This window comes from Miscanthus floridulus, chromosome 10 (genome assembly GCF_019320115.1).
Source record: "Miscanthus floridulus cultivar M001 chromosome 10, ASM1932011v1, whole genome shotgun sequence".
NCBI lineage: Eukaryota > Viridiplantae > Streptophyta > Magnoliopsida > Poales > Poaceae > Miscanthus > Miscanthus floridulus.
This window is the reverse complement of record NC_089589.1, coordinates 4,208,285-4,280,373: the sequence shown is the minus strand read 5'-3', so window position 1 is coordinate 4,280,373 and position 72,089 is coordinate 4,208,285. Positions and strand designations below refer to the sequence as shown.

General features: G+C 44.4%; 3 protein-coding genes and 1 pseudogene across 3 annotated transcripts in view; 3 read left to right on the top strand and 1 right to left on the bottom strand.

The window, feature by feature from the left end:
- Positions 1-626, top strand: part of LOC136487529 (uncharacterized) — a 4,693-nt gene extending 4,067 nt beyond the window's left edge. Inside the window, exon 3 of the mRNA XM_066484650.1 lies at positions 1-626. This exon is cut by the window's left edge and continues 927 nt beyond it. The gene's annotated coding sequence lies outside the window, so the exon portion shown is untranslated.
- A 2,675-nt stretch (positions 627-3,301) lies between these two features.
- On the top strand, positions 3,302-4,848 carry LOC136487528 (NDR1/HIN1-like protein 13). Its single transcript, XM_066484649.1, has one exon. The coding sequence runs from the start codon at positions 3,619-3,621 to the stop codon at positions 4,516-4,518; it is 900 nt and encodes a 299-aa protein (XP_066340746.1). The 5' UTR covers positions 3,302-3,618; the 3' UTR covers positions 4,519-4,848.
- A 6,854-nt stretch (positions 4,849-11,702) lies between these two features.
- Positions 11,703-15,106, bottom strand: LOC136487527 (uncharacterized). Its single transcript, XM_066484648.1, has 6 exons — positions 14,800-15,106; positions 13,365-13,561; positions 13,179-13,259; positions 12,649-12,885; positions 12,465-12,542; positions 11,703-12,383 (listed from the first exon to the last, which is right to left on the bottom strand). Exons 1-6 carry the CDS (start codon positions 14,912-14,914, stop codon positions 11,988-11,990), a joined length of 1,104 nt encoding a protein of 367 aa, XP_066340745.1. The 5' UTR covers positions 14,915-15,106; the 3' UTR covers positions 11,703-11,987.
- Positions 15,107-17,252: 2,146 nt separating this feature from the next.
- Positions 17,253-50,597, top strand: LOC136487887 (uncharacterized; annotated as a pseudogene).
- Positions 50,598-72,089: the final 21,492 nt, after the last annotated feature.

Genomic DNA, 72,089 nt, shown 5'->3' with positions numbered 1-72,089 from the left:
ATCACAGGGTGCAGTGCAGGTAGCCTAGCTAAATCCTAAAGGTGGTGGATGGGAGACATCATCGTCTTCTCAGATGTATATTTTTGATCTGCGGAGAGAATGGAGTGCGCATGTCTACGTTGATATGTTTTTTTTTTTTTTTGTTTAATTCGTCTGTTCATACTTCTTCCTTTTCTATTTTTCCCCCTTGGATGATGGACAAAATAGGGTGATGCAGTTTGGTGGTAGTAGCATGGATCGCTGGTTGTTTCATGTGCCGAGTGCAGGGTTTTTATACATTGGATTCTCTTCGTTTGTTTTGGTTTCATGTGTTTACTGATGCATAGTACTGCTAGTTTGAGTGGTGAGGTCGTTCCTGATCCAGAAGAAGACATATATAACTGGTAACTGCAGGAGTTGTTGGAAGAAGATGAAGAAAAAGACTGGAGAGGGTAGCTCGTTTGCGCGTTGGATGATGGGTATGGAAAGGTTGGCTCCTCCAAATACAAGCGAACCGCGTGCAGTGGCTGACTGCCTGAACCTCTGAAGGTTTGGTAAGTAGGCATATGTAATGTAATGTAACCGACAGCTCTGGGTAGCTGAAACATGCCTCAAGACTGCAAGTGTATATTATTGTACTAGCATGTGATGCGTGCACATATATATGTACATCGTCTACGCGTTTTCGCGCTTCTGCTCATCTGCTGCTTTGGTTTTGTGCACGCTTCTTGTGGTTATGATATGATATGGTATGAAGCTTGGGATTGGGACCAATTGGTTAAAGCTGACAAACAAGAGAATTGGTCAGTGCACGTTAATACGTTATTATAATAACAGCCCTACTTGTTGGTAACTTGATATATACAATATACACCATCTGTGAGTTCTAAAATGTAGGCCCCCTTTTTCATCAATTTTGTGCTAAGTCACATTTATCTAAGTTTGACCGTGTTCGTAGGAAAAATGTACTGACATTTACAAATACCATGTTAGGCTCATCAAACCAACCATAAATTAAAAGAAGTCTTGATATTGCAATTATTTGGTGTGGTAGATATTAATATATATCTTTGTATAGACACGGTTTATAAAGTTAGAAAAATATCGACTTTGAATGAAATGAACTCGAGGGTCCATAAAATTCAAGAGTTTACGCCATGTTCGCTTGGCTGATAAGCCATGGCTGAAAGTACTGTTGGCTGATTTGGTGTGAGAGAAAAATACTGTTCATTGATCGAAAAAGTATGGATTATAAGTCAAGCGAACGGGACTTATAAAACTCGGCCATATAACTGAACGAAAAAGCGGAAGGAAAATAGCCGGGCGTGGGAAGGCCTGAGAGCACGCAATCAGATAAATAGCAGTGCCTTAAACTGAAACAGGAGCTGGCTCAAGGAGACAGGTTGGTACTCCTGTACCTTGGTAGCCTTAGCCTAGCCTCCAAATGGACTCCACGCAAGCACAGATGACTGAAAGGGAAATGGCGGTGGATAACACCAAGCAGAGCGAGCTGGCACTGCAAATTTGGACCTGGACAAGCGTAACAGACAATTTGTATTGCCTGGACCTGGACAAGCGTAACAGACAATTTGTATTGCCTGGACAAGCACGTTCGGCTGATTCAGTTTCAGCTTGTTTCAGCTTATTCTCTTTCACACAGAATATTATTGAATCAGCCAAAATCAGCTAAAATTATATCAGCCGAACAGGTAGGATTAACAAGGTTGTTAGCGGCCGGTTAGGTGTAGTACTATATCTTAGGATGCTAATCTGTACTCTGTTTCTGACTACCGGAGGATGCTAATGTGCACTCTGTTTCTGACCTCTGATCTTAATCTTAGATTCTTAGCCCTTGTTTAGTTCCACCTCAACTTCTAAAAAGTTGCTACAGTACCTGTCACATCGAATGTTTGCGGCCCGTGCATGGAGCATTAAATGTAGACGAAAAAAAAAACTAATTACACAGTTTGGTGGGAAATTGTGAGACGAACGTTTTGAGCCTAATTAGTCCATGTTTGAACACTATTTGCCAAATAAAAACGAACGTGCTACAGTAGCCTCAAAATCCAAATTCCTATAACTAAACAAGGGCTTAGATGGTTTCCTCTCTCTTCTATTTATTTTTCAGCAGGCCATGTTTGAAAACGTACTTCATTGTCCAAAAAAATGTTTGGAAACGTACTAGCCTCCTCCTCCAGAGTCTGAACTCTGATGAAGTTGGAACAACAAACAAGAGCAGCATCAATCCGGAATTTTTTTCATGTCATTGTTCAGTTAATTAAATATGGGCGTCATCACTTAACAAATGACACTGATGCGTGGTTAATTGTTACACATTATCAACTCTGGATGACTGGATGGACTAATACTAAAATAAACTGACGATGGGAGTAGTTTGCTGAAGGCCGATCGAATTGTTTCTCTGAATTTTTCGTTCTCGTCTGGTGGGTGTGAATAGAAAAGATGCCTCCCGAATTGAAGGAAAGAAAAGCCTGCACGCGTACCTAGATAGACCGGCCGTCTCAGACGACCAAAAACGGCCACTGTTTGCACACTGTCACACGCAATAGGGCCTTGTGTAGATGGTAAATTTTTGTAATCTGGACACTGTAGCACGTTTTGTTTGTATTTGACAAACTTTGTCCGATCATGGACTAACTAGGCTCAAAAGATTCGTCTCGTGATTTACAACCAAACTGTACAATTAGTTATTTTTTTTTACCTACATTTAATGCTCCATGTATGTGTCTAAAAATTGATGTGATGAAGAGAAAGTAAAAAAACTTAGAATTTGAAGGTGATCTAAACCAGACCTAGTTAGCAAACGCCCTAAACTTGACATAGAGTATGCCTCTGGCACGCATTCATCGGTGATAAAATATTACTAGAATATATATATATTTTTTAAAAAGGTCTGTTTGGCATGAGCTCTGACTTCTTCAGATAATCCCTACCAAACATACGTTTTTATAGAGAAACTGTTTTTCAGTAAAGAGGAGAGGAGTCAGAGTCATTTTAAAGAAGCCATAATTTATAGCTCCTCCAAAACGGCAGCAAGATCTACTGTATTTTTTATATATAAAAGAAAAGAAAAGAAAAAACTAAGAAACGAGGAGGAGCGGCAGTGCGGAACCTTCTCTTCTACGGCTTTTTACCAAACCTGCTGGCTTCCATTGTTTTTGTCCTCGAGCTACCAACTTCGTTATTATTCTAATAAAAAATCTGTCATGATCAAATCACAACAGCTCCCAGCCTAGAAAATTGTTAGAATAATAACGAAGTTGGTAGCACCTGGTCTCAAGAATTAAATGCATATTTAAATTTTGTTTTATTTAAAGCCGTGAAGTATGAAAGAGCGTGAGATGACCGTTTCCCTCGTGTCCTTTTCTTTCCTGCCATCTTTTCTTCTCCTCTTGTTCGTCGTCGTCGGAGTCGGACGCGGCGCGGCCTCCGCCCTCCATTGCTCGATCGCTGCCCCTCAAGCCTACATAAAACGACGAGCGCAACGTTCACTCCCACGCCTCGGCTGCCCCGGCTCGGCTCAGTCAGCGTCTCACCGAGAGCTCACAACCACCCTGCTGCAAGCTCCAGCTGCACCGTCACCCTCCCTCCTCCAGGCTCCAGTTCCACCGCCGTACCATGGCCGACCGCGTCCACCCGGCGCCTCCACCGCCACCGCCGCTCTCCTCCTCCCCACCTCATCAGCCAGACTCCCAGCGCGCCGCCACCACTGCCGCCGCCGGCGCGGTGCCCCCGCCGACGGACACAACCCCACTGCAGCAGCACCCGTCCTTCGCGCGCCCGGCGGCACCACCACCGGGGACCTACATCGTGCAGGTACCCAAGGACCAGGTGCTCCGCATCCCACCCCCAGACCGCGCGCGCCGCTACAAGAAGCTCTCCACCCGCCCGGCGCGGCGCCGCGCGCTGCGCCGCGCCTGCTGCTGCGCCTGCGCGGCCGTCCTCCTGATCCTCGCCCTCGCCGCCGCCTTCGCGGGCGCCGTCTACCTCGTCTACCGCCCGCGCGCGCCGGCCTTCACCGTCGCCTCCCTCTCCATCCACGGCCTCAACGCCACCTCCCTCGCCCTCTCCTCTTCCTCCTCCCTCGCCCCGCGGCTCGACGCCGTCGTGCGCGCGGACAACGTGCGCAACGCGAAGGTCGGCATCGAGTACCGCGGCGGCGGGGAGGTCGCGGTGTCCTACGACTCCGGCAGTGCGAGGCTCGCGGCGGGCCCGTGGCCGGCGTTCCGGCAGCCGCCGAGGAACGTGACGGCGTTGGCGGTGTCCATGACGGGCAACGGCGTGCGGCTCACGGAGGAGCAGGCGGCAAGGATCGCACGGGAGCAGGCCGCCGGCGCCGTGCCGCTGCAGGTGGAGGCCACCGTGCACGTCAGGCTCCGCTTCGGCGGCGTGCTCCGGACCTGGACCGTTGACGTCAGGGCGAGATGTGATGTGGCCGTTGATAGGCTCGACGGCGACGCCGTCGCGGTTAACAGAGGGTGCAAGGTCAAGGTCAGGCCGCTCTGGTGGTGGTGGTGATTTGGTTTGGTCGTCGCCGCCGCGCCGACGCTCGCCGGCTGTCGTGGACACTTGGGTTGTGCCGGCTGAACCCGATCCAACGGCAAGTGATCTTCTGCTGCACTTACTGGCAGCAACGGTTGTTACTGTTTACTGCTAGTATTTACTACTGTAAAGTAGTTACTTGCCTGTGAAGATAAATTGATTTATAGGGATTTTTTGGGAGTATTTAATTTGGATTTCAGGTTAATGCAGACAGTAATTCAGTAAGTATTATACTGTAATAACTTTCTCTATACATTTTTGCTGTATTATATTGTACAAAAGAGGAGGAGGAAATAAATAACCAGAGTAAGCATTTCGCTGTGTCCTGAGCTGAGGCCTGCTGCTGTGAATGTGAAGATGGAGAAAAATTTTCAGTTCAGTCACTGTTGATGTAACTGGCTGTTGAACCGTAGTGCAGTGCAGAACCGGCGGTGCATTTCTGCACTCTGTACATACTAGTCTGTGGCCAAAGTCAGTCAGCTCGTCCGAATTTTTTACTTTTTAACTCTTTTTTCAAAAGTTTCTCACAAATAGACCCCTGGCGGAAAGAATTCAAAAAATGGACCCTAGCTTGGCGCCACCGATGCTGGCGCCGAGCTCGGCGCCAGCGTCCCTGGCGCCGAGCCCCTGGGCTAGGGCGGCTAGGGCAAACTTACATGGAAGGAAGCTCGGCGCTAGTCACTCTGGCGTCGAGCTCGGCGCCGTAGATGCTGGCGTCGAGCTCGGCGCCGTTGACGCTGGCGTCGAGCATGCCAAAATGGATATATAAAATTTTGGCCAAAATTTTATATATCCATCTCACGGTAAAACTAGGGTGTTAGGTTAAATTTAGTGATCGGCGCCATGACCTATGGCGCCGAGACGTTACCTTGGCTTGTCGTAACAGGCTAGGCAGCGGGCATGCACTACCTCCGGTAGCATCGTCTCTACCGCTCCGAATGGTCTCCCGGCACCCGCAACAGGCTAGGTTAAAATGTTTTCAAAAGGGACCAAAATACAAAAATTTCACTTCTACTCGCGCATCAATCGATCCATCGACAGACTGGTCTGGTATTCAGCCCTACCCGTCTGAGACGGCACACGGACGGCAAGGCTTGGCCCTGCTCGCCCGGCTGCATGTCCCTGATCCAGCGGATTCTTCTTTCCTTTCCTTCCTCCTCCTCTGGCGTAATCTGGCCCTCTGACCTCTGCTGTAAAATCACGCACGTCGTACTTTGCTATTCACGCACGTCGTACTGCATGCTCGGCGCCAGCGTCAACGGCGCCGAGCTCGGCGCCAGCATCTACGGCGCCGAGCTCGGCGCCAGAGTGACTGGCGCCGAGCTTCCTTCCATGTAAGTTTGCCCCAGCCCAGGGGCTCGGCGCCAGGGACGGCGCCGAGCTCGGCGCCAGCATCGGTGGCGCTGAGCTAGGGTCCATTTTCTGAATTCTTTCCGTCAGGGATCTATTTGTGAGAAACTTTCGAAAAAATGGCTAAAAAGTAAAAAATTCGGTCAGCTCGTGTACTCGGTAGTGTAGTTCGATCTTGTCTTGCTTGCTGTCACCAACTTATTGCCATGTCGCGTCTTGCTTGGCGTTTTATTGTGTGTTTTCAAAAGAAAAAATGTGTCTTGTGTATGAGCTTGGTGGCGTTTTATAAATTTCAAGTTGGGTGCAAAGGATTTTTGCTACGAATAGTGGCCGAGCGGCTGTTTGTCCATGTCTCCATGGCCCTGTGCTGGGGTGTCGCATACTCGCATAGAGCAACCTGTTGCTTCAGTTCTTGTGTCACAAATGGATTTTGCACTAGAACTAAATGTTACTCCCTCCCGTTCTAAACTTTTCATCGTTATATATATAATTGTGATTTTGCCCCTACTTTGATATGCAATTGTGATTTTACCTTCGTTTTTCTAACTTTGTGATTTTGCCCTTCACTGTTAGTAAGTCAATGCGATTTTGCCTCTAGTCAACGGTCAAAACAGGGGCAAATTCACAAAGACCAGGGCAAAATCGCGTTGACTTGCTAACAGCGAAGGGCAAAATCACAAAGTTAGAAAAACGAGGGCAAAATCACAATTACACTTTAAAATAAGGGGCAAGAACACCAAAAACCCTATATATATAGACACACACACATGCGAAGAAAAAACTACTCTCCCTGTCCACAACTACAATAATAACTCTTAGAGTTGTCTTTAAGTCAAACTTTTAGGTTTAGCCGAATTTATAGAAAAGAACCTAAAAATTTATGAGACCATGTACGTAAGCATGGTATGAAAAAAAATCATGTTGTATCTAATATAATGATACTAATTTGGTGCCATAAATATTAGTGTCATTTCTATAAATTCGATGAAACTTTAAAATTTTTGACTTAATACATACCCCTTCCGTTCCAAATTATAATTCATTTGACTTTTTTGACCTCATGTTTGACCGCTCGTCCTATTAAAAAAATTTGTGCAAATATGGTTAAATTTAAATCATTATTAAAGAACTTTTTGTTAATAAAGCAAGGCACAACGAAAGAAGTGACGGTGTAGGCTCTGGTGGTGGTGGTGGTGATTTGGTTTGGTCGTGGCCGCCGCTCGCCGGCTGTCGTGTAGGCTGAACCCGATGCAACGGCTAGTGATCAGTTACTGGCAGCAACGGCGCATTGAGCATGGTTGTTACTGTTTACTGCTAGAGTATTTACTACGGTGGTTACTTGGCTGTGAAGATAAATTGAGTTATAGGGAGTTTTTTGGGCGTATTTAATTTGGGTTTCATGTTAATGCAGACAGTAGTGATTCAGTAGTATTATATTAATTGTAACTTCCTCTCTATATATTTTTTGCTGTATTATATTATAATATTGTACTACAAAAGAGGAGCAAATAAATGACCGGAGCATGCATTTCGCTGTGTCCTGAGCTGAGGGCTGCTGCTGTGAATGTGAAGATGGAGAAAAATTTCAGTTCAGTCACTGTTGATGTAACTGGCTGTTGAACCGTAGTGCAGTGCAGAACCGGCGGTGCATTTTCTGCACTCTGTACGTACTAGTCTGTGGCCAAAGTCAGTCAGCTCGTGTACTCGTTGTGTAGTTCGATCTTGTCTTGCCTGTGCTGTCACCAACTTATTATTACCAAGTCGCGTCTTGCTTGGCGTTTTATTGTGTTTTCAAAACAAAACAAAGCAAAAAAAATATCTTTTGCATTTATAAATTGCAAGCTGGCTGCAAAGAATTTTGCTATGTAGTGCTAATTTTATCCTGTCCTGAAACTATGAATCTATGACGGCGCTGTTTGCTTCTCTTATAATTTATCTTTTTCAGCTTGTTTTTTCAACCGAAACAGTGTTTTTCTCTCATAATAAATCAGCCGGAACAGTGCTTTGGCTTGTTTTTTCAGCGAAGCGAACGGAGCCGATGATGCTAGTTTTCATCTGTCCCAAAAGTATCCACACATGTAAGGATAGTAGTATATAGTAGTATGATACCTAGTGCTAACCAAGATAACAGTGGCCGAGCGGCTGTTTGTCCATACATGTCTCCATGGCCCTGTGCTGGGGTGTCGCATCGCATACTCGCATAGGCAGCAACGTGTTGCTTCAGTTTTTGTGTCACAAATGAATTTTGCACGTAGTCACTAGATCTAAATGTTACTCCCTTCCGTTCTAAACTTTATTTTCATCGTTTTAGGGTTTAGATACATAAACTTATTTTTCCTATCCACCTAGATATACGTTATATGTGTATATACATATACAAAGTAAAAAACTACTCTCCTTATCCACAAATACAATTACTTAGAGTTGCCTTTAAGTCAAAACGTTTAGGTTTGGTCGAATTTATAGAAAAAAAACACAAAAATTTATGAGACGATATGAAAAATATATCATGTTGTATCTAATATAATGATACTAGCTAATTTGGTGCCATAAATATTAGTGTCATTTTCTAGAAATTCAGTTAAACTTAAAAAAGTTTGAAAAGTCAAAACAACTAACAATTTAGAATAGATGGAGTACCCTCATATTCCAAAATTTATGGTGTAATAAGATTCGGGAAAAAAGATTCGAATGTTGGTAAATTTTGACCAGTGATTAGTCTCTCTCTCTCTCTCTCTCTCTCTCTCTCTCTCTCCCTCTCCAGTCTCCATATTCCAAAATATATGCATCAATAGAATTATATTTTCAAACGTTTTATAACAACTAAGGTCTATAAGCAAAGGAAATGTTATGAGGCTGTAAAGCACATGAGTATTCCTGGCCTCCTATACTAGCATAATAAAATGCACCAAAATATAGGTTCCAGTTCCCTCTAAATTTCTAAGATGAGGTTGAGCTTTCCTTTTTTTAGTTACAACTTTTTAGAAAATGACAAAATGTTAGTTCATATCTTATACTTCCTCCAAACTCTCTAAACTTTATCCTTTTTCTTTATTTATTTAGGAAATGTCAGCCTGTAGCTTAGCACTTAAGGCTCAAAAACCAGCTGGGGCGACGTGAGCGATGAACCATTCAACAAAAGGAGCGTTTTCATACATGTACCCATTACCCTCACGTCACCTACTGATTTTTTAGCCCAAACTGGACTTTTGCTACCGTCTCAGCACTGCGTCAGTCATCTGGGATTGTTAAACCTGTCTGACAAAGAAAAAAATAGTGCAACACGTGAATGATGCAATTTATTTTCTCTATTAGAATTGTATTAAAAATTACTTATTTATGATTATGATTTTATATATCACATAAATGACATTAATGGGGTATTATATTGTCTGTTCTGCAGCAGAAAAGGGAGTAATTGTCTGTAAAAATCATATCCTAAAATAACGAAATGAAATAGCCAGTTTTATTGTGAACGGAGGAGTAAAGAAACGAAATAAGATTTGAGGGCAGGCATATCGCTGATTTTTCTTTTTTCAAAAAAAAAAGGAACCTGTCGCGGTGCTCTGGCTCTAGCTAGCTTTAGTTGCATTGCATCAGCAAATTAATATAAGCAGAGCACGTCAAGCAAGTAACTCCAGGGATCAACAAATTAAGCAGCTGTTCTCCATTCATTTTCATAAATATCCAAGTCAGACGCCATTATTCAGGCCTGGAGTGATTATTCATACCAATCTGGAAGAGAGGTCCATTTGATTTGAAGCACAGTGACAATGCACCAACAGTTTTTATATTTTGAGACGTTAAATGATCGATTCGTTATATCTGTTCTGTTTAGTCCATTGGGAAGATGGTAAGGGCCGAGGATGTTATATTTGGCCTATTTAATTTATTATTGGCATCAGGCGTAACTGCTCGGCCCGATTTGTTTAAGTTCTCCAAATAATGTCTTTATTCTGACCGGGACTTGAACCATTTCAAATCACTCGAATAGATGTGTTTTTTATTTTTTTTGCGATCAGAGAATATAGCCCGTTTTTTATTAAGAGAAAAAGAATTACACAACACAACTAAAAAAAATCCTCATAGCACAGATTACAAACCACCAAGCTAGTGATGAGTGACCTAGAATAAACATAAGAACAAGAAAAAGGAAGAAAAGAAAGAGTGACTGCCCTAAATATCCAAAACCTACCAACTGAGCTTGTAAAAATATGATACATCAACACAATGGTTACCTGCAAAATAAACAAGGCCGTGGTGGCTAAGTATCGACCCAGATAAAACAGACAAGCATCTAGCAAAAGCGGCTGCAAAGTAGATGTGTTGCTCACTAGCGAGGAAATTCAGTTGTGGGTTTCGTCTGGGGCTACAAGTACTTCTTACCTTTTCGCTCAAACGTCAAAGTAGAGTGTCATTTTTAGGTTGCTATCGTATCATTATCTTTTCTTGGCGCAAAGGGTGATTCATAAGTTCATTTTTTTGCTGTTTTTTTTTTTGGTGTATGTGATGTTTTGTAAAGGCTTGTCTCTTTTTTTTTTAATATAATGATACACAACTTTCTTCAGAATTCGAGAAAAAAAATCTGACTGAGCCATTGTTGAGCTAGACATGTCTGGCCTTGATCAGGGAGTTGAGAAGCCAGTAATTTCTGAAAGCTAGGAAGAGTAACAACGAAGCAAAAGCAAACGAGTGAAAAAAGATCAACACGTAACAAGCAACATGTTCTGAAAGCCAGTGATGATTTATGATACTTGAATACGACGTCAACAAGCAACATGCTCTGATTCCTTGCTCGAGCTCCTTTTTTCTTTACTTAAATATGTTCTCAACTGCCAAACAAGAGTACCTAGGATTGACTAGCTTCACATAGACTTCCTCGTAAAAAACATAAGTCCATCGAACCTTAACTTAAACCAAACGTTTTAATTCTGACCGGCAACATCTAGAAAGAATACACTCATTCCGCTCTAAATTATAAGATATTTTGGCTTTTTCTAGATAACTAGTATGTATCGAGACATAATGTGTACTATCTAAGTGCGTAGCAAAAACTATATATCGAAAAAGGCAACGTATCAGGTGCAAACCAACCAACCTGTGCAAACTTGGAAACTACCAATCAGGACCACGAGATGCTGATCCAATGGATGGGGTGAGAGGTGGGATTTTTTTGCGCTTAAGCCCCCTACCCGCCGGCCTTTTTTTTTTGCGCTTAAGCCCCCTCACCCCATCCATTGGATCAGCATCTAATGGTCCTGATTGGTAGTTTCCAAGTTTGCGCAGGTTGGTTGATTTGCACCTGATATGTTGCCAAAATGTCTTATAGTTTGGAAAGGAGAGAGTATCATCTTCAATAAAAAAATAGTTTCCATATGAGAATATAACAATGTGAATACTGTGAGCTATTATATACTACAAAAGTAAAGTAAATAGTCAGTGGCAGTGTTACTAGAGCTTATGCGAATCTGATAGCGGAGAAAAAATTCAGTTAAAAAGTCACCATTGACGACGTAGGTAGCTGTTGAAATGTGTACTAGTACTGTCTCCTGATGTCAGTCAGCTTCGTAGGTGTAGTGCTCGTCTTAGCTTTCGTTTTCCAGCAACTTGTCGCCGAGTCGTGTCATGCTGATTTAGTTTTGCTCGCGTTTTCTATTAATTGACTTTCTACAACTGCACGGACGAAAAAAGATGGCAGGTGTTGTCGCACAGTTTCTTACCTTGTCTCTGACGAACAAAGTAAGCAACAAAGATAAAAAAACAGCATGCCTGAATCTGGAACTAACAAGCGACAAGATAATCCCTTGTTCAAGCTTTTCAGTGCGCTCTAATACGTTCACTAATTCCAAACGAGTACCAGCACAAGGACCATCTACTACCAATGTAGGTTGATCTGATACTGTCACAGGACAGAAGACAAACTCTACGAGTTTGTAGAGGCTATACATATTACGCCACAACTAGAAGTCGCAGCAGCCTTCCCTCACCACACCCAAAAGGACCATCTACTACCACCAGGTGCCACCATCCACCGTATGTACACGACAAAAGAGAGCCTGCAAACTCACTACCTATCATCCATGAGCCCTCACCATTCACTTCTTCCTTCCTTTGGAAGCTCCTGCAGAAGACGCCTCTTGAGCAGCTTCGACTGCTTCGGCTTTCGCTCTTCTCAAGCTCCTCGCCCTCCTAGGAACCGCCGCCGTTAATGGCCCTGCATTGTGATTATCTTCCACCAGTTCAGCTTTCACTCCCTTGCGTCTCTTCCTCGAAGAACAATCTTCCACCAGTGCAGCTTTCACTCCCTTGCGTCTCTTCCTCGAAGGACAATCTTGCACCAGTTCAGCTTTCACTCCCTTGCGTCTCTTCCTCGAAGAACGGTTGGCTGATGCGGCTCCATCTTCACTAGGCTCGTTTGCATCATCGTCGCCATCGACTTCGCCCTCCTGACGGGGCCATTCAGTGCCACAGCCAGGACAGGCTCTTGAAGCCTACATATGCAAACAACACAGCAAACCTTGTCTTCAAAATGAAACATGAGTAACCAAGTGGACTAATAACTGGGCATCTACCTTCTGCTGTGAGAATTTCTTCTTCAAACAGTACTCATGAATTCTTATGTTGCATCCCTCATTAGGGCAACTTGAAGCCTGTTATGAACACAGAAAATAATCACAGCAACATGAGAAGACTATACAGTGAATTAGAAACAGGAACAAGGCTAGTGAAAACCACATAACCATTGCATATTCGTACCTTGATACAAGCTTCATTGCAGACAACGCACAATGGGATATCATTCCCACGGAACCAGCTTCGAAGATCAAGAAATGATCTGATGCCCAGACCAATCTTGCCTGTGGAGGTGTATGATAGCCAACGATCCCTTACCAGTTCATCAATAGTTTTCTCTTTCTGGCTCAGTTTGAAGTCCGTAATGCAAGATGGAAGGCGAGATTGGCTGTTCTGTGAACCCCCATCTAAAATTATGACCTGGGAACAGAGCAGAGTCAACAACTCATGATACCACATCACAATTCACAATAAAGATTGGCAGTCAGTAGGCATAGTGCTCCCATACCATGCCACAAAGAGCACCAACAAGTGCATGACATACTGTAATTATGTGAAACTATTGTAGCCTTAGCTAATTGCTTGTGAAGCATAATTATTTCAAGGTACTCCAAGCACATGACCACTTAGCACAGGCACATATAAGACCATGTGTGGTGAATCAATACATGAAAACCTATGAATCATGTGCCCAGAATGGTTGTAAAACAAACCTGGTTGTCAAGCCGCACATTGAGAGCATCAATACTGGTTATGGTCCCATCATTTCCAGCTTCCTGAACAACTGCTTCTAACTGCCACAAGAACCATTGATGGTACAGTTTTACATGAGCATATAAGAAAGTTGACACAGCGTACATAGCGTCAGATTGAACTATACAAAGCAAGCTATCACATACCAGCCCCTTGTAGTATGCAACTTGTGGCACAGAATACTTTGTTCTGAGCTTCGATTCTTCATCGGCAATGTTATTCACTACTCCATAGTACACCATTCCATCATACTGGTTCATGCATGCTCGCAACTCAAACTGCAGGTATGCTAACTCCTTGTTGAGCTTGAGAAGTGTATTGTTGAACAGCTGCTGATGAGTAGCTGCAAGCCATGGGACGCGATATAAGTGACTGCAGAAAAGAAGCTTGGGAAAAACTGAATTCAGTTAGGTTTAATCCCCTAAAACTCAGTAAAGCACACTTGCATAACCTGTCCTACATATATACGGTTCAGCCAATCAACCAGAGTACCAGAACTCATCCAAAATGCAAAATAACTCTGAATGAGAATTATCTTTTCAGGGCAAAATAACTTTCGGTCCATGTCATCTGAAGTTATCATTTGATAATCAGATGACAGATGTTGTGAGTATGAAGTGATTGTGACAGGCTTATTGTTTGACCATCCATGAAACAGTAAAGTCTGGAAGCCAAGAGCAGTGTCCACTTTTAATACTAGAGGCTACATGCATGGAAGTACTCAAATGGTGAGTTTTTACAGCAACTAGGAATAATAACAGCAGGATCAGACTTGTAAACACCACACAGCATCGCATAACGAAACTAGGATGCAACCAACCATGCTTTTATTTAGATTTCATCAGAACCCACCAATTAGACAGCTAAAGATGCATATACCACATTTTGGAGAAAAAGCACTAGCGACAGAGCAGGTTGGGTTGCTATAGGAGCATTTCTCCGAGTAATTTTTGTCGCAAGTAGATATAAGTTTGATCCCCCTCGGCCAAATCATCACTTAACCAATCTTCCATAACTTGTCCTAGATACATACATGTACATGGTTTGGCCAATCAACCAGACCTCAGCCAAAATACAGATAACTGGAACTCTTCTTCTATCTAGGCCAAAATAAAGTTGGGTTCACACTTCACAGTCGGGTAAGGTTATTGTTAAAGACAGCCAGACGATGCAAGTATGCAGTGATTATGAATGTATGATAGGCTTATTGTTTGATCATACAAGAAAGAGTAAAAACTGAAAGCAAATATCAGTATCCATTGTAATGCCAGATTCTAGAGTGCACATCAGTACTAAAAAAGGCAGGAATCAAGGACAATAACAGCAGGATCGGAGTCGCAAACAGCAGGCAGCATGGCATAACAAAACTAGGATACAGCATACAGCCAACCACGCTCGTATTCAAATTTCATCAAAACACCACCAGTTAGACAGCTAAGATGCATAAACAACATTCCAAAGGAAAAACAGTAGCGGCACAGCAGCAGAGCATTTCGTCGAGCAGCTGGGCCGCCGCGAGCGGAGATAATAATAAGACAGATGGATGGCCGTGGCCCGTGGGCGAGCAGGCAGATGGCGTACCGGGGTTCTTGCCGGAGATGGCGGCGAAGACGGCGCGGAAGTCGCGGTCGGAGAGCGGGCCCCGGGTGAGCAGCGCCTGCAGCAGGGTGTGGTGCCGCCACGACAGCGGCGCCATGCCCTCTCGCTCGCTCAGCAACCGGCGTCGTCGGGGGTCCGGCAACGGGAACGCAAATCGGGGACCTAACCTACTCGCCGCGGGATGGGAGACGAGAGGTCGGAGTGAGGGAGGGATGAGGAGAGGAGGTGGGTGCGGAAGCGGAATCGGTTTTTGTGGGGGTTTTGGGCGGTGGATTGGGTTTTCGCGGGAAGAGCGAAAGAAGAAGCGCGGGAGCTGCAGGGAGGAAGCAACCAGGGAAAAGTCTCTCTTTTTTCCAGAAGAAGACTAGACATGGGCTGGGCCGCATGACCGAGGGTACTTAACGGGCCAGAGTAATGGGCTGTGTCTTTTTCATGTGCCGGAAGTTTCCACCAAACTACTAGCGCTGGCCACGGCGAATTTTTTTTATTTTTCATCCTTTTGTAAACTAATTTTAAATCTAACACCGTTTTATTTTTTTTTCTAAAACTAACACTTTTGCACGCGTCTATTTTTCTGATGCGGCGAAACGCCTGTGCCGCGTCATGCATGGTGGCGCAGCGAGAGGAATGACGTGGCGACGACCGGGGCGTTGACCGGTGACGTGACATGGTTTGTCGCGCCACCGATCTTGGCGCGGCGGTGACACACCACGTATCATGGCGCAGCAGTGACGCGCCATCGCCCAGGGCGCGGCAGAGCCGACTAAAGAACCGCGCCCCAGTCCCGCCCCTAGTTATTTGGACCAGACCGGACCGATAAAAGACCAAACCAGAGCCTACACCGGTCTGGTTCAGTTCAAAGACCGTCTGTGCAATCGGACCGCTATAAACCAGTTGAACCGGCCGGTTTTTCATCAAACCGGTGAACCGGGCGGTTCCATACGAACCGGTGGGTTTTTTATTTTTTCCAAAGTTACCCCTCTGTGCACTTGGGACAACCTTATCTACTTAGGGGCATTGATGTACATCGGTAAAAATGAGTCCTTTAGGGTTGTTTGCTGGCTGAGGGAGGGAAAAAATTTCACTCTTATCCTTTTCGCGGTCATTTTGGGTGGCGGCGGCGGCTCTGCTCCTCCTGGCAACGGCGCGTGCGTAGCCAAGGGCTCGGTCACTCGGGGCGCAGTGCAGAGCAGGCGATGGGCAGCTGTGCAGAGCAGAGGGAGCCATAGCGGGCGCGGTGCAGACTGCAGAGTAGGCGAGGGGCCGCGGCGGGCTGCTGCGTGCTGCGGTGGGCGGATTCGGCGGGCCGTCATGGGAAGGAGTGGCCGCGGCGAGAGGCAAGCAAGGAGCCGCCTCGGCGGGTAGATCCTGCAGTGCACTGCACCTGCAGCGGCAGGCAAGGAGCCAAGGACAACGAGCAGCGGGCGGATCCAGATTCCTGCTCTGGTTTTTCAATCTCCGGCTGCCAGACATCACCTCCACTCCACGACATTGGCTGCTAATGGTGAGCTTGTCTAGTATTTGTCTGCATTTATTAGATGACATCACCTCCACTCCACGACACTATATGGCCTGCATTTATTTGGTATTTGTCTAGCGAGATTTTTTATATGCTTTCAATAAGATTTTTTAGATATATTCAGTAAGATTTTTTAGATATATTCAGTAAGATTTGTTAGATATATTCAGTAAGATATATGGCCTGCATTGCTTTGTTAATTGACTGATAGAATAGAAACATGGCTCTGATTATTGATTAATGTCATAGAAACATAAGGTTATACATGCACTGATATGTATTTTGTTTTGCACACAGTGGATTCTTCGGACACTCCAACTCCGGTTGACAGTAATCGAAATTCAACACCTTCTACTCAAGAGAAGGAAATCTAATCCAGCATGGGGATATTGTACACAGTTCACTGAAGGAGGAAAAAAGAAGATCAAATGCATGTTCTGTAATGATGTATTTGTAGGAGGGATCCATCGTTTCAAGGAGCATTTAGCCAAATACCCAGGTAATGTGGCGCCATGTAAAAAGGTGGATCCTAAGGTTGAGCATGCAATGTTTCAAAACATTGAAGATTGGAAAGAAAAGAAAAAGAAGGCACAACAGGACTATGAGGAAGGGAATGCATATGGGACAGAACCTGGAGAACAAGATGACGTTGTTGAAGTCTCTGATGCTAATGCACCTGCAGCCCCTTCCCAGCGTGTTGCTGCTACACCTGCAGCAAACAAAGGAAAAAAAGACATGCCGCTACTCCTAGTGTTGGTAAGTACTTCAAGCCTACAACTGGCTCAGGGGATCAACCAACAATTAAGAGTGTTCTTTAAGGAGAAGCAGTCAAGGAGAAGATAGATTTGTGCATGACAAGATGGTTTCTTGATGCATCTATTTCATTTAATGCAAGTAATTCCATTTTTTTCAGCCGATGATTGATGTTGTGTGTGCATATGGTTCTGGATACAAGGGGCCAAACTTTAATCCGCTGTGTGGTCCATTGCTTGCAAAATGTGTTGTGGAAACTAGGAATTTTGTTGATGGTGTCGGGTTCATAAACCCAGGGTCCCTCTTGGACCAGCTTCCCAAACAAAGGCTCGGCCCAACAGACAACGTTGCAAATGACGCGCAAACTCCTGGACCGACCCAAATACCTAAACGACAGGCCAGAAGGGCGACCCAATCTCTGACCGGAAGGCCTAGCCGAGGAGGAACGGCGCTCGCTTCTAACTCTGGCCCGCCTCTCCGACCGGAAGGCCTCAATAAAGAGGAACAGCGCTCGCTTCCAACTCTGGCCCGCCTCCGGACAGCCTCTCTGACCGGAAGGCCTAGCCAAACACCACTTCCGACTCCAACCCGCATCTCCGACCGAGGATGCGCCGAACCCCTGCTTATAGCTCTTCTCCGACTAGCATAGTTGGAGCTGACTGGGACCAACCGACCGGGGACGCCCGCTCGATGAGGACCAGGAAACGAACGGAGCAAGTAAGGCAGGGCACTCAAGTTGTCGGGTTCATAAACCCGGGGTCCCTCGGGGACCAGCTTCCTCACCCAGGCTCGGCCCAAGCAGACAGCACGCAACTTATGGGCCAGCCCAAGAGTCTAAAACAACAGGCCAGAAGAGCGGTCCAGTCACTGACCAGAAGGTCTGGCCGAAGAGGAATAGCACCCGCTTGTCGACTACTTCGGCCCACCTCTCCGACCGAAGCGCTCACTTTGGACTCTAGTCGCCTCCGACAGCCTCTCCGATTGGAAGGCCTGGCCCAAGGACTACTTCCGACTCCAACCCCGTGTCTCCGACCGGGGTTCGTAGAAGCCCTGCTCATCGCTCTTCTTCGACTGGCGCAACCAGAGCCGACTGGAACCAACCGACCGGGGACGCCCGCTCGGAAAGGACCAGGTAACAAACAGAGAAAGCAAGGCAGGGCACACAAATCAAACCACAATACCAGGGACCATACCCTGAACGCATGTAGGAACAGTACTCTACAACCTCCCTGACACACACAGTGTTGTAGGCGCTGATATTTTTCTTACAGTATTGTGGGCGCCATTGACTCCCATACGGTAAGGCTCCTCCCCACATGCCTCTAGGCATCGACAATGTTGTGGGCGTCGGAATTGTCGTACCGAGCAAACATGGTGAAAACCCCTCACATGCCTCTGGGCATCAACAGTATAGCAGATACCGATATCTGTCATACCCGAACAAGACGACGTAACCTCCCATATGCATCTGACATTCTACAGTAACATCAACAGTGTTGTGGGAGCCTACATTATCCTGCACCCGTCGACATGGGCAACAAGGCTTAGAAGCATTCGTACTCTCTCCCTCTCACTTGTAAGGCCATCCCCTTCATCTATAAAAGGGGATGCGCTCTCTCCCAATAGACCAAGTTAACCTAAGTTGATTCAAGCTCAGTCCCTTAAGATTCATTAGATCAATTAAATTCACTAGCTCACAACCACAGAACTGCCAGGTTTGGACCTCAAGCACACGCTTAAACACATAGCTCATAGCGGAGCTCCTGTCGCTCTTGGCCCTTCCAACCGGACCTCTTGATGTAGACTAGGCCCGATCTTCCGAAAGGTATGATAGCGTCGATTGGTGGATACTCAACGTTCACAATCTAGGCTTCGAACCAAGACTGATTCGGACCCCCGCAACCGTTACACCACTGCTCCATTGGTTATCAACCACGCGAACGCGATTGACCTCGCCGAGAAGGTTTTCCTGCAAGCGAATCGAGAATACAAGCAAGAACGAGATAAATGTAGTCTGAAATTGCAAATAAATATGAGGATTATGATAATGAGAAAGAGTTCAAGTCTTTATTCGAAAGGACTAATCGCCATAGGCGAACAAGATCAAGAACTAGGGCCCTGGTTCATAGCAAGCGGCCTTGGCGGCGACAGTTACAGCAAAACAACGTCTGTTTCACGAGGAAATCAAGAACTAAACAAAACTGAAACCCTAAGGAGAGCGACAGCTGCTATTTATAGAGTCTTGGACGTCACCCCCTGGATGCGCCCCCTAATGGGCTCAAACATGATACACGGTCTAACGGACCAAAAGACGGTGTCGCGGCACCCTGATAGATTCTAGATGCTGACTTATTTTGACAATTTCTGTTGATTCCGAAGGTCTTTTGACATGAAACCACTTGGATTGGCTTCCTTATCAAATTAGCTTTCCAACCATATGTGGATTGTCGAAAACGGAGTCCGGATGCGTCTTGGGTGACCAGTTTAAGGCAGACTGGTCCTGAAGGCCGAGGCAGACTCGAACTTGAGTTGCTTTGGGCCTCCACCTCGGGGACTCGAACCGAATTAGCCTCGGACCTCCTTCTTGACTTGGACCTCCTACCCCTCCATACCATGTGCCAAAAATGGTCATATGCATGGGTGTCATGTCCTCGGCGTCGATTGTGCTTGAAACTGATCCTGCACAACATAAAGGAGAACGGGGTTGTGAAAACAAAGGGAACTGAAATAATTGTGAGAAGGAACGTGACCATGTTTCTAAGTTTGTAGCATGTCATCTCGCATAAAAATTTCAGCAAGCATGTAGACTCCATGATCCGAATGCACACGATGTATGTCAACACTATCCTGCAAAAGATTAGAACTAACCAAAGACAATATAGGAATAGATGATCTAGCAGACATAGGTAGCAATCAACAATGCTCCCCTTCTTGGAAGTGAACTTGTTTCTTTGAGGAACATGAGAAAATATTTGTATTATTATGGCTGTCCTCTAAATGATCATAATCTTGTACAATAAAAGGAGAATTCATATTACTACGAATGTATACTCGATGTATCATATATTGTCCCTTGTTGTTATATTTGCCAATAACATGATATGTATGTTTAGAAAACCAAGGCAAATCAACATATTTAAATAGGCTCTCCTCCAAACAATCTAGGTTACACAAAACATCAAATTCAATGTAACCCAAAGTATGTAAAGAAGACAACAGTTTGAACTCATCAGTTTTAGTAGCAATATGAATAACATGTTTATTTTCAGCACAAGTGATTGGTTCCAAAACATGTAAAACTGAGGCATCATCAACCAATTTATCTTTATCATAAGAAACTTCAAGCAAATTATCATAGGACGGAGATAAATCAAGAGAGGGTTCCACTAACAATTGCTCTATGATAGCATGGTTTATGGAAGAATTTAGTACATTAAAACTATTCTCACCTTCCGTGAGTGTAGCACCATGGGCATTACCTATGTTCTCAGCAGGAGTAATAGGTGCATTGTGAAGTGATGGTTCTAAATTTGCATATGAGGTTGTGAGTTCCTCATTTTCTTCCATGTCATCCTCTCACTTATGTACATTATCCTGCAGAAGGTTAGTCATAGCAAGAGGAATAATAACAGACTCATCCTCTAAATGGTGCACCTCAGCATATGAAGTCAAAACAGGAGGTGGATTAACAAAGGTTTCTCGCATAAGAAGTTTTATATCATTCTAAGTTTGAGGTTTATCAGAAGGATCTAAAGACTCCCACCAAGATAAAGCAGAATGTCGTAAAACACTAGCTGCATTTGTCACCTTCCTCCTTGGACACATAAAGCGAGTAGCAAATATGTTATCTATGGCAATTTCCCACTCCATGTACTCATCGGCACCTATACCATTATAAGTCGGTGGATACGAACAACCTGTCATTGTTAGAAGACAGCAAAAGACAACACAAAAGTATTATCCCTATCAACTACTTAGGTTGTGGACAAGGAAAAAACAAGGCACTCAACTCTCAAGCGTCTTACCATGGTCTTACAAGTGTTCTTACCAAAGCAACAGGCGGTGCAATCGGTCGGTGACTGTGATACCGTTGTAGCTTGAGTGTAACAGTTGCAAGGCGAACCTGTACTTGGTTAGAAGAAAGTGGAGCTTGGACATGCATAATATAGTAGCAAAGAATAGCAAAATTCACAACTGAATAGCAAAGCTGAATAAGTATCCCAAGTACTTGTCTTAGTTGCTGGCCTACTCACGGTCCAAGTACCAGATGTATCAAGTGATGTGAACAGCAAGAATATGATTAGAAACAAGGCAAAAATCAGCACATGCAAACACAGCTCAAATGGCGCTCTCTATGTGCTCCTCTAGATATTGTTCCACTTTTGCCCCTCTCTTTTTTCTATTTTTTTGGGCTGTCGTTGTTTTTTTGAGAAATTTCGACCTTTTCTTTTTATTTTTTGATATTTTTTCTTCACTTAGGAGCACAAAAGAAGTAACCACAGAAAATATAAGCTTAAACAAGTGAAAGATGTGGCCTATGAAATTTCCAGAAGACGTGCTCGAAATGGACAAAAACCTTGTGACCACGAAAAGAGGATCTTGTGACCACTTTTTGACCAAAATAAAAATCTTCGAAATTTTTGACCAAAAGAGGATCTTGTGACCACTTTGTGACCACGAAATGGACACAAGCTAGGGATGGATGGATCCAAATTTTTTTTCTAATCAATTTTGATATATGGAACGTCGAAATCCGAGTTCGTATGTAAAAACTAGACCAGTTTTAAGAACGCACTCCGAATTAGAGGACAAAACGGGAACAATGCGCGCAAAATTAGTCACGGCAGCAAGGATTTGATGGAAATAGTGAAGACAAGTGTAACAAATAAGATGGCGTGGACTAGGGTTTGATGAATACAAAGGAAACTCAACAAGACTTGGAGATGTTCACGAATTATGATGAAAAACAAAGGGGAAAACACAAACTGGACTCAAAAATGATTTAAAACCAGCAACAAGAACTTGACCTAGGGCACAAACTCAACAACGCGAAATAGAGATGGAATTGCACGACACAATGAGGCTATAAGATAGGGAATATGTGATGATGTATATTTTTTTTGGCTTTTTGTGGACTATAGGTAATGCAAAAACAGTAACAATCTAAAGGGGAAAATAAAGTTATACCTAACGGGCAATAAGGTCTCTGATACCACTTGATGTAGACTAGGCCCGATCTTTCGAAAGGTATGATAGCGTCGATTGGTGGAGACTCGACGTTCACAATCTAGGCTTCGAACCAAGACTGATTCGGACCCCCGCAACCATTACACCACTGCTCCGTTGGTTATCAACCACGCGAACGCGATTGACCTCGCTGAGATGGCTTTCCTGCAAGCGAATCGAGAACACAAGCAAGAACGAGATAAACGCAATCTGAAATTGCAAATAAATATGAGGCTTATGATAATGAGAAAGAGTTCAAGTCTTTATTTGAAAGGACTAACCGCCACAGGCGAACAAGATCAAGAACTGGGGCCCTGGTTCACAGCAAGCGGCCTTGGCGGCGACAGTTACAGCAAAATGACGTCTGTTTCATGAGGAAATCAAGAACTAAACAAAACACAAACCCTAAGGAGAGCGACGGCTGCTATTTATAGAGTCTTGGGCATCACCCCCCTGGATGCGCCCCCTAATAGGCCCAAACACGATACACGGTCCAACGGACCAAAAGACGGTGTCGCAGCACCCTGACAGATTCTGGACGCTGACTTGTTTTGATGATTCCCGTTGATTCCAAAGGTCTTTTGATGTGAAACCACTTGGATTGGCTTCCTTATCAAATTATATTTCCAACCATATGTGGATTGTCAATAATGGAGTCCAGATACATCCTGGGTGACCAGTTTAAGGCAGACTGGTCCTGGATTCCGAGGCAGACTCGAACTTGAGTTGCTTTGGGCCTCCACCTCGGGGACTCGAACCGAATTAGCCTCGGACCTCCTTCTTGACTTGTACACCCTTGCTGGCCTCCTACCCCTCCATACAATGTGCCAAAAATGATCATATGCATGGGTGTCATGTCCTCATCACCTCTCGTACACCCCATCTTTCTCCTTTTCGTTTGTAACCCCACTGCAGACTTCGAGCACTTGGGCTCAGGAATAAAGTCACCGACTGACTCAAACTGGACATATGGCATGTTACCTAAAATAGTATAAACCCTGTGTCATTGAGTGCTAGGCCACCTCCGATTACAACGTATAGCAAAACTATAAATATTCACTAGTTGGTCACTTTCTGTACCGACACAAGTCAACCGCAATACCAAGGACCATACCCTATACACCTATAGGACAGTACCCTGCAACCTTCCTAGCATGTCAGAACCCAAGCAGTGTTGTGGGTGCCAACATTTTCCTACAGTGTTGTGGGCGCCATCAACTCTCATACCAGACAAACACGGTAAGGCTCCCCCCACATGCCTATAGGCATCAACAGTGTTGCGGTGCTAGCATTTACCATACCAGGCAAACATGGTAAAACCCCTTACATGCCTATAGGCATCAACAGTATGGCAGGCACCAACGTCTGCCATACCAAAAGAAGACGACGCAACCTCCCACATGCATCTGACATTAACAGTGTTATGGGCGCCTACAATCATCTTATACCCGACGGCATGGGCAACAAGACTTAGCATACGTACACTCTCCCTCTCTCACTTGTAAGGCCATCCCCTTCATCTATAAAAGGGGATGCACTCTCTCCCAAAAAGGGGGTGATCGATCAGTTCACTCACACACAACAACAGAACCACTAGGTTCAAACCTCGAGCACACACTCAAACACTTAGCACATAGCGGAGCTCTTATCACTCTCGGCCCTTCAGACTAGAGTCCGACTAGACCTCTTGTACCCCCATCTTTCTCCCTTCCATTTGTAACCCCACAGCAAACTTTGAGCACCTAGGCTCAGGAATAAAGTCACCGACCGACTCAAACTTGACATAGGGCACATTGCCTGAACCAGTATAACCCCAGTGTCATTGAGTGCTAGGCCACATCCGATCACAACATACGACAAAACTACAAATATTTACGTGTTGGTCACTTTCTGCACTGACAGTTGGCACCGTCCGTGGGGAAGACGCTGTACGTTCACACTTTTGGTCATCGGATGGCCCACTTTTCCACCATCTTCACCATGGCAGGCTCAAGCGATATGACTCGCTTCGGCTCGCTGGAGTTTCCCACACTCCCACCTATTGGGATGTGGGTTCCACCCATCTTCGAGCCGTCCTAGGCCTTCCTCTTCGGAAGCCTGGACTTTGTCGCTGATTGGCTTGGCATACTACACCTCCATGAGGAGGCACTTGTTCTAGCACCCATTGGAGGGGCGCCCTCCATCAGCTCTGAGACACACGATGACTTCAATGACGAGGTGCCTGTGCTTCATTCCGAGCAAACGCTTGTCTCAAACCCCACTGTGAGTAATGTGCATGCTGTTATTTACTCGCTATTTACTATCTTCTCTCGATTATCCAGAGGGACCGCATTGTCCGCACCCCAACCACCGTACGACCGGTTCCCCTACGACCTCGTGTCCCCCGCGAATGCATACACTCGGGGGCTCCGAAGGACACTAGCGCCATCCCTCTCACATCCGAATTCATGGGAATGGTGAGCTATGCTCCCACCACTTTCCACGAACTCCTGGATGATGAGGTCGGGAGCGACGGCTCCAGCATCGGTGACGTGGCACCTAGCCACCGTCCATCCTAGGAGTGCGCTATGGCGTACGATCTGGGACAGCCCCCGGTCATAGCAGAGTCCTTGCAGACTCACACCCCTCCAGACCCTCGTGCAGGGCCCTCACGCTCGCGCAAGAGCACGCCGAGGAGCTACGACAACGGTGGTAGAATCAGCCGCCACCTACGCCGACATGCTCGGCGTAGCACGTTGCGGCCCATGCGTGTAACCCGGCGAGCGACGCTCAGGGTCACGCCTGTTAGGTCCAGCATGATATCATGGATGAGGGGAATGACCCCCCATAGTTCGCTCGGGCTAGCTAGAACATCGCCGCTACGGCAATACTTCTGCGCGGCATTCCCAAGCCCATCGACCCCCAGGAGTGGGCGGTCCACCAGAATCTCTAGGCGCTGGTGGAAGCCATCGCCATTCAACCAGCGGAGGGCTCCGCATCGCGACTCTGACTCATGGCCTCACTCCCCACCAGGTGAAAGGTCCTAATGGCTAGAGGGGGGGTGAATAGCCTAATAAAAAATTTCTACAACAACACTTAACAAAATGGTTAGACAATTATGAGGCGAAGCAAGTGTTGCGCTAGCCTACTCAAAATGCAAGCCACCTACCACAATTCTAGTTTAGATAGTATCTATTTATACAAAAGTTATGACACTACCCTATGTTAGTGTGCTCTCAAAGGCTAACTAAAGAGCCACACAAACCAAGCAAGCAAGCTCTCACAACTAGCTACACTAAAGAGCTTGACAACTAGTTTGTGGTAATGTAAAGAGAGTGAGCAATTTGTTTATACCACCGTGTCGAGGAAGGAGCCAATCAATCACAAGAATGAATACCAATGAAGACCAATCACCTCAGAATCAATGATGAACACAATGATTTTTACCGAGGTTCACTTGCTTGCCGGCAAGCTAGTCCTCATTGTGGCGATACACTCACTTGGAGGTTCACACGCTAATTGGCTTCACACGCCAAACCCTCAATAGGGTGCCGCACAACCAACACAAGATGAGGATCACATAAGCCACGAGCAATCCACTAGAGTACCTTTTGGCTCTCCGCCGGGGAAAGGTCAAGAACCCCTCACAATCACCACGATTGGAGCCAGAGACAATCACCAACCTCCGCTCGACGATCCTCGCTGCTCCAAGCCATCTAGGTGGTGGCAACCACCAAGAGTAATAAGCGAATCCCACAGTGAAACACGAACATCAAGTGCCTCTAGATGCAATCTCTCAAGCAATGCACTTGGATTCTCTCCCAATCTCACAAAGATGATGAATCAATGATGGAGATGAGTGGGAGGGCTTTGGCTAAGCTTACAAGGTTGCTATGTCAATGAAAATTGCCAAAGGTGTAAGCTTCAATCTGCCATGGGGCTTAAATAGAAGCCCCCATAAAATAGAGCCATTGTACCCCTTTACTGGGCACAGCGCGGGGTGACCGGACGCTCCAGTTCGATCGACCGGACGCTGGCCCTTAGCATCCGGTCACGTGATACACGCCACGTGTCTCCTGCTTTAAATACTATTTGTTAGATTTCAATGTTCATCTGTTGACCGGATGCAGCGCACAAACTGACCGGACGCTCAACCTCCAGCGTCCGGTTATTTCTAGTAAGGTTCTAGAAATGAATTTCTTCGACCGGACGTGTCCGGTCATGCTTGACCGGACCCTTCCAACGTCCGGTCGCACAGTGACTTTCTTCTGCACTGCCTGACAATAGGATCAGACGCTGGACCTTAGTGTCTGGTCAATCCAAGACCCAGTGTCTGGTTGATGACCCACGCTAGTGTCTACGCTGCCACACTTGACCAGACGCGTCGGTCCCTCTGAGACCAGTGTCCGATCACTCAGTGACCAGCAAGACTAACTTCTTTTCACCTCTACCTCCTTTACCCTTGCTCAAATGTGCCAACCACCAAGTGTATCATCTTGTGCACATGTGTTAGCATATTTTCACAAACATTTTCAAGGGTGTTAGCATTCCACTAGATTCTAAATGCATATGCAATGAGTTAGAGCATCTAGTGGCACTTTGATAACCGCATTCCGATACGAGTTTCACCCCTCTTAATAGTATGGCTATCAATCCTAAATGTGATCACACTCTCTAAGTGTCTTGATCACCAAAACAAAATAGCTCCTACAAATTATATCTTTGCCTTGAGCTTTTTGTTTTTCTCTTTCTTCTTTCCAACTCCAAGCACTTGATCATCACTATGGCATCACCATCATCATGTTATGATCTTCATTTGCTTCACCACTTGGAATGTGCTACCTATCTCATGATCATTTGATAAACTAGATTAGCACTTAGGGTTTCATCAATTTACCAAAACCAAACTAGAGCTTTAAATCTCCCCCTTTTTGGTAATTGATGACAACACTTTCACAAAGATATGAATTAAAATTCAATTGAATCCATGTTGCTTGCCCAAGCATATTTACCATAGGTAAAAGGATATGGACAAGTTTCATAAACCCCAAATGGTAGCAATTGTTCTCCCCTACATATGTGCTAAGAGTTTAGATTATAGCTTGCACATATGCTTAGATAGGAAATATAGGATACAATGTCTACCAAATGATGCTAAGGTATAAAAGATGGACCTTTGAAGCGTGATACCAATCGGAGTGCACCATTATACCATCCTTAGCATCATGGTTAGCTTGATACCACTTGGAAACAACACTTGGAAATAAAAGTTATCTAGTGATTTCATTTCATCATTCAATCTTACAACTAGCATAGATCACACAAGCATGGATATTTTAAATTTAGAACTTATGCCATGCAAGCAAACATATGAAATGCACATTCAAATGCACCATACAAATTCATGAGCTTGCTCCCCCTACTTGTGTGCTCAAAATTTTAATTGATCCCTTTTCTTTGTCGTATCTCTCCCCCTATGTCAAACTCTCCCCCTATTACTTATATCTTTGTTTCTCTCCCCCTTTGTCATCAATGACCACAAGGACTTAAATTATAGATAGGTTGAGATTTATCAATATCAATCAATGGGGTGAGGATCATATTCCCAAATTTGGTCCAACCTCGATCATTTGCCAAAGATATTTAACTCGGTTTGATCCAAGGACAAGCTTCTTCACACCTCCAAATAAGGGTTATCTTGTACCATGTTGAGTTAAACACTTAGAGCTCATTTTCTAGATCAAACACTAGGTTTACAAGCCCATAAACATGTCATATGCTACCACCAGTCAAGCATAGAAGCAATAGTGATACAATATAAACATCAAAATCATTTGATTTTCATGAATGAGCCTAATAAAATGGAGAGATGACTAGATGCACTAAACATGTCCTTAGCAAGGATGTATGTCATGCCAATCATCTTTTACCTTGGATTGCTCGAAGGAGAGGCATGTCATATGAGTGGGGGTGTATCAACACATATTTGAGAAATCCAATATGTTCAACTCATTCCTTAGCTTGCAAAACCTTTTCTCATCCAATGGCTTGGTGAATATATCGGCAAGTTGATCTTTGGTGCCTACACTCTCAATGCAAATGTCCCCTTTTTGTTGGTGATCTCTTATGAAATGGTGGCGGACATCAATGTGCTTTGTTCTTGCATGTTCAACCGGATTGTTGGTCAACTTGATTGCACTCTCATTATCACATAGCAAGGGCACTTTCTTGAACTTGATTCCAAAATCACTCAAAGTGGCTTTCATCCAAAGTACTTGTGCACAACAACCACCGGTGGATATGTATTCGGCTTCGGCGGTTGATAATGCAACACTATTTTGCTTCTTTGATGACCATGAAATAAGTGATCTTCCCAACAATTGACATGTGCTCGAGGTGCTCTTCCTTTCAACCTTGCATATCGCATAATCCGAGTTGGAGTAACCAACTAGCTCAAACTTTGCTCCTTTGGGATATCACAAACCAACATTTGGTGTATGCTTCAAGTACCTCAATATTCTCTTTGTAGCCTTCAAATGACTTTCTCTTGGTGAGGCTTGAAATCTTGCACACATGCATACATTAAACATGACATTCGGTCTTGTTGCGGTCACATAGAGTAGGCTTCCAATCATAGACCGATATAATTTTTGATCCACCATATTTCCACTTGCATCACTATCCAAGTTGCCATTTGTGCCTATTGGTGTGCTAATGGCTTTACTATCACTCATGCCAAACTTCTTGATCATGTCCTTGATATACTTGCCTTGACTCACAAATGTACCATTCTTCAATTGCTTGATTTGAAGACCAAGGAAGTAACTCAACTCTCCAATCATGGACATCTCAAACTCATTAGCCATCATTTTTCCAAACTCATCACAAAAATCTTGATTGGTTGATCCAAATATGATGTCATCAACATAGATTTGCAACACAAACAAGTCTTTTCCAATCTTCTTGATGAAAAGAGTGGTGTCAACCTTGCCCATTGTGAATCATTTAGAGAGTAGGAAATCCCTCAATCTCTCATACCATGCTCTAGGTGCTTGTTTCAATCCATACAAAGCCTTCTTCAACTTGTATACATGGTTGGGCTTCTTGTCATCTTTAAAACTGGGAGGTTGCTCAACATATACTTCTTCATTGATGTAGCCATTGAGAAATGCACTCTTAACATCCATTTGATAGAGCTTGATGTTGTGGGCACAAGCATAGGCTAGCAAGATTCTAATTGCTTCCAATCTAGCAACCGGGACATATGTTTCTCCAAAGTCAAGACCTTCAACTTGTGTGTAGCCTTATACTACCAATCTTGCTTTGTTCCTTACTACTATCCCATCTTGATCTTGCTTGTTTCTAAAGACCCATTTGGTTCCAATCATATTGTGTCCCTTTGGTCTTTCTACCAACTCCCATACTTGATTTCTTGTGAAGTTAATCAATTCTTCATGCATAGCATTCACCCAATCAACATCCTTCAATGCTTCATCTATCTTCTTTGGTTCAATAGATGACACAAATGAGAAATGTTCACAAAATGATGCCAATCTTGATCTTGTTTGTACACCTCTAGAAATATCACCAATGATAGTGTCCAATGGATGATCCCTTGCAACATTGGTTGGTTGGAGTATTGAAACTTGATTGCTTGCACTTGCTTGATCATTGGATTGAGATGATGTACTAGCCACTTGATCTTGTTCATTATCATGAGATCCACTTGTACTAGCTTGAGTTATATCATCTTGCACATTTGAGTTAGAGAGCACTTGCACTTGATCATCTTCATCATCATTCACTTGCCTAGGCCTCAATTCACCAACATCCATGTTCTTCATGGCATTTGAAAGTTGAATACCTCTAACATCTTCCAAGTTCTCATTCTCTACTTGTGAACCCTTGGTTTCATCAAATTCAACATCATGAACTTCCTCAAGAATACCACTATCCAAATTCCAAACTCTATATGCTTTGCTTGTAGTGGAATAACCAAGTAGGAATCCTTCATCACATTTCTTGTCAAACTTGCCCAATCTAGTGCCTTTCTTCAAGATATAGCATTTGCAACCAAAGACCCGAAAATATGCAATGTTGGGCTTTCTACCATTCAAGAGCTCATATGGTGTCTTCTCTTTTAATGGGTGACAATAGAGGTGGTTGCTATAATAGCAAGCTGTGTTGATAGATTCAGCCCAAAAAGATTGACTCACATTGTACTCACTAAGCATAGACCTTGCCATATCAATGAGTGTTCTATTCTTCCTCTCAACAAGGCCATTTGATTATGGAGTGTACTTGGCCGAGAATTGATGTCTAATTCCAAATTCATCACACAACTCATCAATTCTAGTGTTCTTGAACTCACTACCATTGTCACTTCTAACTCTCTTGATGGTTGTTTCAAACTCATTATGAATGCCCTTAACAAATGATTTGAATGTTGCAAACACATCACTTTTGTCCATTAGAAAGAATACACATGTGTATCTAGTATAATCATCCACTATCACAAAGCCATATTTGTTACCACCGATGCTAGTGTATTGTGTTGGCCCAAACAAATCCATGTGCAATAACTCAAATGCTTTACTAGTGCTCATCATGCTTTTCTTGGGATGGCTGTTTCCAACTTGTTTTCCGGCTTGACAAGAGCTACAAAGCCTATCTTTTCAAACACAACATCTTTCAAGCCTCTAACCAAGTCATGCTTAACCAATCTATTCAATTGTTTCATTCCAACATGACCAAGCCTTCTATGCCATAACCAACCCATGCTAGACTTAGTGAACAAGCATGTAGATAATCTAGCTTTACTAGCATTGAAATCAACCAAGTATAGATTCTCATATCTAAAGCCTTTGAAGATCAAGTTAGAGCCATCTACACTTATGATCTCTACATCATCTACCCCAAATATGCATTTGAATCCAAGATCACATAATTGAGCCATGAATAACAAATTAAAGTTCAAGCTCTCTACTAGCAACACATTGGATATCCTCATGTCATTGGATATTGCAATCTTACCAAGCCCTTTGATCTTGCCTTTGCCATTATCACCAAATATAATACTATCATAACCATCATTGCCATTGGTGTTGATTGAGTTGAACATTCTTGCATCACCGGTCATGTGTTGAGTGCACCCACTATCGAACCCAATGCCTTCCTCTGGCTTTGTAATTAATCTACAAAAGAAGATCAATTCTTTTTAGGTACCCAAACTTGCTTAGGTCCTTGAAGGTTAGTTACTAAGCTCTTTGGTACCCAAATGACTTTCTTCTTTGAGCCCATCCATGGTTTACCAATGAACTTAGCCTTTACACCATTTGCACCCTTGGTAAGCATATAGAAAGAATCAAGCTTAATGGAGGATACATTAGCTTGTGACTTCTTGTTCATGCACTTTTTCTCTACATGACCAACTTGCTTGCAACTAGTGCAAAATCGACCATTGTTCTTCATAAAACTAGTCTTGTGAGGAGCAAAGGCCGCCTTGCCTTTCTTGGGGGTATAACCCAATCCCTCTTTGTAGAGAGAAGCTCTTTGGTTACCTAAGCACATAAGCAAGCGGTCCTCACCACCATAGGCCTTAGCCAAGGTGTGAGTGAGCTTATTGACCTTCTTCTTGAGGTTCTCATTTTCAACTATTAGTGAGGCATCATAAGTGAAATCATCACTACTAGATGAGGTGGAAGTAGAAGTACTACAAGAAGGGTTAGCGGGAGCAACAATGATAGGCATAGATAATGATTCATCAATTATATCACAAGTTAAGCCTACATTGCAAGTTTCAACATGCTTCTTTTTTATTTGCTCATCAAGCAAAGAGGAATGAGCCTTTTCAAGCTTTTTGTGAGCCTTGCCAAGCTTCTCATGGGCTTCCTCTAGCCTCTCATGAGATGCATTGAGCTCTTCAAAGGCTTGCTTAAGGGCTATTAGTTCCTTACACAAGCTTTTGCATTCCCTTCTCTTGATGTCAAAGTGTTCTTTAGCATCTTCTAGCATGTCAAATAGTTCATCCTTAGTAGGTTCATCATCACTATCACTTTCATTTTTGTTTTCATTATCATGTTCCTCATCACTTCCATCATCACAAATGTATACCTTAGTGGCTTTAGCCATGAAGCATGATGGAGTGTCGAAGAGAGAAGGCTTCTTATTGATAGCAATGCTTGCAAGTGCCTTCTTCTTGGTGGTCTTGTCATCATCACTATCATCATCATCACTTGAGGAAGCATCACTATTCCAAGTGACCACATATGAACCACCCTTCTTCTTCTTGAAGGTCATCTTATCCTTCTTCTCTTTCTTTTCCTTCTTGTCCTTCTTCTTATTCTTCTTGTTGTCATCATCATTGTCACTATTGTATGGGCATTGAGCAACAAGATGATCTTTGCTTTCACATTTGAAGCACCTTCTTGACTCTTCCTTGTTCTTGGATGAAGATTTCTTCCTTCTAGCATGGTATCCCTTCTTCACCATGAACTTGCCAAATCTCTTGACAAAGAGAGCCATCTTCTCATCATCGTCATCATCCCATGAACCATCATCTTCACTTGATGTTTCTTGCTTTGCCTTGCTCTTGGATGATGTGGCCTTGAATGCCGCACTCTTCTTCTTTTCATCTTTCTTCTCATCTTTATTCTCCTTCTTTTCTTCCTTCTCATCATCATCTCTATATGTATCATCGGCCATTATATCTCCCAACACTTGGTTTGGTGTCATGGTGTCCAAACCACTCCTTACAAGAATAGTGACCAATGTGCCAAATCTTGAGGGTAAGCATCTAAAGAACTTGTGGGAGAAGTCCTTGTTCTTCACCTCTTCTCCAAGTGCTTTTAGATCATTGACAAGCACTTGAAGCCTATGAAACATCTCCGGCACACTCTCATCCTCCTTCATCTTGAAGCTTGCAAACTTCTCTTTGAGAATGTATGCCTTTGCACCCTTCACGGCTTGAGTGCCCTTAAATGATTCTTCCAACTTATTCCAAGCCTCATGAGCCATCTCAATATTCTTGATTTGCTCAAATCTTCTCTCATCAATTGCATCATGAATGACACTTAGAGCAATATCATTGTTTTGGAGAAGCACTTCTTTGGCCATGGTGGAATTCTCCAGATCATCAATCTCAATTTTGGTTTATACCACCTTCCAAACCTTCCTATTGATTGACTTGATATAAGTTGTCATCTTAGCTTTCCAATAGGGATAATTTGAGCCATCAAATTGGGGTGGCTTCTTAGTGTTGTTGATTTGAGTCATTTTTTACACCGAAGGTTGTTAAGCCTCAAATCACGGTGACCTCAGCTCTGATACCACTTGAAAGGTCCTAATGGCTAGAGGGAGGGTGAATAGCCTAATAAAAATTTTCTATAACAACACTTAACAAAATGGTTAGACAATTATGAGGCGAAGCAAGTGTTGCGCTAGCCTACTCAAAATGCAAGCCACCTACCATAATTCTAGTTTAGATAGTATCTATTCACACAAAAGCTATGACACTACCCTATGTTAGTGTGCTCTCAAAGGCTAACTAAAGAGCCACACTAACCAAGCAAGCAAGCTCTCACAACTAGCTACACTAAAGAGCTTGACAACTAGTTTGTGGTAATGTAAAGAGAGTGAGCAATTTGTTTATACCGTCGTGTCGAGGAAGGAGCCAATCAATCACAAGAATGAATATCAATGAAGACCAATCACCTCAGAATCAATCATGAACACAATGATTTTTATCGAGGTTCACTTGCTTGCCGGCAAGCTAGTCCTCGTTGTGGCGATACACTCACTTGGAGGTTCACGCGCTAATTGGCTTCACACGCCAAACCCTCAATAGGGTGCCACACAACCAACACAAGATGAGGATCACACAAGCCATGAGCAATCCACTAGAGTACATTTTGGCTCTCCACCGAGGAAAGGTCAAGAACCCCTCACAATCACCACGATCGGAGCTGGAGACAATCACCAACCTCCGCTCGACGATCCTCATTGCTCTAAGCTGTCTAGGTGGCGGCAACCACTAAGAGTAACAAGTGAACCCCACAGCAAAACACGAACACCAAGTGCCTCTAGATGCAATCTCTCAAGCAATGCACTTGGATTCTCTCCCAATCTCACAAAGATGATGAATCAATGATGGAGATGAGTGGGAGGGCTTTGGCTAAGCTTACAAGGTTGCTATGTAAATGAAAATGGCCAAAGGTGTAAGCTTCAACCGGCCATGGGGCTTAAATAGAAGCCCCCACGAAATAGAGCCATTGTACCCCTTTACTAGGCACAGCGCAGGGTGACCGGACGCTCCAGTTCGATCGACCGAACGCTGGCCCTCAGCATCCGGTCACGTGATACATGCCACATGTCTCCTACTTTAAATACTGTTCATCAAATTTCAATGGTCATCTGTTGACCGGACGTAGCACACAAACTGACCGGACGCTCAGCCTCCAGTGTCCGGTCGTTTCTAGTAAGGTTCCAGAAATGAATTTCTTCAACCGGACGCGTCCGGTCATGCTTGACTGGACCCTTCCAGTGTCCGGTCGCACAATGACTTTCTTCTACGCTGCTCGACAATAGGACTAGATGCTGGACCTCAGCGTCCAGTCAGTCCAAGACCTAGCGTACGGTCGATGACCCACGCTGGCATCTATGCTGCCACACTTGACCGGACGCGCCGGTCCCTCTGAGACCAGCGTCCGGTCACTCAGTGACCAGCAAGACTAACTTCTTTTCACCTCTAACTCCTTCACCCTTGCTCAAATGTGCCAACCACCAAGTGTATCACCTTGTGCACACGTGTTAGCATATTTTCACAAACATTTTCAAGGGTGTTAGCATTCCACTAGATTCTAAATGCATATGCAATGAGTTAGAGCATCTAGTGGCACTTTGATAACCGCATTCCGATATGAGTTTCACCCCTCTTAATAGTATGGCTATCAATCCTAAATGTGATCATACTCTCTAAGTGTCTTGATCACCAAAACAAAATAGCTCCTACAAATTATACCTTTGCCTTGAGCTTTTTGTTTTTCTCTTTCTTCTTTCCAAGTCCAAGCACTTGATCATCACCATGGCATCACCATCATCATGTTATGATCTTCATTTGCTTCACCACTTGGAATGTGCTACCTATATCATGATCACTTGATAAACTAGGTTAGCACTTAGGGTTTCATCAATTTACCAAAAGCAAACTAGAGCTTTCAATCTCCCCCTTTTTGGTAATTGATGACAACACTTTCACAAAGATATGAATTAAAATTCAATTGAATCCATGTTGCTTGCCCAAGCATATTTACCATATGTAAAAGGATATGGACAAGTTTCATGAACCCCAAATGGTAGCAATTGCTCCCCCTACATATGTGCTAAGAGTTTGGATTGTAGCTTGCACATATGCTTAGATAGGAAATATAGGATACAATGTCTACCAAATGATGCTAAGGTATAAAAGATGGACCTTTGAAGCGTGATACCAATCGGAGTGCACCATTATACCATCCTTAGCATCATGGTTAGCTTGATACCACTTGGAAACAACACATGGAAATGAAAGTTATCTATTGATTTCATTTCATCATTCAATCTTACAACTAGCATACATCACACAAGCATGGATATTTTAAATTTAGAACTTATGCCATGCAAGCAAACATATGAAATGCACATTCAAATGCACCATACAAGTTCATGAGCTTGCTCCCCCTACTTGTGTGCTCAAAATTTTAATTGATCCCTTTTCTTTGTCATATCTCTCCCCCTATGTCAAACTCTCCCCCTATGTCAAAATTTTTAAGTTCGACATAACATAACCAACTAAGCCTGCAAGTTGCAGATGACAATATTCATTCGACCTAACAAACTAAGACCTAGGAGTGTAAGGATCCATCGGATGCCTCTGTCTCTTTGGATTTGTTGGCAACACATTGGGAGTGTAGCCAACGTCGATGTGGTCGCATTGCCGGTGCGTACAGCTCGTACCCTGCAATTATATGATATGCACGATTACTTATAATCTTTATGATCGTTAGTTCATGGAGCCTACGTATTTAAAGAAACTACCTTTGTCAGTACCTCTAAGGCTCCTTAGGTATCAAGCAGGGCACCACCTAGCGGAGACATGCCAATCTCGTCCTGTGGCCAATCGTCCCACTAGTGGTGCTATCTGTGGAAGCCCAGGGGTCATCGTCGTCGTCGTCATCATCGTCCTCGTCATCCTCGGTTGTAGGGTCCTTCCTAGCGCTATGATGTGGTGGTGTACGCACTGTGGAAGTGGCACCTATCACCGACTGAGAAGAGCCGGCTGGTGTCCTCAAAGAGCCAGAAGACGTGTCACCCGACCGCGCCAGGACTACCGGTTCCACCCAAGGAGTGTCCATGCAGCTCAGCTTCTGAGCTAGCTTCCTGCAGCTCTTCTTCACCTTATGCATAAATAGACGTTAAAGTTAGTGCATTTCCCAAACACAAATACACTAAATAAACATTTTCAAAACGGACAAGTTTATGTTTACCTCCACAAAAGACTCGAGAACGCCTGGCCCTTGCCCTCTAGACTTGTGAAGCCGAAACGCTGTTTCGTTGGACATCCTTGACAATTGTGTCGCCTGGGTATAGAAATGCGGTTGGACAGTTTTAGTAAACATACTTAATAACAAAGAGAGAATTCTTTATTTGACACTGGGAAAATGAGTCGTTCCTTTCTTGGCCCTGAAATTTTCTTCGTTCCCTATTTGACACTCACTTCAACTTTCATCCCTAATTTGACACTACCGTCAAATCCGTTAGCTAACGGTGTTAACTGGCTATTAAAAAGATGTTTTTGCCCCTATAAAAAAAGCGGTGAAGCAAATTTGAGAGGAAAAAAAACCTGCGCCCGCCTCTGATGCATGCGCCCAGCTACAAAAAAAGGCACATGTTTTTTCCTCTCAAATTTGCTTCACCGCTTTTTTTCTAGGGGCAAAAACGTCTTTTAACAGCCAGTTAACACCGTTAGCTAACGGATTTGATGGTAGTGTCAAATTAGGGATGAAAGTTGAAGTGAGTGTCAAATAGGGAACGAAGAAAATTTCAGGGCCAAGAAAGGAACGACTCATTTTCCCAGTGTCAAATAAGGAATTCTCTCAATAACAAATGGATAACAAATTATACCATTCAAGTATCTTACCATGTATCTTTGAAGCAGGGCTCTCTATAGCTGTGTGTCGGCCCTAGTGGCAATGTCGTACACATCTCCGATCACATCTTCCTCTGAGTCCTCATCAATCGCTTCCTCAGTGTATGGGGGCTTGATATGTGTCCTCGTAGACCTATGAAGCCACCACGGGTACTCGTCGAAGGTGTGCTGGTCGTGTGGGGGACCCGCATGGACCGGCTGCCGTTCCCTGTTCTGCCACAAGTGGATGTACGCATTGTGTGTCATGCGCTAATCCTTGGTCTTGTACCTCTTCCTACGGTCATACCTACAACAACACAATGTTAGTTGTACCACACACACATCTGAATTGTAGCTTTGTTATTAATCTAACACACCCATGCAATTCTTGGTTGGTGGAGTAAAGCGGTGGTGGGTGGCCTATCATTCTTCCAAACTGTCTACAGACCCTAATTGGCAAGTGAATCTCAACCATGTGGAAGAAAAATAAGAGGGATGTTGCAGCGATACTCGTCTGACTCATCCCTAGTGACAGGACTCAAATAGTACTCAAGCTCCAGAGCATCCCAAGGACACCAATGCACCTGAACATTTCATAATTGAGTTAGGTTGTGATATAGTGTACATCCAATAAGACACATGTATGATAGTAAAGAGAGCGTAACCTGGTGCTGTGTTAGGATGCCGAGACCGTCCGTGTACTCCCTATACTTGCGCCTCACATTCCCTCTAACTAACTCTACTTCTGTCTAGATATACAGAGTTGTAGGGAGTGTATCCTGCCTGTTCCATTGCTGCATTGAACACGATAATGAATTAGCCATTAATAATTTCATCATATGTAACTGCCTCGAAGAATATAGTGAACCGAAGTACTTACCGGTAAACTAGTATTAAGGGGCCTCCCAACGGGCCATCATTTCCAACACCAAACCTGGAGTAGGTAGGAGCAACCCCAAGGTTTGCATACCCTGAGGTGCGACAGTAGGCAATGCATAGCTGTCGATACGTCCATACTAGGACTACGTTGCCCCAGCTGTACGCCGCTATGTTCTCCCACGGCTGGCGTAGTATGTCAAGGAAGATCCAGCTAATGGTGTTGCCCGAGGCATCTAGGAAGAGGAAAGTATTAAGGAAGTGCCAAAGCTACACTCTAGCGAACTTGTCGAGCTGAGCCTCCTCAGCCTGTGGGTCCAAGTAATCAAAGCGCTCTGTGATCTAGGACGATGAAACACTAGAACTTTTCCTGAAATTCACCAAAGAAAATGAGACCCGATGACTATAGGAAAGCAATGCAAGTATTAAATAGGCTTGAATTGCTCACTTATTTTTCTTTGAAACCTCATCATCCGGTGGAAGAAAGCTAGTGAACTAAGCCACCAGCTCCCTCCAGTGATCGTTGTCAACTATACCCATCACTAGAAGTCCACCCAACCGAAGGCCAATGATAGCCTTCATGTCCTACATGGTCAAGGTCATCTCGCCGCAAGGTAGGTGGAACATGTGGGTCTCAGGCCTCCACCTATTATAAGAATAGAACGACAGTTAGTTGACTCAAATTTGTTATAAGAATGTTTACGTACAAAGAAGGCACTCGCACCTGTCTACAGCTGCATGAAGTAGTGTTAGGTCAAGGGGCAGAAGATCGTAGCTGACAACATGAACAAGCTCGAGGAAGCCAGCACGCCGTATATACGGCGCGTAACGCTCATCCCACTGGTGCGTCCTGGTGTGCGTGCGGGGCCTCAAAGGAGGCAAGGCCACCTCTGCGTCGGTGTCACTCAAGATGTGTGCTCAGTGCTGGTCATCGTACTCCACCTCAAGAATGTGATACAACAGGTGCTACATGGGAGGGGTCATCCTGTTACAAATTGATAAACAAAGGGTTAGAGTATTCAAATTAACAATATTCAAATTAACATTATGTAGCATTGCAAAATTTGAACTACTTGTTATGCAATACAAACATAATATGAAAGCACATGCATATATTCAAAGTAACATTAACAGACATATTAAACAACTTCACTAGGAAAATAAGCATTTGACAAAACTTCATCAAGTCATCCAAATAGACGTATCATGCACTACTAAGTACCGACACTTGAAAACTAGTATCCATATCCAAAATCCCTAACTAAATAACTAACTATAAACTAAATAATAAATACCTAATCAATCCCTAAACCCAAAATCCTAACTAATAGTAACCTAAACCCTAACTACCTAACCAAACCTTAACTATACTACAACACACAACCTCAAACCTAAAAACTACCTACCTAAATAAACAAATTCACTAACCTAACTATCCTAAATCACTAACCCTAACTATCCTAAATCACTAACTATGCTAAATCACTAACTATTCTAACTATCATAAATCACTAACTATCTTAAATCAATAACAATCATAAAACCCTAACTATCCTAAATCACTAACCTAACTATCCTAAATCACTAACTATCCTAAATCAATAACAATCATAATAACATGAAATAGAGAGGGAGCTACGTTGATATGAGTGGGCGGCAGGCGGTCGTGACGCGCCGGTGTTCATGGCGTGGCCGGCGTGGGCGTTGCGCGGCAGGAGTGGGTGGGCGGCCGTCGGGGTGGTGGGCGCTAGTGGCGGGGTGCTGCGCGGCGGCGGGTGAGCGGGCGCTGCGTGGTGTGTGGGTGGGCGTGTGGGCGGGCTGGTGTGCGTGCGGGTAGGCGGGCATGTGTGCAGGTGGGTGGGCTCACTCACGATATTTATCTGGTCCTGCCACGCCATGCGCCGTGGCGTGTCACTGCCGCACCAAGATCGGTGGCACGGCAGACCCTACCACGTCACCGGTCAGCAGCCTCGGTCGTCACCACATCATCCTCCTACCGCGCCACCATGCATGGCGTAGCACAGGCATTTCGCCGCGCCATGGCAATTGGCGCGGCCAAAAGTGTTAGTTTTGAAAAAAAAACAGTGTTAGATTTAAAATTAGTTTACAAAAAGTGTTAAAAAAATCTAGCTCGGGGAGTCGTTGACCCCAGCAGTCCCGGACTACAACAAACCAACCTCCTTGACGGCCTTCCGCCCACTCGAGGAAACCAAGGCGGTGGGGATCGACCCCACTGACCCAACCAAGACGGTGCGGATCGAGACCTAGCTCCCGGCCAAATAGGAACACGAGCTCATTGACTTCCTGCACGCCAATTGTGATGTCTTCGCATGGAAGCCTTCTGACATGTCGGGAATACCATGAGAGGTCACCGAGCACGCACTGCGCCTCATCCCGAGCTCAAAGCCAGCCAAGCAGCGCCTGTGTCACTTCGACGATGTGAGGCGCAGGGCCATAGGCGAAGAGATCACCAAACTCCTGGCAGCCGAATTCATCAGAGAGGTATTCCACTCCGACTGGCTTGCCAATCCTATTCTTGTTAAAACGAAGACCGAGAAATGGAGAATGTGCGTTGATTATACTAGCCTCAACAAAACGTGTCCGAAGGATCACTTTCCTTTGCCACACATAGACCAAATAGTTGACTCCACCTTAGGTTGCGAGATCCTCTCCTTTCTAGATGCCTACTCAAGCTATCACCAGATCGTGATGAAAGAGTCCGATCAGCTCGCAACCTCATTCATCACCCCGTATGGTTCGTACTGATACGTAACCATGCTTTCGGCCAAAAGAATGCTGGCGCCACCTACCAAAGGTGCATGTAGCAATGCTTTGCCGACCAAATCGACTCGCTCGATCAGCCTAATCAAGTCGAGCGGCTGAAACCAACAATCATCGTCTATGTTAATGATAGTGGTCAAAACAGCTCAAGCTTGTGACCTGATCGCAAACTTGGCCATGACATTCGCGAACCTCCGAAGGTTCAACATCAAGCTGAATCTCAAAAAATGTGTTTTCGGGGTTCCAAAGGGGAAGCTGCTTGGATACATTATGTCTGAATGTGGCATCAAGGCCAACCCCAAAAAGATCATGGCCATCTCCAACATGGGCCCTATACGCAACGTTAAGGGCATACAAAGGCTCACTAGCTGTCTGGCCACCCTGAGCCGATTCGTCTCCTGGCTCGGCAAATGGGGGATGCTACTCTACAAGCTCCTAAAAAATAGATGCCTTCGTCTAGACTGAGCAAGCTCAGTAGGCTCTAGAGAGCCTCAAAGCATCACTGACATCAGCCCCAATCCTCATCGTGCTCGAACAGGGAGAACCCCTCCTCCTCTACATCGCAGCGAGCAACCATGTGGTGAGCGCCGCCCTGGTCATCGAAAGGGAGGAGCCGGGACACCACCTTAATGTCCAGCGACCCATATACTTCATCGGGGAGGTACTCACTGACCCCAAGGTCTGATACCCCCAGTGCAGAAACTCCTATATGCCGTGCTGATGGTGACCTGGAAGCTCCTACACTATTTCACCGACCACGAAGTCGCGGTCATCACTTCATACCCGCTCGGAGACATCGTCTGCAACCATGACATCATGGGATGGATCTCCAAGTGGGCACTCGAACTCATGGGCCACGACATCAGGTATATCCCCCGTACTGCTATTAAGTCTCAAGCTCTTGTGGACATTGTCGCCGAATGGACGGAGGTCCAGCTATCGACCTCGGGCGTCACCCATGAGTACTAGACAATGTACTTCGACGGGTCTATGATGGTGCCCAACTCGGGGGCTAGAGTGGTTCTAATCTCCCTGAATGGGAGTAGGCTCTGCTACGCCATCTGCCTCCATTTCTTGGCCTCAAACAACACCACGAAATACGAGGACCTCATCAATGGGCTGCGCATCGCCATCAAGCTCGGTGCTACGTGACTCTACGTCCGTGGTGACTCAGAGTTGGTCATTGACCAAGTCATAAAGGAGTCCTCCTACAAAAACCCTCGCATGGCAGCATACTGCCAGGAGGTGCGTAAGCTCAAAGACAAATTCTAGGGAATCGAGCTACATCACGTCCCCCGAAAGGACAATGATGTCGCCGATTTTCTCGCAAAATTGGCCGCCAGGCGGGATCCGTCTCTAAGCAGGATCTTCATCAACGATCTCCACGAGCCATCCGCCCGTGTCCTGGAAGGTCCAATCCAGACACACCTTGATGCCAAGCCGGCGCTCAGGGGCTCCGACCCTAGTGCCTCCATGACGATGTCGCCGTGTTGGCACTCGATCAAACCGACTGGCGAGCGCCGCTACTCGCCTACCTCCTCAAGGAGGTTCTCCCACCCAAAAGGATAGAAGCCTGACGAATCGCTCGATGCGCTATAACCTTCATCGTGCTCAGTGATGAACTCTACAAATGGAGTCCATCAAGGGTGCTCATGAAGTGCATCCCTACCAACTAGGGGAAGCAGCTCCTCCTCAAGGTCCATGTTGGGATCTACGAACATCACATGACCCCAAGGTCGCTGGTTGGAAAAGCCTTTCACCAAGGTTTTTACTAGCCCATCGCACTATGAGATGTAGGGGAGGTCATCCGCAGGTGTGAGGGATGCCAATTCTACGCTCGACAAACTCATTTGCCGGCACAGGAGCTTCAAACCATCCCCATCACCTGGCCATTCGCGATCTGAGGCCTCGACATGGTAGGACCCCTCGAAAAGGGCCCAGGTGGCTTCACTCACCTGCTCATAGCAATCGATAAGTTCACCAATTAGAAAGAGGCCAAGCCCATCACCAACGTCCGCTTGTAAGAGGCGGTCAAATTCTTCCTCGACATCATCTACCGGTTCGGTGTTCCTAACTGTATGATCACTGACCATGGGACTAACTTCACCGGGAAGAAGTTCCTGGACTGTAGTGATGGATATGGCATTAGGATCGACTGGGCCTCAGTCAGACATCCACGTACTAATGGTTAGGTTGAGCGTGCCAATGGCATGGTCCTCCAAGGACTTAAGCCATGCATCTTCGACCGACTCAACAAGTACGACGGGCGATGGGTTGCAAAGGTCCCAGCGATCCTCTGGGGCTTGAGAATGACCCTAAACTGATCCATAGGGTTCACACCCTTCTTCCTGGCCTACGAAGCTAAAGCAGTGCTACCCTCCGACCTTGACCATGGCGCCCCAAGAGTGAAGGCTTTCAACCGTGACCGAGCCGCGAAGGCTCAGCAATACATAGTCGACCTACTCGAGGAGGCCCATGAGATGACCGTCATCCACTCCGCTCGCTACCAGCAAACTCTTTGTAGGTACCACGAAAGGAATATCATTGGGAGGATCCTCGAAGTCGGTGATCTTGTACTCCGAAGGACCCAATCAACGAAGGAGAAACACAAACTACCTCCACCATGGGAAGGTCCCTATACGGTGACCGAGGTGATCCGACCGGGTGCCTACCAACCGAAGGACGACAATGGCAATGTTTTCTCCAACACTTGGAACATTGAATAGCTACGTCGTTTTCCCCTAAATTCGGTCTTATTGTTTTTATTCAACACTTGCTCCTGTAAAGTGCCCCAGCCTAAACACTTTCAGCCTGAGTCGCTTGGGGGCTCCATGAGGGTACAATACTACCTCTTTTTTTACTATCACATGGTAAAAACTTTTTGCCCGAATGAAAGGGCATTCCATTCCTTTGATTACCCTACGTGACTTTGTTTTTACTCCCGATCGAGCGTACCCTGCCATGACCTACGGTTATGAGCAGCCAAGCCTCGCGGGCCATGCCTAGGTTCTTAAAGTTGTAGCCTACGGAACGAACGGGCAGGTGTGAAAAAGAAAGGATAAAAACAAAGCTATGCTAGGATAAAAAAACAAGGAACGGATAGTGATTCTATCACAAAGCAGAACTGATGTATTCATTGATAAAAAACTATTCACACGGGGGCTCCCCCATGAACTTAATGATTACATTTGCTGACTACTTCTAATCCAAATGCTACTATGGCTGCTCGGCAGCATCGATTGATGCCAAAGGTAAGGCCACGACACTTGCCGCCGGACATAACCACCACCACAAGGGCCCCGCTCGGTTCCGCTCCCTCGACTTCAGCGAGTGCAACAGGTACCTCAAGGGCGTCGCACCCATAGATGCTTAGTAGAGGAGCATGGAGCTCTAGACCTTCTCATGTAGTCGAGGTAGCTCCTGGGCAGGGATGCTGCCTGCCGAAGTATGGCCGCCGTGGCTAGAGGATGTCTCATAAAACTTTATGAACTGACCAACCTGAGCAGCTACAAGGGTGAAACCCCCCACTAGCACAGTCCTATGCATCTTCTCCTCTAGCAAGACTTACCCGGAGAAGATTCGCCAGAAGGAGTCCACGTGTGGCTCCATCCCGATGAAAGCCTCATAGACAGTGATGAAGCCAGTGACATGCAGTACTCTCTAGTGCACCACCTCCTTCGACGGAAGCAACCCCTTCTTAGTGAATGTGGCTAGCACCACATCCTTCAACGGAAGTAGCCCCTTCTCGATGAAGGCGGCCAGCACCACCTCCTTCGATGGAAGCAGCCCCTTCTCGACAAAGGCGGCCAACACCACCTCCTTGGGAGGAAACAGCCCCTTCTCAGCGAAGGCGGCCAACACCACCTCATCTATGCTGGATGACCTCTAGCTCGACATTGCGCTTTGAAATCATGAATGGGTCTATGAGTTCTCCTTTCCCTCTACCTTCCCCTATTTAAGGAAGAGATGTAGCAACTGAAGAAGGGCAAAGGATTAGGGTGAAAAACCCTCTCCCTTCCCCCATTTAATGCGGATGGGAAATGACAGGACACGCCCTGACCGATGGGATGCACCCTGCTTGATGGAACGATGCCTGGTCAGACGGGACATGGCCTAGGTATGGCCCACCACTACTGCACGCCGGGCGTGAGAAACAAAGCGCTACCACATGCAGGCGGCCCTCTGCCTTCCCAGGTGGGACTTGGAAAGGCACAACTATAGGATCTCTGCCCAAGAGAGACCATTAGGATTCCTGAGTCAATCGGACGGCTTAGGCAAACACCGAGAGGCAGGTAAGGAGCAGAGGGACTCCCCATGTGGGCCATGCTGACTCTATCACAAACAATGAGCGTGGACCTCGGTCGGACATTTTTTATTAGAGCTCATCAAACCTCATCACTCGAGTCATCAAGATAACATTACCAACCCCCCTATTTCTTTATATAATCATTCATTCATCTATACACACATTCATTTATTCCATACATCCGAGGCATCGCATGTGCAGTTAAATGCATCACAATGCTCCGTGTTGTGTCATGAAGCAGCAATTGCCTCGTTCAACATGAGCAACAACTGACCGAGGTTCGAAGGCCGGCCCATGAAGGGCTCGAGGCTTCATGTCAAACAGAGCCAGGGGAGAAAACACAGATGAGCCTTGAGTGGTGATCGCCCAGTCTGACCCAAAGTAGACAGGGTCATCTCAACCTTCTCGTTCGATCCTAACCTCGAGCCAAACCCACAAAATCTCCATCAAGGGGAGGCCAGCGGGCCACCCGGGTCGGTTTTCGGAATGACCTAGGCATCTACCGGGTTGTAGGTTAAGGAGCAGTGGAATGTCACATGAGGGCTATGCTGACCCTGTCACAAACGACGGACCTAGATTTCACTCGAATGTGCCTGTTAGTGAGCTCACTGAGTGCATCACTCGAGCCATCGAGGCAAGCGACGTTAGCTCAGCCCCTCCAGTTGTGAGAAACCGCGGATGGGGTAATGCACAAAACTCAACCGACCCCTACCAAAGCCCAATGGGGCTCATGATCCCTAAACTGCCTTGGCTACGCACAACACCAGGATCTGCAAGCTCTGTCTTGCCCGATCCCTAAACTGCCTCGGCTGCACCCCATGCCAAGATCCACAAGCTCCATCTTGCTCGATCCCTAAACTGCCTCAGCTACGCACCGATGCTAGGATCCGTGAGCTCCATCTCGCTTGATCCCTAAACTGTCTTGGCTGTGCTCGATGCTAGGATCCGCAAGCTCCATCTCGCCCGATCCCTAAACTGCCTCGGCTACGCACCGATGCCAGGATCCACGAGCACTATCTCGCCCGATCCCTAAACTACCTCGGCTGCGCCCGACGCCAGGATCCATGAGTTCTATCTCGCTCGATCCCTAAACTACCTCGGCTGTGACCGATGCTAGGATCCATGAGCTCCGTCTCGCTCGATCCCTAAACTGCCTTGGCTGCAACTGATGCCAAGATCCATGAGCTCTATCTCGCCTGATCCCTAAACTGCCTCGGCTATGCACCAATGCTAGGATCCGTGAGCTACATCTCGCCTGATCCCTAAACTGCCTCGACTGCGCCCGATGCCAGGATCCGCGAGCTCCATCTCGCTCGATCCCTAAACCTACCTTGGCTGCGCACCGACGCTAGGATCTATGAGCTCCATCTCGCTTGATCCCTAAACTGCCTCGGCTACGCCCAATGCTAGGATCTGCGAGCTCCATCTCGCCCGATCCCTAAACTGCCTCGGATGCGCCTGATGCTAGGATCCACGAGCTCCGTCTCGCCCAATCCCTAAATTGCCTCGGCTACGCCCAACGCTAGGATCCGCGAGCTCCGTCTCGCCCGATCCCTAAACTGCCTCGGCTATGCCCGACGCAAGGATGCACGAGCTCCATCTTGCCCGATCCCTATAAAATGACTCGCGCATGCCCACTGACAAACCCCCTAGGCGATTCTGCCCGAATCACCCGGGGGCTACACTCGCGGGTGCTCTCGCGCGCACCTGCTGACGAAACAAAACTTTCATCGCTGGCAAACACAAGAAAACCCCTGGACAATTCTACCTGAATCACCTAGGGGCTCGGGGGATACACCCACGGGTGCGCTCGTGCGCACCTGATGTCAAGACAAAAATCCCCCAGACGATTCTACCCGAATCGCCTAGGGGCTCGGGGGCTCCTGTCTGGTTCATAAACCTGGGGTCCCTCATGGATCGGCTTCCCAAACAAAGGCTCAGCCCAGCAGACAACATTGCGAACGACGTGCAAACTCCTAGGCCGACCCAAATACCTAAACGACAGGCTAGAAGGGTGATCCAATCTCTGATCGGAAGGCCTGGTCAAGGAGGAACGGCGCCCGCTTCCGACTCTGGCCCGCCTCTCCGACCGGAAGGCCTCACTAAAGAGGAACAATGCTCGCTTCCAACTCTGGCCCACCTCTCTGACCGGAAGGCCTGGCCAAACACTACTTCTGACTCTGACCCATGTCTTTGACTAGGATGCGCCAAACCCCTACTTACAGCTCTTCTTCGAGTGGCGCAGTTGGAGCCGACTGGGACCAACCGACCGGGGATGCCCGCTCAGTGAGGACTAGGAAATGGACGGAGCAAGTAAGGAAGGGCACTCAAGTCAACCGCAGTACCAAGGACCATACCCTGTACACCTGCTGGACAGTACCCTACAACCTTCCTGGCATGTCAGAACCCAAGCAGTGTTGTGAGCACTGACATTTTCCTACAGTATTGTGGGCGCCATCAACTCCCATACCAGACAAACATGGTAAGGCTCCCCCACATGCCTTTGGGCATCAATAGTGTTGCGAGCGCTGACATTTACCATACTAGGCGAACATGGTAAAACCCCTTACATGCCTCTGGGCATCAACAGTATGGCAGGCACCGACGTCTACCATACCAAAAGAAGACGATGCAACCTCTCACATGCATTTGACATTAACAGTGTTATGGGCGCCTACAATCATCTTGTACCTGATGGCGTGGGCAACGAGACTTAGCATACGTACACTCTCCCTCTCTCACTTGTAAGGCCATCCCCTTCATCTATAAAAGAGGATGCGCTCTCTCCCAAAAAGGGGGCGATCGATTAGTTCACTCACGCACAACAACAGAACCACTAGGTTCAAACCTCGAACACACACTCAAACACTTAGCACATAGTAGAGCTCACGTCACTCTTGGCCCTTCAGACCAGAGTCCAACCAAATCTCTTGCACCCCCATCTTTCTCCCTTTCGTTTGTAACCCCACAACAAACTTCTACCACCTAGGCTCAGGAATAAAGTCACCGACCGACTCAAACTGGACGTAGGGCACGTTGCCTGAACTAGTATAAACTCTATGTTATTGAGTGCTAGGCCACATCTGATCACAACGTATGGCAAAACTACAAATATTTACGTGTTGGTCACTTTCTGCACCGACAGATGATTTCCGCAGAACTTGGAGGGAAACTGGTTGCACTATTATGGCTGATGGGTGGACTGACAGAAAGAGAAGGACCCTCATCAACTTCTTGGTGTACTGTCCCCAAGGTACTATTTTCTCAAGTCAGTTGATGCCACTGATAGCTCCAAAAATGTAGATTTCTTGTTTAGATTATTCAAAGATGTAGTAAATTTTGTTGGGTCTGAGCATGTGGTTCATTTTGTCACTGATAATGCCTCAAACATGGTTGCTACTGGTAGAAGGTTAGAAGATGAGTTCCCATCCATTTCTTGGTCCCCTTGTGCTGCCCATTGTTTGAATTTGATATTGTCTAACTTTGGTAAGGAGGATTTAGTGAAGACTACTGTAGCTCATGCATCAGGCATTACAAAATATCTCTATAACCATTGCTTCCCATTGTATCTAATGAGGAAGTTCACTAAAGGTCATGAGATTCTCCGCCCAGCCCAAACTCATTTTACTACTAATTTTATTGCTTTGCAAAGCATATATAAGCACAAAGCTGAACTGCATGCAATGGTTATCTCCAATGAGTGGACAACCTGTGCATATTATAAGGAACCACAAGCCAAAAAGTTCACCAAAGCTGTGCTAGACCAAAAGTTCTAGAAAAATTGTGCTATTGTTTGCCAACTATCAGAACCACTAGTTCAGGTGCTGAGAATAGCGGACAGCGATGAGAGACCTGCAATGGGCTATCTATTTGCAGCATTCCATGCTGCAAGAGATGAAATTGTGAAGAGATTTCAACGAAAGAAAGAGTTAGCAAAGCCTTTCTTGGAATACATAGATGCACGGTGGGATAAGCACTTTGATAAGAACCTCCATGCTATTGGCTTTTGGTTCAATCCTAATAACCAGTACAATATTGAACTAAGAGAGAAGTACAAGTTTACTACTTTTGGAGTTCTTGATGTCATAGAGAGATATGCTGGCAAAGATGCTGCCCTTAGAAGTGCTTTGACAAAAGAAATGAAGATTTTTAGGAATGGAGAAGGTGATTTTGGGCGTTCAACTGCTATAAATGATCGTTCGGTCATGCTTGCTGGTAACTTCACTACTACTTCTAGATTGTTGTTTTTTACTTTTCCAGTTTATTTCAGCATCACTAACTTCTGTTTTGTCACACAGATGAGTGGTGGCAAACTTATGGTTGTAGCGCACCAAATTTATAGAAGCTTGCCCTGCGTGTGTTGAGCCAAACTTGTAGTGCTTCTGGATGTGAGAGGAGCTGGAGCTACTTTGAGCATGTGCACTCCAAAAAAAGAAACAGATTAGAGCATCAAAGGCTAAATGATATTGTGTATGTTCATTATAACCTGAGACTGCGTCAAAGGTACCTCTTCTCTAGTTCCTTACATTCATTCACAACTATCTGCTAGCCTGTTCTATAACCTAAAAATGATATGGTCTATTGGGCTAAAGCTTGCACAGCTAGCTGCTAGTCTATTCTATAACTTGAAAATAATATTAGCTGTATGTAGCAACCTCACTTTAGGATTGTTGGTTACTGTCAAATATTAATGTCAATTGGAAATAGTCCTCATTGTTTTCTTGTTTGAACTATTTGAACATTAGGTCCAAATTCAGTACAAGAAATTATGACCCAATAAGTTTGGAACAAATTGGAAAGGGAAATGAAGCTTGGATCTTAGAGGACAATCCACCTCACCTGAACTCGGAAGAGCTCAACGCCTTTCATAGTGAACTATTCGCACTAAGTATACAATGCAGTGATGGCAATGTCTCTTGTCAATTGTGAAATTAGTTCAACATACATACATTTTTTCCTCATTTAACATCAAATCTATATTGATAAAAAAATCAGAATTGGTGCTGGACTTGGATGTTGTTGAGGCTGATGCCATGGAAGAAAGTGACGAGATTCAGAACATTCAGAACCTGGAAAGAGAGGAAGATCTATTTGATTATGATGGTATTGCACTTGATGTTGGTGGACCAAGTGATGATGCACCTGAAGATGAATGGGATCCCCTGAATTTTGATTGAGTACCATCTACCATCTGTTCTGTTATGTGTGTGGAACTCTTAGTATGTCAGTATGTTATCAGTTATCATGGCCTTGATATTTTGTATTAAAGAACCTGTGAGGTTGTGTTCCTGTGACTGCGTGACTATGAGCCGTGATTCTATATTTTCTGTATGAGGAAGAAGAGTCGTAGGGACTCGAAAACTCCTAAGATCATGTCATCAAGGAATTAATTACGTACAGATCGGAACCAGCTGATTCAAATGCAGCACTGGAATTGGCTTTCTTTAGGCAGTGCCAGCAGATAACGACAAAAGCTAGGATCGGCGCTGGGACAAGATATGTTGGACTCTACAAAAAGGGAAAGATTAGAGTTCAAGTTATCTTAAATTAGGAATGTTTTCTCTTAGGGCCAAAGATTGTCATGAGTCGTGATTAGATAGGAGTCATGCATAGGTCCTGGGTATAAATATCAAACATCGGCTATTGTAAAGGACACAATCAATCAAATACCAATTATTTACTTTTTCTAGCTCCGGCCACCCCATAGGAGTAGAAGTAGAGTAGATCTCGGTGAGTTCTTCAACAAGTACGACTGCATCGATTCGGTCAACCTCCACTGCTTGTCTATAAGTACCATCATGGCTTATACCTCTGTTCGTATGGCTGCATCGATCCGGTCGACCTTCACTATGACTCTGGTATAAGGTAGTTATCGACTCTTGTCTAGTTCAAGTACGGCTGCATCGATCCGATTGACCTCCACTGCTCAAACTAGATTAAGGTCAAGTTATCGGCTCTATCTAAGGGTGGCGTTCCTTCGGATAGATTCATTAAGTTACCGATATTGTTTATTACTTCCATTATTTATTTAATTACAGCAATATCACTTCGCCCGATTGGGATTGATCTAGATCGGCCTTATATCTTTTTTAACCCATCATTTGTTAATCTAAACCGATCTAATCTGCACTTTAAACGATGAGTTATGTTTTATCGGTTGTTTTACATCAATCTTGATCATGCATAGCGTGCGGTTAAGACATGTTTGATCTTGAGTAGATCTATGGCTAGCAAAAAATGTTCCATGGCCCGTTATCATGTCTTGTGTGATTCTGCCTCACACCCCACTATTAGCACCGTGGAGTGGAGATCGTTATTTGGTAGATCTGTTCCTAAGAGGACATGACTTTAACTGTGCGCTATGCCTGAATCGGCTGTTTTAGCCGATATCGAGCACTTTCACGAACAGTTTGCATCATGAGATCGTTGAAGTAACGATAGGTTAAAAGATGTGTTAGCCCCATGATCTTATTATTGTATTATGGCATACATGATTCTACCTCATGCCCCATTGATATTAGTAATAAGTTAGGGTCGTCGAGTCTATTGTTGTTTCTACGGCCTGCATGATTCTGCCTCATGCCCCACTGGTTATAGCGATAGATGAGATCTAATATGTTCATTAGATTTATCTCTATTAAATGATTGAATGATGATGAACTATTTCTTTTACAAAGGAGTTCGGTTACTTACAGTCATTGACTTAGCATGAACTAATTATTGTTAATATCTTATTGCCATTGACCAATATTTGTTTAAAGAATGATATTCATCCTGAACAATAACCGATTCTTCTTACATAACCCCATGAGCTTTAACCGATTTATTCTCATGAATATGCTGAAATCGACTATTTAGTCGATCTCCTTTCATATCGGCTCTTAGAGCTGCACATTTGGGACTGTCTAGCAACACCGACATGTTCCGCCCTTAATTATTGATAAACTTTCTCTCCTTGTCAATTGCATGGTCAAATTGACTGGTACGTCTCGGGAGGAGTGCACAGGATCGACCATCCCTACGCTGAAGCTAGGCGGATCTCCAGCTCCATCGAGCGGACCCTTATGACTTGCTCATGTGTCCTCAGCACGGGATGAAATTCCATGTCGACACATGTTTCTGGAACGTCCGGTGGGATCCCACAATCATCATGGCAGTTCACAACAATAAAGACATCCTTATGCTACATTATGAAGATCTACCTGATGGAGATAAAGATGTCATCGGCAAAGCTCTTGAAGAATTTCAGAGCAAATGTTTTTGTCCTACACCAAAACACGTGACAACATGATTGTTCAGAAATTTCCACTACCAAGAGTTCTATTACACGGGCAGACAGATACAACTGAAGCTGAAGATAGGCGTTTCTTTATAGAAGTTGTAGACAAATCTGTTCGTGATACCATATCAAGCCAAAATAAAACTTTCTTGGACACATTCCACAACACCATGAAAGAAGCGATTCATCAGTTTCTAGTTGGTCAAGTTGGGCCAGCTTATTACAACATTCCAGATCCGTCAACCCAAAGGACTAATCAAGTCGGTACCAGCCATCAAGAAGCAGCACCAACCGGTAATGGTGATGTCCAGGCAGTTTAGGGTTCATCTGAACAAGCTCAAGGAACTACTACGAATCAAATACAATATAATCCTGGACCATTAGTATAGCATGTGCAATAGCCAGCGAGGCAAGGTCAGAACCAGGTGATCAATTTTGGCACATCAGGCCACATATCATCGCTGGGTCAAAAAATAGCACCATCAATTCAAAGGATCCGTAGAGATATAGATCCTCATGTATATAATCAGAGACTTCAAGCAGCAAGCCAGCAAAGGACCCAGCAGATGGAAATTCCATAGGGTTATCACTATGGCACAGATTATAACACCCTTCACATGATTCCAAATCCAGGGTATCAAGGCACATGGGATTTCAATCCACAGATGGGTCAGCAAGTATAGAGAAATCCAAATTCAAATGCTGATGAGTTGCTGCTGAAGGTGACCGAGATGATGAAGAATCAGTTCGGTCTAAAGCCAAAAGGGCTAACCTTCTCATGCAAATGCCCATATCCAGAATGGTATGATTTGGTCGCTCTTCTCACAAATTACAGGCTCCCAGAGTTCGCTAAGTTCACTAGTCAAGACAGTACAAGCACGATAGAACATGTCAGTCGGTATCTTACACAATTGGGCGAAGCATCAGTTGAGGATGCCCATCGAGTTTGTTTCTTCTCCTTCTTCTTATTAGGGCCAGCCTTCACTTGGTTTTCATCATTGTCAGTCAATTCCATTGCCAATTGGGCTGACCTAGAGAAGAAGTTTCATACATATTTTTACACTAGGACTGGGGAAAAGAAGATAACCGATTTGATAACTATGAGGCAAAAGACTAATGAATCGGGTACTGAGTTTCTTCAGAGGTTCCGAGAGACTAGGAACTTGTGCTTCTCATTAAACTTGGCTGATGATCAACTAGCTGCTTTAGCTATTCAAGGAATGCTGCCAATGTGGAAAGAAAAGCTGTTGGGACAAGAATTTGACAACTTGGGTCAATTGGCTCAATGAGTGGCAGCGCTCAATAGCCAATTCCAGAGTATGCGCAGAGATACCCGATTGTAGAAGAGTACCACAATGGCCGAAGCTTATAATCCATACTTAGTTGATGATAGCTATGAAGATGAAGAAGAAGAGGTTGTTGTGGCTGAATGGAATTGGGGCAAGAAAACAGTAATGGTGTCAAATCCTTGGGGAAGAGAAGTCGATGAGAGCTATGACTTTGATGTCACCAAATCAGACAAGCTCGTCGATTTCTTGCTTGAGAAGGGGTGGATCAAGTTGCCTGATGGTCATGTTATGTTGCCCCCTGATCAGTTGAAGGATAAGAAGTTATGTAAGTTCCATAACGCTACCTCTCATTCCACTAATGAATGCAGAATCTTCTGGCAGCATATACAGAGGGCTATTCAGCAAGGAAGTCTCAAATTTGATACACCTCGAAAAATGAAGGTTAATGATAATCCTTTCCCAGGAGATCAAAACATGGTTGATGCCAGGCTAATCAAAGGAAAAACTAAGGTCCTAACATCAACCAAATCAAGGGAAGCTGGAATAGTCGATCCCAAGATGCAAACATCGGCTGATGAGTACAGAGAGATTAGAAGATGTCGCGCTAAGCAAAAGAGCCGATATGAGCAGGGGGAAACATCAAAAGATGAGGCGACAAAGCTATGAGTTACATCTCAGATCCTATTGAATAAGTGGCAGCGGTAGGAGGAAAAGGATTATCAGCGTTGGTTAAAGAATCAAGAATACCAGCGTCAATTGAAGAAAGAGTGGTATGAAAGGAAACAAGCAGAATCACATTGGAATTGTCCTTTCTTCGGACATTGCTAGAATGAAGGTTTGAAGTTGCCTACCAGACAAGACTGTCCAGAATGCAGCAATCAATATTAGGAGTTTAGGCAATCTCAAACCAACCGTCGGTCTATCCATGCTCAAGAAGCATATCATCATAATAACATGGATCGGCGCCTAAAAATGGAAGTGTTCATAATTGGTTGGGAAAAAGAGTTGTTGACCAAGATTGGGCTGATTATGAAGAAGGCAACGAAAGAGAATATGTTTGGCAGGAAGGCTAATGGTGTCTAGGAGGTTTGACAAGAAGCCAGAAGAGAAGGATGCAACACCTAAGGGATAAAGAGTTGGAACAGGCTCAGGCATCTGGCAAGCCTTCAGTATGGCGTGCTAAGCAAACAGTCAATAGAAAGCAACCATTGGCTAATATCCAAATGGCTTTTCTATTGCCATCAGGATTCAGAGTCAATGGTGAAAGCCAACAGCCGATCCAAGCAGTCGACTTTGAAAATTTGTCTTAATGGATAATCTAATAGATGGTACAGATGGCAAACTAGGACATGGCTTCACATCGGTCGATGAATCGGAAGAAGTAGATATTGGTTCTGGAGATAGACTTAGGCTGACGTACGCAAGTGCTAAGTTGGATCTAGAGTATAAGCGAGAATTAATTGATTTATTAAAGGAATTTAAAGACTGCTTTGCTTGGGAATACTATGAGATGCCTAGTTTAGACCAGTCAATTGTTGAACATCAGTTGCCAATCAAACCTGGATATCGGCCATTTAAATAGGCTCCAAGTAGATTCAACCCAAACGTGCCTGATGATATCAAAAAGGAGACTAAAAGGTTACTGGAGGCGAAGTTTATCCAACCGTGCCGATATGCAGAGTGGATATCAAATATTGTCCCTGTATATAAGAAGAATGGAAAATTAAGAGTTTGCATCGATTTCAGGGATCTAAACAAGGCCTCACCCATGGATGGTTATCCGATGCCGATAGCTGATTTGTTGGTAGATGCAGCAGCCAGGCACAAGGTTATTAGCTTCATGGATGACAATGCAGGATACAACCAAATTTTCATGGCTGAGGAAGACATAGCAAAGACCGCTTTCAGGTGCCCCAGCGCAATCGGTTTGTTTGAGTGGGTTGTGATGACCTTTGGTCTAAAGAATGCCGGTGCAACTTATCAAAGGGAGATGAATTACATTTTCCATAAGTTGATCGGTAGGATTGTTGAAATCTACATCGATGATGTGATGATAAAATCCAAAGGGTACAAAGAGCACTTAGCCGACTTGCAAGAAACTCTGGAATGCACAAGAAAACATGGTCTAAAGATGAATCCTAATAAGTGTGCTTTTGAAGTATCAGCTGTACAATTTTTGGGATTCATGGTCCACGAGAGAGGAATCGGAGTTAGTCAGAAAGCATAAAAGCAATTGATAAGGCAGTTCCCCCAACTACTAAAACATAGTTGCAATCTCTACTTGGTAAGATCAATTTCATCAGAAGATTCATTTCAAATTTGTCGGAAAGGATCCTGCCGTTTTCTCCCTTGTTGAAGTTGAAAAATGATCAAGAATTCAAGTGGGGTGACATACAACAAAAGGCGTTTGAAGAGATAAAAGAATACATGAAGTGTCCACCTGTGCTGATCCCTCCTCAGCAAGGTAAGCCTTTTAAGTTGTACATATCGGCTGATGACAAGACAATTGGATCGGCCTTGATGCAAGAATTTGAAGGAAAAGAGAGAGTTGTTTTCTATCTGAGTAGAAGACTACTGGATCCAGAGACAAGATATTCTCCCACTAAAAAGTTATGCTTGTGCTTATATTTCTCTTGCACTAAGTTGCGACACTACTTATTATCGGTCGAGAGTACAGTTGTTTCAAAGCTAATGTGGTTAAGCACATGTTATCGATGCCAATACTGAATGGAAGAGTGGGAAAGTGGATTCTTGCGTTATCGGAATTTGACTTGAAGTATGAATCGGCTAAAGTAGTCAAAGGACAAGTAATGGCCAATTTGGTCACCCAACATCATAAGCCAAGCACTGGTTATGTAGAGTCAGCGCCTTGGACGTTATTCTTTGATGGATCATCATGCAAGCAAGGTGGTGGCATTGGTATTGTTATTATTTCACCTCGGGGGGGGCAAGTTTTGAGTTTGCTCTTCCAACTGAACTAATGATTACTAACAATCAAGCGGAGTATGAAGCTATTCTTAAGGGATTTCAACTTGTTCAAGAAGTAAAGGCCGAAGCAATTGAAGTATTTGGAGATTCACAGTTAATTATTAATCAGTTAATCGGCCTATATGAGTGCAAGGAAGAGACTTTAAAAGGATACTATGATGAGTGCCAAAAGTTGTTCAAGGAGTTTCTTCATATCTCTTTCCAACATATTCCAAGAGCACAAAACCAAGAGGCTAATCGTCTAGCTCAAAGTGCATCAGGATATCGAGTGTTTCAAGAAGTCTTGAGTAGTGAAACCTCAAGTGATGATTGGAGAGTCAAAATAGCCGATTACCTTAGAGATCCGTCTCAGAAAGTTACTTGAAAGCTAAGGTATAAATTAGCTAAGTATGTTTTGTTAGATGGTCAGTTATATTATAAAACAATCTATGGGGTGTTGCTCAAATGCTTAAACTAAGAAGAAGCTAAGGTGTTGATGGGTGAGGTGCATGAATGGATATGTGGAGCTCATCAATCGGCTTATAAGATGAAATGGATTATTCGTAGAACTGGATATTTCTGACTAACAATACTGGAAGATTGTTTTAAATATTACAAGGGGCACTAGGACTGTCAATGTTTTGGTAATGTCCAGAGATCACATGCGTCAGCCATGAATCCAATAATCAAATCATGGCCGTTTCGAGGTTGGGGAATTGATTTAACTGGCTAGATTTTTCCGCCTTCAAGCAAAGGACATAAGTTCATATTGGTAGCAATAGATTACTTCACTAAATGGGTTGAGGTAATTCCTTTGAAGACGGTAACCTCAAAGAACATGATTGATTTTGTTAGGGAACACATTGTGTATCGTTTTTGGATTCCTCAAACTATAACTACCGATCAAGGGACAATGTTCACATTAGAAGAGTTCAGAGATTTTGCTGCCAATATGGGAATCAAGCTATTGAATTCCTCTCCTTACTATGCTCAGGATAATGGCCAGACAGAGGTGTCCAACTAGATTATGATTAAACTGATCAAGAAAAAGATCGAGAAGCAGCCAAGAAAGTGGCATTCGACGCTAAATGAGGCACTGTGGGCATATAGGATGACCTATCATGGATCAATTAAAACATCGCCTTACGAACTTGTGTATGGCCATAACGCAGTTCTTCCTTGGGAAGTTCGGACTAGATCGAGGTGTGTTACACTGCAGAATGATTTGTCAGCCAAAGTCTACAAGAATCTTATGATAGACAATTTGGAGGACTTGAGTTGCCTTCGACTACGTGCTCTTGAAAATATCAAAGCCAATAAACTGAGGGTTGCAAAATATTACAATAAAAAGGTCAAGATTAAGCAATTCTCTAAAGGAGACTTGGTCTGGAAAGTGAAATTGCCGATCGGGTCAAAGGACAATAAATTCGACAAATGGTCACCTAACTGGGAGGGACTTTATCAGATCAAACGTTGTGTGCCTGGTAATGCTTATATTTTGGAAACACTAAAAGGAGAGGAAGAATTTGGCTGAGCAATCAATGGGAAATATCTAAATAAATATTACCCTAGCGTTTGGATTAATACTTAATAACCAATTGGTTCGGTCATCATCTTTAATAGCTAATACCCTCTAGTGCAAAAATAAGCCCGAAGGGATAAAAGCCGGTACGATGTGTATCGCCTATAGAAGCAAAGCAAATATGAACGAAGTGATGTGTATGAAGCAAAGGAAAGTCACTCAATACGAATGAGTTGTTTGCTAAATATCACCTATTACAAGCTATGGGCCAGAAAACACTTTGCTTACTATATCATCGGCCAGGCTACAGAGTTGGCGGCGCTAGAAAATCCTCAACCAAACGCTCATGCTCCCCAGGGTGCGCAGCGTCTAGAAACCCGTGGGGAAGAAGACGAAGATTGTGGCTAGAATGGGCTTGTGCAGCAGCCAACGCCATGACAGCACCATAACGAACACCATGAAGAGCGACCTCCCTGACATGGTTCAGGATGTCATGCAAGCGAACCACCAGAACGGCGCCCTTGGCATTGACAAATCCCGCCGCATGATTCACAGCTGATCAAAGGCTTTCCAACTGAGTAGTTAGATCTAAAAAGATTTAAGGAAAGAATGATCAGAAATCTTGAAGGCAAAATTAAGAAGAAGACATAAAAGTTGTGGTAGATGTCTCACCCATGATTCTGGCTTCAGCTCTGGCCAACCTTTCCCCCACCGAGCAGGCCTCGGGAGATGATCGGCCTTGAATCATGGCCAAAGCTGATTCTGCGAGGGAGAGGCACTGGCCAGATTCTAGTCAGTCCGATCGATAGAGGCTAGTAGATCGTCATTGCTAATCTGTCTCCTCGGGTAGCAGGGGAACAGACGGTGGATTAGTGCTAAAGGTGACCCCAAAGGCTGAATAGAGTTAGCCCTCTGCTTTGGAATGATGGGAGCAGCCCAAGTTGCACCCTCTTGGCGATGAAGGCGCTGGCGCGATGATGTAGCTCCATTGAGGGCCTCCTTAGCAGACCTCTTGCTGTTCTCCACGATCTCAAACCTACGAAAAGAGCAAGAACTATACTAAGGATGCAGAAGGTTTGAGACGAACCGGGTTGTTGTTCGATCAACGGCCGTGGCCCATATACATAGCCCGGGAAGGCGAGAAGATAGATTTCACCGGGGGTGTGAAATTGGAATCAGAAATGGAAGCGGATCGACACTCTGGAAATTTAGGGGATGGATAACGAAGAGATAACATATTCGAACTTATTGCTTCCCCAAATTACAAAATATCATAGGACGGATACGGAGAATTTACATTGACCGAAGATCAACCCATCAAGGCTTCTTTGGATTGAAGGCAGTCCGGGTCCCCACAAGGCCGAAGGTCATCGTGAACCAAATCACATCGGCCCGTTGATAAAAGTGTGCCGAAAAAGGGAAAGGCCGCCCGCCTGACAGATGCCCAGCCAATTTCTCAGTGAACTGAGAAACTATGGGAAAGAAGCCTATGGCTTTTCCAGTGGGCATTTAGTGGAACAAACAAGGGGAAGGTGTCCACACATTTTAGACCTTGCAAACACTAGAATAGCTTTGCCAGCATGGAGAGAAGACTCAGGTGATATCACAAGAATTCTTCTAACCACAATAGCTAATCCTCTTGCTCGACAAGGCGCTAGAATGAGCGACACAATCACCCTATGCACAAGAATTCTTCTAACCGCTCAAGATCTTCATAGCAAAAGGATAGACTATGGAGGGTCCAGTAGAGTCGGAAGCACTCGAGGAGGCAAATAGAACAGAAACATAGCTGAATTGTTGAGTTGCTCTCGCTAGGGTCAGATAGACATTTTATAGCTGGCCTGGAAGGATGAATCCAAGTGCCCATGAAGCAATGATGCTCTCGTAAAAGTTTTGAAGCATGGGCTCATGAGTTGACATAGACGGCAACAAACAGTAGACCCCAGATCAAGATTCTTTACCCATAATTGCAGACCTATCGGGGGCATAGACGTGATAATTTTGGAATAAAATTACTTTTATCCCAAAATTGGGGGGCATGTGTTTACACCAAAATTTGGAAGAAGAGTCGTAGGGACTCGAAAGCTCCTAAGATCATGTCATCAAGGAATCAATTACGTGTAGATCGGAACCAGCTGATTCAAATGCAGCACTGGAATCGGCTTTCTTCAGGCAGCGCTAGTAGATAACGACAAAAGCTACGATCGGCGCCGGGACAAGACATGTTGGACTCTACAAAAAGGGAAAGATTAGAATCCACGTTATCTTAAATTAGGAATGTTTTCTCTTAGGGCCAAAGATTGTGATGAGTCGTGCTTAGATATGAGTCATGTGTAGGTCCTGGGTATAAATATCAAACCTCGGCTATTGTAAAGGACACAATCAATCAAATACCAGTTATTTACTTTTTTGGCTCTGGCCACCCCTTAGGAGTAGGAGTAGAGTAGATCTCGGCGACTTCTTCATCAAGTATGGCTGCATCGATTCGATCGAATTCCACTGCTTGTCTGTAAGTACCGCCATGGCTTATACCTCTGTTCTTACGGCTACATCAATCTGGTCGACCTCCACTGCGACTCTGGTATAAGTTAGTTATCGACTCTTGTCTAGTTCAAGTACGGCTGCATCGATCCGGTCGACCTCCACTGCTCGAACTAGATTAAGGTCAAGTTATCGACTCTATCTAAGGGTGGCGTTCCTTCAGATAGATTCATTAAGTTACTGATATTGCTAATTGCTTCCATTATTTATTTAATTACAGCAATATCACTTCGCCCAATTGGGATTGATCTAGATCGGCCTTATATCTTTTTTAACCCATCGTTTGTTAATCTAAACCGATCTAATCTGCACTTTAAACGATGAGTTATGTTTTATCGGTTGTTTTACATCAATCTTGATCATGCATAGCGTGCGGTTAAGGCATGTTTGATCTTGAGTAGATCTATGGCTAGCAAAAACTGTTCCATGGCCCGTTATCATGGCCTATGGACTTTAACTGTGCGATATGCCTGAATCAGCTGTTTTAGCCGATATCGAGCACTTTCACGAATAGTTCGCATCACGAGATTGTTGAAGTAACGATAGGTTGAAAGATGTGTTAGCCCCATGATCTTATTATTGTATTATGGCCTACATGATTCTGCCTCATGCCCCATTGATATTAGTAATAAGTTAGGGTCGTCGAGTCTATTGTTGTTTCTATGGCCTGCATGACTCTGCCTCATGCCCCACTGGTTATAGCAATAGATGAGATCTAATATGTTCATTAGATTTATCTCTATTAAATGATTGAATGATGATGAACTATTTCTTTTACAAAGGAGTTCAGTTACTTGCAGTCATTGGCTTAGCATAAACTAATTATTGTTAATATCTTATTGCCATTGACCAATATTTGTTTAAAGAATGATATTCATCCTGAACGATAACCGATTCTTCTTACATAACCCCATGAGCTTTAATCGATTTATTCTCCTGAATATGCTAGAATCGACTATTTAGTCGATCTCCTTTTATATCAGCTCTCAGAGCCACATATTTTTGGGACTGTCTGGCAACACCGGCATGTTTCGCCCTTAATTACTGATAAACTTTCTCTCATTGTCAATTGTAGGGTCAAATTGACTGGCACATCTCGGGAGGAGTGCGCAGGATCGATCATCCCTGCGCTGAAGCTAGGCGAATCTCTAGCTCCATCGAGCGGACCCTTTCGGCTTGCTCATGTGTCCTCGACACAGGGCAAAATTTTGTGTCGACACTATGATGTATGAAGTATGAGCTAGCCATGGGGCTTTAAATAGAAGCCCCCATCAAATAGAGCCGTTATACCCCTTCACTAGGCATAACGCGGGCTGACCGGACGCTGCAGTCCAACTGACCGGACACAGCACTGGACGCTCCGGTCGTGAATACCAGACACGTCCGGTAGCCCCAGACTACCACGTGTCTAGTTCAAATCATCATAGCCATTGCCGCGCATTCTACCGATGACCGGACGCTCACACCGGACGCAGAAACTAAATTGACCGGACGCTGCACCGTCGAGTCTGGTCGAGTCTAGTAAGCCACCAGGGCCGACCGGACGCGTCTGGTAGAGACTGACCGGACGCTGAGCCACAGCATCCGATCGAGTACAGTAAGCACCCATGGACGACCGAACGCGTCCGGTCACACCGAACCGGACGCTGCCAGCGTCCGATCGACTTCACTGCGGAACACTATTTTTCTAAGTCATACCGAACGTGTCCAGTGTGGCGACCGGACACGTCCGGACGCTGAGTCTGTCGCCGAATACCGAACGTGTCTGGTCACTCTGTAAACAGCGCGACTCACTCCTTCTTGACTCTATCTCCTTCACCCTTGCTCAAATGTGCCAACCACCAAGTGTATCACCTTGTGCACATGTGTTAGCATATTTTCACAAACATTTTCAAGGGTGTTAGTACTCCACTAGATCCTAAATGCATATGCAATGAATTAGAGCATCTAGTGGCACTTTGATAACTGCATTTCGATACGAGTTTCACTCCTCTTAATAGTATGGCTATCTATCCTAAATGTGATCACACTCGCTAAGTGTCTTGATTACCAAAACAAAATGGCTCCTACGATTTTACCTTTGCCTTGAGCCTTTTGTTTTTCTCTTTCTTCTTTTCCAAGTTTAAGCATTTGATCATCACCATTGTTATGACCTTCGTCATTGCTTCATCACTTGGAGTAGTGCTACCTTATCTCATAATCACTTTGATAAACTAGGTTAGCACTTAGGGTTTCATTAATTAACCAAAACCAAACTAGAGCATTCAATCTCCCCCTTTTTGGTAATTGATGACAACCCTTTCACAAAGATATGAATTGAGATTTAATTGAATTCACGTTGCTTGCCCAAGCATATCTACCATGTGTAAAAGAATATGGATAAGTTTCATGAACTCCAAATGGTAGTAATTGCTCCCCCTACATATGTGCTAAGAGTTTGGATTGTAGCTTGCACATATGCTTAGATAGGAAATATAGGAGACAATTTCTACCAAATGATGCTAAGGTATCAGAGATGGACCTTTGAAGTGTGATACCAATCGGAGTGCACCAATATACCATCCTTAGTATCATTAGTAACTAGACATACACAAAAACTAGAATACCCCGTGAGATCAACATTACAGGCAAGGGTCTAGTTTCCATAGAACGAACATAAGTCTAGTTACTTTAGCCTATGCATGCTAATTTTTCATTTCATCATTCAAACCTATAACTAGCATACACCACACAAGCATGGATATTGAAATTAAGAACTTGTATCATGCAAGCAAATATATGAAATGTTCATTCAAATGCATCATACAAGTTTATGAGCTTGCTCCCCCTACTTGTGTGATCAAAATTTTAATGGATCCCTTTCCTTTATCATATCTCTCCCCTTATGTCAAATACCCCCCAATCACTCATATCTTAGTTTCTCTCCCCCTTTGTTAACAATTAGCACAAAAGGTGAGCTCAAATTACAGATAGGTTGGGGTGAAACCATGTGAAATGAGGATCATATTCCCAATTTGGTTCAATCTAGATTACTTGCAAAAGATATTTAACTCGGTTTGATCCAAGGACAAGCTTCTTCACACCTCCAAATAAGGGTTATCTTGTACCATGTTGAGTTGAACACTTATAGCTCATTTTCTAAATCAAACACTAGGTTTACAAGCCCACAAACATGTTATATGCTACCACTAGATTATTTCAAACATACAAGCAATAGTGGTACCATACAAGCATCAAATTCATTTGATTTTCATGAATGAGCCTAGGACATGATAGGAATGACTAGATACACTAAACAATTCCTTAGCAATGGATGGATGACATGTCAATCAACTACCTTGCTTGGCTCGAAGGAGAGGCATGTCATATAATGGGGGTGCATCAACACATATTGGAGAAGCCAAGTATGTTCAATTCATTCCTTAGCTTGCAAAACCTCTTCTCATCAAGTGGCTTGGTGAATATGTCAGCAAGTTGATCTTCGGTGCCTACACTCTCTATGCAAATGTCTCCTTTTTTTTGGTGATCTCTTATGAAGTGATGACGAACATCTATATGCTTTGTTTTTGAGTGTTGAACCAGGTTGTTGGTGAGCTTTACGGCACTTTCATTGTCACATAGCAATGGCACTTGCTTGAACTTGATTCTAAAGTCACTCAAGGTAGCCTTCATCCAAAGTAATTGAGCACAACAACTACCGGTCGAAATGTACTCCGCTTCGGCGGTTGAGAGTGCTACACTATTTTGCTTCTTTGATGACCAAGACACAAGTGATCTTCCCAATAATTGACATATGTCCAATGTGCTCTTTCTCTCAACTTTGCATCCCGCATAATCGGAGTCCGAATATCCAATCAACTCAAATCTTGCTCCTTTGGGATACCATAATCCAATATTTTGTGTATGCTTCAAGTACCTCAATATTCTCTTTGTTGCCTTCAAATGACTTTCTCTTGGTGAGGCTTAAAATCTAGCACACATGCATACACTAAACATCATATCCGGCCTTGATGCGGTCACATAGAGTAGGCTTCCAATCATAGACCAATATATCTTTTGATCCACCATGTTGCCACTAGCATCACTATCTAAGCTTCCACTTGTCCCTATTGGTATACTAATAGATTTACTCTCATCCATTTCAAACTTCTTGAGCATGTCCTTGATATACTTGCCTTGACTCACAAATGTGCCATTCTTCATTTGCTTGATTTGAAGACCAAGGAAGTAACTAAGCTCTCCAATCATAGACATCTCAAACTCACTTGCCATCATCTTGCCAAACTCCTCACAAAATTCTTGATTTGTTGATCCAAAGATGATATCATCAACATAGATTTGCATTACAAACAAGTCATTTCCAAGCTTCTTGGTGAAGAGAGTGGTGTCAACCTTTCACATCTTGAATCCCTTAGAGAGTAGGAAATCACTCAATCTCTCATACCATGCTCTAGGTGCTTGTTTCAACCCATACAAAGCCTTTCTCAACTTGTAAACATAGTTGGGTTTCTTTTCATCTTCAAAACCGGGAGGTTGCTCAACATACACAAGCTCATTGATGTACCCATTAAGAAATGCACTTTTCACATCCATTTGGTACAACTTGATGTTGTGAGCACATGCATAGGCTAACAAGATCCTAATTGCTTCCAATCTTGCAACCGGGGCATATGTTTCTCTAAAGTCAAGACCTTCAACTTGAGTGTAACCTTGAACTACTAATCTTGCTTTGTTCCTTATTACTATCCCATCTTGATCTTGCTTGTTCCGAAAGACCCACTTGGTTCCAATCACATTGTGATCCTTAGGCCTCTCAACTAAATCCCATACTTGGTTTCTTGTGAAGTTGTTTAGCTCTTCATGCATAGCATTGATCCAATCAACATCCCTCAAAGCTTCATCTATCTTCTTAGGTTCAATGGATGACACAAATAAGAAATGCTCACAAAATGAAGCCAATCTTGATCTTGTTTGAACGCCTCTTGAAATATCACCAATGATAGTGTCCAATGGATGATCTCTTGCAACATTGGTTGGTTGAAGCACTTGCACTTGATTGCTAGCATTTGATTGATCACTTGGTTGAGATGATGAACTAGCCATTTGTTGATCTTGCACATTGCCATTACTAGTGCTTGCTTGGATTTGATCATGAGATCCACTAGCTTGCACATTTGAGTTAGAGAGCACTTGATTCTTATCATCTTTAATATCAATCACCTCTCTAGGCCTTAACTCACCAATGTCCATGTTCTTCATTGCATTGACCAATTGAGTGCCTCTTACATCATCTAGATTTTCATCCTCCTCTTGGGAACCATTTGTTTCATCAAACTCCACATCATGAACCTCCTCAAGAGTACCACTAGCCAAATTCTAAACTCTATAAGCTTTGCTAGTAGTGGAGTAACCAAGCAAGAAACATTCATCACATTTCTTTTCAAACTTGCTCAATCTAGTGCCTTTCTTCAATATATAGCATTTACAACCAAAAACCCGAAAGTATGCTATGTTGGACTTTCTTCCATTCAATAGCTCATAAGGTGTCTTCTCCATCATGGGGTGATGATAGAGTCGGTTGCTATAGTAGCAAGCCGTGTTGATTGCTTTGGCCCAAAATGAATGACTAACATTGTACTCACTCAACATTGATCTTGCCATATCAATTAAGGTTCTATTCTTTCTTTCAACTAGCCCATTTGATTGAGGAGTATACTTGGCCGAGAATTGATGTCTAATTCCAAATTCATCACACAACTCATCAATTCTAGTGTTCTTGAATTCACTACCATTGTCATTTCTAACTTTCTTGATGGTTGTTTCAAACTCATTGTGAATACCTTTGACAAATGATTTGAATGTTGCAAACACATCACTCTTGTCACCAAGAAAGAATACACATGTGTATCTAGTGAAATCATCCACAATCATAAATCCATATTTGTTTCCACCAATGCTAGTGTATGTGGTTGGTCCAAACAAGTCCATGTGCATCAACTCAAATGCCTTGGATGTGCTCATCATGCTCTTCTTAGGATGTGTATTACCAACTTGCTTTCTGGCTTGACATGCACTACATAACTTATCCTTCTCAAATGTGACATCTTTCAAGCCTCTAACTAAGTCATGCTTAATCAATTTGTTCAATTGTTTCATTCCAACATGACCAAGCCTTCTATGCCATAACCAACCCATGCTAGACTTAGTGATCAAACATGTTGACAATTGAGCTTCTCTAGCATTGAAATCAACCAAGTATAGATTCTCATATCTAAATCCTTTGAATATCAAGTTAGAGCCATCTATACTTATGATCTCTACATCATCCACACCAAATATGCATTTGAAACCAAGATCACACAATTGAGCTACCGACAATAAGTTGAAGTTCAAGCTCTCTACAAGTAGCACATTGGAAATGCTCAAGTCATTAGATATTGCAATCTTTCCAAGCCCTTTGACCTTGCCTTTACCATTGTCACCAAATGTGATACTATCAATCCCATTGCTCTTGCTTTCATTGATTGAATTGAACATTCTTGAATCACCGGTCATGTGTTGTGTGCACCCACTATCAAGCACCCAATACCTTCCTCCGGCTTTATAATTTACCTACAAAAGAAGATCAATTCTTTTAGGTACCCAAACTTGCTTGGGTCCTTGTAGGTTAGTCACCAAGGTCTTTGGTACCCAAATGGCCTTCTTCTTTGGGCCCACAATTGGTGTACCAATGAACTTAGCCTTCACACAATTGGCACCCTTATAAAGCATGTAACAAGAATCAAATTTGATTGAGGATACATTAGGTAGCTTGTTCTTGTTAGTCTTGCAATTTTGCTCTATATGCCCAACTTGCTTGCATCTATTGCAAAACCGACCATTGCCCTTCACAAAGCTAACTTTGGGAGTGACAAAGGCCGCCTTGCCTTTCTTGGGGGTATAGCCTAATCCCTCTTTGTTGAGAGAAAACCTTTGGCTACCCAAGCACTTTAGCAAGCGGGCATCTCCACCATAGGCATTGCCTAAGGCACGAGTGAGCTCATTCACCTCATTCTTGAGGGTTTCATTTTCCACCATTAGTGATGTATCATTCATAGGTGGAGTGGTAATGGTTGTGCTACAAGAAGTGTTAGTAGGAGCAATAGTAATGGGTTCATGAAAAGATTCATCAATAAGATCACATGTTAGTCCCACATCACATGTTACTATCACTTGCTCCTTCTTGGCTTCCTCCTTCTTGACTTGCTCAATGAGAGAGGAGTGAGCCTTTTCAAGCTTAGAGTGAGCTTTGCCAAGCTTCTCATGGGCATCCATTAGCCCCTCATGAGTGGCATTGAGCTCATCAAAGGATTGCTCAAGAAATTTTACTTTCTTGCGTAATTCTTTGCACTCATTTCTCTTCATCTCATTACAAGCGTGCACTTGCTCACATATGTCCAAGAGCTCCTCCTTGGAGTACTCCTCCTCCTCATCATCATCATCATCATCATTATCATTCCTACAAGAGTCACTTTCACATTCATCATCATCACTCTCATCATATTTTACCTTGGTGGGCTTTGCCATGAGACATATTGATGGAGTGTCGAAGATGGAGGGCTTGTTGTTGATGGCGATACTTGCTAGTGCTTTCTTGATAGATTTCTTGACATCGTCACTAGAGTCATCACTATCCAATGAGCCATCACTATCCCAAGTGACTACATAGCCTCCACCCTTCTTCTTTTGGAAGGTCATTCTCTTCTCCTTCTTTTCATTCTTATCTTTCTTGTGCTTCTTCTTTTCATCTTCATCATTATCACTATTGTAGAGACAATTTGCTACAACATGATCGGGGCTCTTGCAATTGTAGCATCTTCTCACATATTCTTTGCTCTTGGTGTGATTTCTTCTCTTTCTTGCACCATAGCCCTTCTTCTTCATGAATTTGCCTATCTTGCGCACAAATAGGGACATGGCTTCATCATCAATGTCACTAAGATCATCATCATCACTTGATTCTTTCTTGGACTTACCCTTGTTCTTGGATGATGATGAGCTAGCCTTGAATGCTATACTCTTCTTTTTCTTCTTGTCCTCTTCTTCCTTCTTGTCATCCTTATCATCCCCTTCCCTTTCCACACGGTATGTCTCTTGTGTCATGACATCACCTAGTACTTGGTTGGGGGTAATGTCCTTCAATCCTCCTCTTATGATGAGCAATCTTAACATCTCAAATCTTGGAGGTAAGCACATCAAGAATCGATGGGAGACATCATCATCCTTGATCTTCTCTCCCAATATCTTCAAGTCATTGACAATGACTTGCAATCGATGGAACATCTCCGGAATGCTCTCATCTTCCTTCATCTTGAAGCTTGTCAATTTATCCTTGAGGATATACAACTTGGCACTCTTCACCGCCGGTGTGCCCTCATATGTTTCCTCCAATCTCTTCCACACCTCATTTACTATATCACAATCCTTAATTTGCTCAAACACCTTGGAATCAATGGCATTGTATATGGTGTTGAGAGCCATTGTATTGCATTGCTTGTTGATCTTATCTTGATTGGTTGGATCATTGGGATCAATGATAGCATAGTCATTTTCGGTCACTTCCCATACTTGATCATTGATTGAACCAAGATACATCCTCATCTTTCTCTTCCAATAACCATAGCATGTGCCATCAAAGAACGGCGGTTTGCCCCCCACATGGTTGAACACAACTTGAGCCATAATTTGACACCAAGGTTGTTAAGCCTTCAATCAAACGGTGACCACTACTCTGATACCACTTGAAAGGTCCTAATATGGCTAGAGGGGGGTGAATAGCCTATTTAAAAATCTACAAATCAACTAGAACAATTTGATTAGTATGACAAATAGCGTAATGCAAACTTGCTCTAGCTCTACAAGGGTTGCAAGCCACCTATCCAACAATTCTAGTTGCAATGATTACTTAGGCACACAAACTTGCTACTCTAAAGAGCTCAACTAGATGAATGTAAATAATAAAGCAAGCTCTCAATTCTAATTACACTAAAGAGCTTGTATCAACTAGTTTGCAAGAATATAAATAAGAGAGTAGGGTGATTATACCGCCGTGTAGGGAATGAACCAATCACAAGACGAATATATAACCAATCACTGGGAGAATGCCAAAGACAAGAGACAATCGATTTTCTCCTGAGGTTCACGTGTTTGCCAACACGCTATGTCCCCATTGTGTCGACCAACACTCGGTGGTTTGGTGGCTAAGAGGTGTTTCACAAACCTCATCCACACGATAGGACACCACAAGAACTGACCCACAAGTGAGATAACTCAATGACACGAGCAATTTACTAGAGTTGCCTTTCGGCACTCCGCCGAGGAAGGTACAACTCCCCTTACAATCACCGGAGATGGCCACGAACAATCACCAACTCGTGTCAATCCTCCACCGCTGCTCCATCCGTCTAGGTGGTGGCAACCACCAAGAGAAACAAGCAAAATCCGTAGCGCAACACGAATACCAAGTGCCTCTAGATGCAATCACTCAAGCAATGCACTTGGATTCTCTCTCAATCTCACAATGATGATGGATTAATGATGGAGATGAGTGGGAGGGCTTTGGCTAAGCTCACAAGGTTGCTATGTCAATGAAATTGTGCAAGAGTTGCTCCTTGAGCCGGCCATGGGGCTTTAAATAGAAGCCCCCATCAAATAGAGCCGTTATACCCCTTCACTGGGCATAACGCGGGCTGACCGGACGCTGTAGTCCAACTGATCGGACGCAGCACCGGACGCTTCGGTCGTGAATACCGGATGCATCTAGTAGCCCCAGACTACCACATGTCCAGTTCAAATCATCATAGCCGTTGTCGCACATTCTGCCGATGACCGGACGCAGAAACTAAATTGACCGGACGCTGCACCGTCGAGTCCGGTCGAGTCCAGTAAGCCACCAGGGCCGACTGGACGCGTCTGGTAGAGACTGACCGGATACTGAGCCTCAGCGTCCGGTCGAGTACAGTAAGCACCCATGGACGACTAGACGCGTCCGGTCACACCGGACCGGACGCTGCCAGCGTCCGATCGACTTCACTGCGGAACACTATTTTTCTAAGTCATACCGGATGTGTCCGGTGTGGCGACCGGACGTGTCCGGTCGCTGAGTCTGCTGCCGAATACCGGACGTGTCCGGTCATCATACCGGACACGTCCGGTCACTCTGTAAACAGCGCGACTCACTCCTTTTCGACTCTATCTCCTTCACCCTTGCTTAAATGTGCCAACCACCAAGTGTGTCACCTTGTGCACATGTGTTAGCATATTTTCACAAACATTTTCAAGGGTGTTAGTACTCCACTAGATCCTAAATGCATATGCAATGAATTAGAGCATCTAGTGGCACTTTGATAACCGCATTTCGATACGAGTTTCACTCCTCTTAATAGTACGACTATCTATCCTAAATGTGATCACACTCGCTAAGTGTCTTGATCACCGAAACAAAATAGCTCCTACAATTTTACCTTTGCCTTGAGCCTTTTGTTTTTCTCTTTCTTCTTTTCCAAGTTTAAGCATTTGATCATCACCATGCCATCACCATTGTCATGATCTTCGTCATTGCTTCATCACTTGGAGTAGTGCTACCTTATCTCATAATCACTTTGATAAACTAGGTTAGCACTTAGGGTTTCATCAATTAACCAAAACCAAACTAGAGCATTCAGCCACGCCACGCCCTGCCCAGCGCACGCAAGCTCGTGCCAGCCAGCCTGCCCGTACGGGGCCGCCACGCCTGCCCACGCCTACCGACTGCCGCGCCTGGCCACCGTGCCTGCCCACCGTGCCTGCACGCGCCACGGCCGCCTGCTACACCCGCCGTGCCCGCACGCCGGTGCGCCACCCCCTCCGGCCGCCTACCGCGCCCTCTGGCCACGCACGACGGCTGCCCGCCGCGCCCACCACCGCCCTCACTGCCGCACCGCCGCCCTCACTGCAGGTCCATACATAGAAGTTGCTTATTTTCCTAGTAAAGTTGTTTAATATGTCTGTTAATGTTAATTTGAATATATACATGTGCTTTCATATTGTGTTC

Coding starts and splice junctions, on each gene's coding strand:
- LOC136487528 (XM_066484649.1), top strand. CDS start 3,619: ATGGCCGACCGCGTCCACCCGGCGCCTCCACCGCCACCGCCGCTCTCC.
- LOC136487527 (XM_066484648.1), bottom strand. CDS start 14,914: ATGGCGCCGCTGTCGTGGCGGCACCACACCCTGCTGCAGGCGCTGCTC. Junction 13,562..14,799: donor CATCTCCGGCAAGAACCCCG/GTACGCCATCTG, acceptor CATGGCTTGCAG/CTACTCATCAGCAGCTGTTC. Junction 12,543..12,648: donor GCAATGAAGCTTGTATCAAG/GTACGAATATGC, acceptor TGTTCATAACAG/GCTTCAAGTTGCCCTAATGA.